Source organism: Panthera tigris, chromosome C1 (genome assembly GCF_018350195.1).
Source record: "Panthera tigris isolate Pti1 chromosome C1, P.tigris_Pti1_mat1.1, whole genome shotgun sequence".
NCBI lineage: Eukaryota > Metazoa > Chordata > Mammalia > Carnivora > Felidae > Panthera > Panthera tigris.
The window spans coordinates 211756774-211826989 of record NC_056667.1 but is presented as its reverse complement, the minus strand read 5'-3'; the positions used below and the strand labels follow the sequence as shown (position 1 = coordinate 211826989).

At 48.9% G+C, this 70216-nt stretch overlaps 2 protein-coding genes and 1 long non-coding RNA gene across 9 annotated transcripts; 1 reads left to right on the top strand and 2 right to left on the bottom strand.

Annotated features, from left to right (window-relative positions):
* Positions 1-16193: 16193 nt before the first annotated feature.
* Positions 16194-19687, bottom strand: LOC102953299. Of its 2 annotated transcripts, none has more exons than XR_006220990.1 (4): positions 19633-19687; positions 17491-17873; positions 16735-17041; positions 16194-16266 (listed from the first exon to the last, which is right to left on the bottom strand). It is a non-coding gene; the product is annotated as an uncharacterized LOC102953299 (long non-coding RNA). The 2 variants fall into 2 exon arrangements; XR_001510390.2 differs by lacking the exon at positions 19633-19687 and adding an exon at positions 18187-18365.
* A 12851-nt stretch (positions 19688-32538) lies between these two features.
* On the top strand, positions 32539-65849 carry LOC122241050. Of its 6 annotated transcripts, XM_042995625.1 has the most exons (6): positions 35140-36169; positions 38953-39041; positions 53720-53747; positions 54095-54229; positions 54699-54770; positions 65665-65849. In XM_042995625.1, exons 1-4 carry the CDS (start codon positions 35598-35600, stop codon positions 54156-54158), a joined length of 753 nt encoding a protein of 250 aa, XP_042851559.1. In that variant the 5' UTR covers positions 35140-35597; the 3' UTR covers positions 54159-54229; positions 54699-54770; positions 65665-65849. The 6 variants fall into 6 exon arrangements, 4 of the variants coding, with proteins under 4 accessions (XP_042851559.1, XP_042851560.1, XP_042851563.1 ...); XR_006220989.1 differs by lacking the exons at positions 35140-36169; positions 53720-53747; positions 54095-54229; positions 54699-54770; positions 65665-65849 and adding exons at positions 32539-32737; positions 39792-39868 and having other exon boundaries at positions 38895-39041; XR_006220988.1 differs by lacking the exons at positions 53720-53747; positions 54095-54229; positions 54699-54770; positions 65665-65849 and adding an exon at positions 39792-39868 and having other exon boundaries at positions 38895-39041.
* TEX44 (testis expressed 44) lies at positions 49601-50953 on the bottom strand. The gene is given in 2 exon segments (XM_007082964.2): positions 49601-50169; positions 50172-50953. Coding segments are annotated over 2 exon segments (1182 nt in total). The 5' UTR covers positions 50908-50953; the 3' UTR covers positions 49601-49723.
* Positions 65850-70216: the final 4367 nt, after the last annotated feature.

Below are 70216 nucleotides of genomic sequence, written 5' to 3'. Positions count from 1 at the left end.
GTGCCTCAATATCATTTAGGCTTCAACCCAGTTCTTTGAGAAATTAAAAGCAACTGTCCTTTTCTTACAAATGCAACTCTAGAAATAATTCAAAGTCTACCTCTCTTTACCATCCCCCAAAGCTCTCCTATTCATCTCAAAATGCTTGCAGATATTGTTTCTATAATATCTGGGACATTGTGTCTATAATATTTGGGACATTGGAAACAGAATTGTCCTACATTTAAGGAAAAAAAGAAAAATTTAAATAATAATTTCTCTAGACCTTTGATAAGAGGGAACTATACTCAAAACTTCTTGGAGAAAACTTGGATATTTCCTTTATGCCTTTGTGATACAGATTTTCTACCCCATCTTTTCTAGAATCCGATAGCCAGCCTTTTGAAATGCAAACTTTTAAAAAATATTTTATTTTTTAAGTAAGATTTACATCCAGCCTGGGGCTCAAACTTAAGACACCAAGATCAAGACTCACATGCTCTACTGACTGAGCCAACCAGATGCCCCCAGCGAGAGGTTTCTTATAAGGAGGACAAGAAAGGAACTATTTGTAAATTGGGCTGATGAAAAATCTTAAAGATCCTCTCCACAAATCTTAGTAAAAAGCTTTAGCAGTGGTGCCTGGCTGGCTCAGTCAGTGGAGCATGCAACTCTTGATCTTGGGGGTGTGAGTTTGAGCCCCACATTGGTTGTAGAGATTACCTTAAAAAAAACAAAAAAGGAGCTTATGCCATCTGAGTAGGTGAACTTACTTCAACTGCCAAAATAACATTTGAATCCAACTATTCTTTTATAAATCACTGGGTTTTGTAATTATCATACCTGACTCTCAAATTCTAAAATTTTAGAAAGAAAGATATATATAGGGTCTCTGTGTTAGTCTGTATGGTTGCGTGTGTCTACGTTTGTATATTGTAGACATGTGATATTTTTCTATTTCCTGTTAGTATTGCCAATATTAATTTGTAAAAAAACTCTGTTCATTTGGTTTGAAATAAGTGCTTATGTGAATTAAGTATTCCTAAACCCTCAGAAATGTAATAGAAACAAATCCAAGTGCTTTTCCAATTCATGTGATCTGGGAAAATATTCAGTAACTAAAACTGGTTTAAGTTTATTGGTTTAATTAAAATAGACATGTTTTCAGGGGCATCTGGGTGGCTTAGTTGGTTAAGCGTCCACCTCTTGATTTCAGCTCAGGTCATGATCTCACGGTTCATGAGTTTGAGCCCCGCATTTGGCTCTGCGCTGACAGCACAGAGACTGGGATTCTGTCTCTACCTCTCTCTGCCTTTCTCTCTCTCTCTCTCAAAATAAATAAATTAATTAAAAAAAGTAAACATGTCTTCAGAATTGTCAACATTAAACATAATATAGGCATACAACTTTTATTCTACCTGAGTTTGCTACTCAAAAAATTCATGTCATCTCTGGGGCACCCAGGTGGCTCAGTTGGTTAAACATCAGACTCTTGGTTTCAGCTCAGGTCATGATCTCAAGTTCTTGAGATCAAGCCCCACCTTGGGCTCTGGGCTGGGCAGCCCAGGGCCTGCTTGGCATCCTCTCCCTCTCTCTGCCCCTCCCTGCTCATGCTTTCTCTCTCTCTCTCTCTCAAAATAAATAAATAAACTTAAAAAAAATGATATCATCTCTGTTACAAAATTTGTCAGCAAGAAAATAACTTGGGATGATGGCCGTCTCATAAAGCTCTCATGGGTAGTCTAAGCATCGTTGTTGGGAACAAGTGACTTAGATATAATTGGAATAAGGACTTTTAGGTGAACTTTTCAGCCATCATTACATTTTATGGCGTGTGTACTTAAAAATACCTTCCAAAATCATTTAATAACTTCCACTATTAGAGTGGTGATGGAAGAGCTAAGTGATGGAAATTCGTTGAATATGTAGATCATTTCCAAGTAAGATAAAATCTTGAAACATTAATTACTGAACATGGGTTTATCTGCTTTTTGCTTCTTATTACAGAGAAACTAAAAGCCATTTGGATGTGTTAGTACTACATTGGAAAATTGTACTTAAAAAAAGGCATATGTTTCTAGAAATTGTGAAATGTATTCATAAATTTGCCAGTCTAAAGAATGCTATATAACAATTTACATTGCTCATTTATTGGTTTTCACTAGAAGTTCAGGTTTTGTCAGGTTAGGAATTCTAACAAATGACGTTAAAACTACAAGAAGTAACAAAGGAAACAACTCTACAGAGAAAGTAAGATGTGTTTTTGGTAAGAAGAGGTATGAGATATGAAGATACATTTTGTCAAGGGAAAAAAAAATAAACTTGTCCTAAAGTAAAACCGGTTATTTCAGATTAGGAAAGAGGATTAAAGGACAACAAGGTATAGAAAGTCAGGAAGAGAGAGAGAAAAAGGAGCGAGAATTTGTGTAATCAAGCTGGCTAAAATTGAATTATTATTTTAAGGGTTTTAAAAATAAACTTTAATGTTAATGGTGTACTTATGTAAAATGAACTTCTTTTTCTTTCATCTACTGAAAGGATAAAGTTATCCTGAACTATTGGTCTGGTCTTGATAAGAAGAGATTGTAAAAAGTTTTTCTTTGCCTTTTAAATAATCTGACTGGAAAGCAAAGATTTTGTGTCTTACCAAAATAATTTCCTATGCTTCATGTTGTCTTAATTAGGTCTTTGATTATTTAAGAAAACTAAGTCTTCTCAATATTAAAAGTTCTAAGTTTTGCTTATAACTATGTACACTTTGGTATTTGCCTTCAAAATCTTTTGTCCCTTTAGTTAAAAAAAGTTTTTTAACCTTCATTCATTTTTGAGAGACAGAACATGAGCAGGGAAGGGGCAGAGAGGGAGGGAGATACAGAATCCAAAGCAGGCTCCAGGCTCTGAGCTGTCAGAGCAGAGCCTGAAGTGGGGCTCAAACCCACAAACTGTGAGATCATGACCTGTGATGAAGTTGGACACTCAACCAAGTGAGTCACCCAGGCGTCCCTGTCACTTGAGTTAAATAGATAAATAAGTATTGTTTCATAATGATTTGTGATCCTATTTAGTCAAGTCTTCAAATCCTTTGCCTTTTTTTTTTTTTAAGTAAGCTTTACACCCAAAGTGGGGCTTGAATTCACAACTCCAAGATCAAGAGTCACACATTCCACAGACTGAACCAGCCAGGCACCCCTAAAACCCTCAAATCTTTTGATATTTTGGACAAATCTCCAAAAAACAAATTCTAAATGAAATCTTTCTGACCTGCGTGCGAGTAACTTTGATTTTCCAGAGGGTTCCTGGAAACTCTCAAAAGATTTATTATCTCTTCTTACACAATGAGAGACATTAAAACTAATTAGGTTTATTTGATATGTTAAATTACATGGGAAGCATTGTCAAATAAGAATACTAAACCTTGGGGCACCTGGGTGGCTTGGGCAGTTAAGTGTCCAACTCTTGGTTTCAGCTTAGGTCATGATCTTATGGTTCCTGAGTTCAAGCCCTGCATCAGACTCTGCCATGACAGTGTGTTACCTTCTTGGGAATCTCTCTCTGCCGCTCCCCTGTGCACTCTCTCTCTCAAAAATAAATCAATAAATAAAAATGAAAATTACTAAACCTTCTTTACCTTATGTTTGTAAAGGTATATGTTACTATACGTGTTTTAGAAGTTATATAAAATTCTTTATGTCCTGGGATAATGTTAACCAGTCTTAATGCTAGTTATTGTCTTAAAATATCATATGTCATAGAAATAACCACATTTCCTTGTTGATTGCATTATAATGAATTGTTGTTAGATCTTTAACCATGGCCATTATAGGCCTTTGTCATTTACGGAGAGTTACTGTTTTACTCTGATGCTTTCACAAAAGTGTTCTGGCAAAAGTGCTTCTTCGAGGAAATTCATGGAAAGGACTTTGACAAGTATAGGTTTCTGATAACTTTAAGATCATTAGACTGAACTGGGTAAGAATTTCCAGAACTAATGCAAATACTGGATTCAAGCAGAATAAGAATTAACATGGGACTGAATGAACTGAGGAGGACGGTTATAGTTTTTTATGACTTTTTGCTTGAAATGTTGCTGGTTCCTTAATGTTTTATTCCTCCAGATTTAAGGAAACTTTTTTCTCTTTTGCTTACCCCCCTTTTTTTTAAGAAGTGTGTGTGTGTATAATTATTATTATTATTTGTGTGAGAGAGAGAAAGAGCAAGAGCGGGGAAGGGACAGAGAGAGAGAGAATCTTAAGCAGGCTCCATACTCAGCACAGATCTTGTTGTGGGGCTTGTTCTCATAACCATGAGATCATGACCTGAGCTGAAACCAAGAGTCAGAAGCTCAACCAGCTGAGCCACCCAGGTGCCCTTTCACTTTTTTCTGAAGCTAACTATGACTTACAGCAATTTGGTAAAGTACACCTTTGTAAACAAAGATGAAACATTTACTTTCTTTCCCTGCCTGATCCTTCCAGTATTGGGAAACTTAGCGAACATTCTTTATGACAGTATATTTATTTGCTTAAGTTCAATAAGAATCTGTTCTCCTGTAATAGGACACAATTGGAAACATTGGTTATAAATTACCAAGGCTTTGACTAGAATGTCATATTTGAGAATAAAAGCATAGGCTCAGATATGATCAGACAGCTTTAAGGAACTAATATTGACTTTATAGAGCCAATAATGCCCTTGAAAAAATTGGTCTGGTATCCTGCTTACAGACAGAGTTCCCAGCAGTTTTACTACGCAAGTAAAGAAGGTCAATCTCCGGCAGGCTCAGGAACCTTAGAATATTTTGGGGACCTCAAGAAAAAAAGAATACACCCAAATCCATACGTATTGCAGGCAAAGTCTGATGGTGAGTCATTGGCTTGGCTTAGCCTTGAGAGGCTTTTAAAAGTCCAATATGAGATTCCTTATGAAAAGTTCCAGCAAAGCAGATTTGAAAGAGCCTATATGGTAAGTCATTATTCTTGCTTCACTTAAGTAAATAATCAGGCCAAGGTTATTCAAACTAGACTTAATTTGCAAACAAATTAGTCTTACTGTGGTTATCTTTGGTAGAAATGGGGCTGACTATAAAGAGAAAATTATGTTTCTGCTGTCAGCACAATCCTCTGTCTCCCCCTCTCTCTGCCCCTTCCCCGCTCACGCTCCGTCTCTGTCACTCTCAAAAATGAATAAATGTTAAAAAAATAAAATTAGAAAAATAGAGAGAAAATCATGTGTCAAAGGAAACTATAGTACGCCCATGTGGATATCGGATTCTAGTCCTGCCAATTGTCTCCCAGGTTTTGTTGCGACTTATAAACTGACACGGGTCCTGAATTCTTCTAGTTTCCTCTAATATTTGGCTACAGCTCTTCAAACTAACATTTCCGATTTTCTGACTGTTGAATGTACATGAGAAATCATATTCTTCTACTTTAAAAATATATATATATTTATTTATTTGAGAGAGAGAGAGAGAGAATAAGTGGGGGAAGGGCAGAGAGAGAAGGAGAGTCTCAAGCAGGCCCCACACCCAGTGCACAGACCAACATGGGGCTTGATCTCAAGACTGAGATTGTGACCTGAGCTGAAATCAAGAGTCAGACACTTATCTGACTGAGCCACCCAGGCGCCCCTACTTTTCTTCTTTTTTTTTTTTTTCAGTTTATTTATTTAACTAAACTCTATATCCAACATGGGGCTTGAAGACAGGTCCCCAAGATCCAGTGGGGCGCCTGGGTGGCTCAGTCTGTTGAGCATCCAACTTCCACTCAGGTCATGATCTCATGATTCATGGGTTTGAGCCCTGCTTTGGGCTTTGTGCTGACAGCTCGGGGAGCCTGAAGCCTGCTTCAGATTCTGCGTCTCCCTCTCCCCCTGCCCCTCCCCCACTTGCACTCTGTCTCTCTCAAAAATAAATAAACATGAAAAAAAAAGATTTTATTAAGTAATCTCTACACCCAACATGGGGTTCAAATTTACAATCCCAAGATCGCAAGTCACATGCTGTACCAACTGAGCCAGCCAGGGACCCTGCATAGTCTACTTTTTTGACCCTCTGACCTGGAATCATTGAGGACTAAAACTGCTCTTTTCCCAGAGCCACGCAAGCAAGCTAAAGCTGGACAACTTGATATAAACTTCAAAGAAATCACCACAACATGTCATATAAGGACAGTCTTCATGCCTGTATCTGTGTGGCCCCTCAGAAAGACCACCAGAGACATTAAAACTGCCAACCAGAAAAATCTATCAGGTTGCCGTTACCTGGTCTTACTGCATCTGAAGAGGTTTCCAAACAGATATCTAGAAATCTTCTCAACTGGCTGCCCTCAGAACTCAGAAATCGGGAGTATAATCTTCTCCAATCATTAACCATTGTTTTCCTTTTGTTTCCATAGAAATGCCTCTTATTAAATATCTGATTGCTTGCACAATAGGCCCAACTTTGAGAGCCCACCTGCATTTCTGTCTTAAAATAAGACACAACTGTTTAACTGAACTGGCCTATTCTTGGGCCTAAGAGACTGGCTCAGTGAGATGAGGCAACCTACCAATTCAACTTATGGACTGTGAAGCTTCTTGGGAAAGTTTCAGAGATGGGACCGAACGGGACCAGAACGTGCCACCCCAAAATGTGCCACTTTGGCATGTAGATTATTTTGACCTGAAGGCAATCAAGTCCCAGCGGACTCCAGAAAAACTTTTACCCCTCCCTTAATTGCCTAAAAAAATTTAGATGGTTAGATGGGGAGCCTGACCCAGAAAGAGAGCTGTTACCACACACACACACACACACACACACACACACACACACACATATATATATATCTCCTGAAAGACTTACCTGCATGGCAGGGCCAACACCTGCCTAGGAAACATCTACTCTTCTCATGGTCCTGAAAATTGCCCTCCTCCCCTTCGATGTCCCAGCCCCATCCCTTTCCCTAGCTCAGGGTGGCATGTAAGCCTCAATTGCTTGACTGACATTGGGTCTTGTTTAAAAGAAAAAAAATTTTTTTAATGTTTATTTTTGACAGAGAGGGAGACAGAGCATGAGCAGGGGAGGGGCAGAGAGAGAGGGAGACACAGAATCCAAAGCAGGCTCCAGGCTCCGAGCTGTCAGCACAGAGCCGGACATGGGGCTCAAACCCATGAACCGTGAGATCATTATCTGAGCCAAAGTGAGACACTTACTGACTGAGCCACCCAGGCACCCCTTGAATCTCATATTTTTATAGGGCTTTTTTATATACCTAATTAAATTTGCTTTTTTTTTTCCTGTTTAATTTTCATTTAATTATTAGACTAGCCAAAGAACTTAGAATAGTAGAAGGAAATTTTTTCCACCCTCACATAGGCATTTAGGATCTTGTAGTTGGGCAGACTTTCAAATTTGTTGTTAGTGATGATGAACCCAAGGACTTTTTCCTGTATATGTACTTCTAAGGTTATCTGCTTTTAGAGCAGTTTTCTTTCTTTTTTTTAAGAATATATTTTATTTTTTTAAGCAATGTCTACACCCAAGAGTGGGGCTTGGACTTACAACCCTGAGATCAAGAGTCACATGCCTTGCCAACTGAGCCAGCCAGGCACCCCAAAGAATAAACTGCTTTAAACTTTATTTTATTATTATTTTTAATGTTTATTTTATTTTATTTTATTTTATTTTTTGAGAGAGAGAGAGAGAAACAGAGTGTGAGCAGGGAAGGGGCAGAGAGAGAGACGGAGACACAGAATCCAAAGCAGTCTCCAGGGTCCACACTGTCAGCACAGAATCTGACGTGGGGCTCAAACTCATGAACTGCGAGATCATGACCTGAGCTGAAGTCAGAGGCTTACCCGACTGAGCCACCCTTAAATTAAAAAAAAATTAAATAATTTTCAGCATACGAAAAAGTAGGAGGGGGCGCCTGGGTGGCTCAGTCGATTAGACGTCCAACTCTTTATTTTGGCTCAGGTCATGATCTCAGGATCATGAGATGGATCATGAGATCATGAGATGAAGTTTAAGATTCTCTCCCTCCCTCTCCCTCTCCTCCTCCTCTGCTTGTGTTCTCTCACTCTCTCAAACAAAAAAAAAAAAAAAAAAAAAAAAAGTAGAAGAATATGATTCCTCATGTCCTTTCAACAACATTTATTCCCATTTTTCAGTTTTTGACAAATGGTTTTTGTTCCACAACTGGATGGGGGAGGCACACCCTATGGGGAACCATTTTGTAAGGATCCGTTTTGTAAGGAACCATTTTGTAAGGATCTGGGGAAACTGGTTTCATGGGCAGGTTGAGAAATGCACGCTTGCCTAGGCAGCTAAGGCACTTCATGGAAGGTAAGGTTGGGCAGGGAGAGCTGTACCCCACCCCCTGCTCTGCACCTGACCACTCTGCGGGGCTAGGCGTGGGATGAGAAGGCTCCCTCTGGGAAGCTGGCACCAGTACCATGATGAAGTTGTGCCCAAACATAGTGACACCGGTGTCCCTCAGGAGTGAGGGATGCAGCAGTCAAGCTCATACTTATGGCACCAGGAACTGTCTGTCAGCCACATTTTATTTTTTATTTTTTTATTTATTTTATTTTATTTTATTTATTTATTTATTTTTTTTTTGGTCAGCCACATTTTAATGTATGTTGACAGGCCGTGGAGTCAAAGGAGCAAGTTCGAGAGGATAGAGGGCCTCTAGGTCAAGTACTCCAGAACCTCCCTACTCAAGCAAGGCTGTGGGCCAGGAAGCTGGTTAGAAATGCAGAGTCTTGGGGTGCCTGGGTGGCTCAGTTGGTTGAGCGTCCGACTTCGGCTCAGGTCACGATCTTGTGGTTCACCAGTTCAAGTCCCGCATCGGGCTGTGTGCTGACAGCTCAGAGCCTGGAGCCTGCTTCGGATTCTGTGTCTCCTTCTCTCTCTGCCCCTCCCCCACTCATTCTCATTCTCTCTCTCTCTGTCTCTCTCAAAAATAAATAAAATATTAAAAAAGAAAATTTTTTTAAATTTAAAAAAGGAAAGAAATGTAGAGTCTTGGGGCCCCACCCCAGAGCTATTGAATCAGAATCTGCCTCCAGGGCTTCCTGGCACATTTCACATCAGAGAAGTGCTTCTCTAAAGCTCTCAGGTGTGGCTTTTTGGAGGCATAGATGACTCCAAATCTGGAACCTCAACAGCTCTGGGTTGCTAGCAGCTGGTCCATCCCTCATCAGAAAATGTATCAATTCCTTTGGCAAGACCCCAGAGAGGGAGCCTCCAGGTACTCCAGCATCACCTCCGTCCATAGGCCATTCGCTAGCTAGGCAACACCTCTTTCAGGCTTTGGTAAACTACTGTTGGAAGGGGCAGGCTGTGGGCTTGGCAAGGAGAATCTTAACTGAAGACCCTGCTGAGAATGTCTCCTTTCTATTGTCCCTATGGGAAATTCCAAGCCCTCAAGCTAAAGTTTAAGGAAGACTTTTCCTGTGTTAATTATAAACCCATTTTCAGCTCCTGTTCAGTGGGCTGACAGTACTTGAGAAAAAGAAAGTCTTTGAAAAAGACTTTTTCTTATTTTATAATTTTTACTTTAAAAATTTTTTAAGTTTATTTATTTATATTGAGAAAGAGAGAGAGAGCATGAGTAGGAGGGGCAGAGGTGGCGGGGGGGGGGAGGAGAGAGAGAGAGAGAGAGAGAGAGAGAGAGAGAGAAAGAGAATCCCAAGCAGGCTCCTCACTGCCAGCATGGACTTAAACTCACAAACCGTGAGATCATGATCTGAGTTGAAATCAAGAGTCAGATGCTTAATGAACTAAGCCACCCAGGTGCCCCTATTTTATAATTTTTTAGAAGTCCAATGGTAGTACATGCTTGTGGTTAAATTTTTTTGAAAAATGCTGACACCTATACAGATAAAATGCAGAAGCCTGTGTCTCATCTCTCTCCCTGCTCCTGCTACCCCAGGGCACCTTCAGCATTTGCTATGTACCCTTGCAGATCTATTTCTTGGCATTTAAAAACACTACACACACGCACACGCTCGCACGCATGCACACGTGCACGTGCTTCCTGAAGTCTTTCCAATTTATCTCTTCTCCTTCTCAGCCTTTTGCACTCCTTAAGAGATTACTACTTGAGTATTCAACCATCTATTGGCTAAACTTATTAATTGATTTTCAAAACTGGGTGAATCCACCAGGTCAAGCAAAATTATCAGAAAATTGATAATTGTAGAATCTGGTTGGGGGGTAAATGGGCATCCATTTTGCTTATTTTCATGTGGGTTTCAAATTTTTTAAAACACAAGTGAAACTGAAAAGGAATATGCCAAGCCCTGAGACATAAAGTAAGACTGTACCCAGGCTCAGTCAGTTGAGCATGCAACTCTTAATCTTGGGGTTGTGAGTTTGAGCCCCATGTTGACTGTAGAGATTACTTTTGTAAAAAATCTTTTTTTTTAATGTTTATCTTAGAGATAAAAATCAAGAGCGAGTGGGGGAGGGGCAGAGAGAGAGGGAGACACAATCCACAGCAGGCTCGAGGCTCTTGAGTTGTCAGCACAGATCCCCATGCAAGGCTCGAACCCACCAACCCACCAGCAGTGAGATCATGACCTGAGCCGAAGTCAGAGGCTTAACTGACTGAGCCACCCAGGGGCCCCCAAAAATAAAATCTTAAAAAACAAACAAACAAACAAACAAACAATTAGTAAACTGCATCTGGCTGACCTGTTTTTTAAATAACTTTAAAAAAAAAAATTTTTTTTTTCAATGTTTATTTATTTTGAGAGAGAGACAGAAACCAAAGCAGCTCCAGGCTCCGAGCTGTCAGCACAGAGCCTGAGGCAGGGCTCAAACACACCAACCTTGAGATCCTGACCTGAGCCGGATGCTTAACCGACTGAGCCACTCAGGTGCCCTTGCCCTGTTTTTAGGTTCAGACTGCTAAAGAACAAAAATTCAGCTGAGTAAATTGAAGATCTAATTCAGCAACTGATGAATTGGGCAGTATCCTCTCTAGCAAGTAGAGGGGAACCTCCAAGAGTTGTACAAAATGGAAAGTTTTTATAGGAAGGAGGGTGGGGCAAGGAAGTTATTAGCAAAAGAGAAGAAAGGATTGCTTGAGGCAGAGTCACTTTCCTTTAAGGGAAAGGGCAGGGAAGGTCTTGTTGGGTGGATTATCTCCTGATCCTTTTGGGAGGCAGAGGACCCAGGTGACAGGAGTTCGAGCCCTACGTTGGATATAAAGATTTCTTAAAAAAAAACAATACACTTAAAACACGCCAATTGACAGGCTAAAACTTCCATTCTAGCAGAGGTTGAAACTGCGATCAGGTTAGGTGTTGAGCCCAGTTTGGTGACTTGGCCTGGCCTGGTGTCGCCATTTTTGGCCTGTGTTTCTCTCTGTCTTTTTTTAATTTTTAAAAAATGTTTATTTATGCTTGAGAGAGAAAGAGCACAAGTGGGGGAGGAGCAGAGAGAGAGACACAGAATCCAAAGCAGGCTCCAGGCTCCGAGCTATCAGTGCAGAGCCCGATGCAGGGCTTGAACCCACAAACCGTGAGATCGTGACCTGAGCTGAAGTCAGACGCCTAACCCACAGAGCCACCCAGGTGCCCCTGTGCTTCTCTTTTTAGTAAGACTCAGAGTATCTGTTAAGACTGAAGCATGAGCAGAAGGAAGGCCTTCCCCCGGCTTCCTTGCTGTTGGCCATTATTGGGGTGAACTACCTTCCCAAGGGAGGAGGCTCCTGGGGATTTCTTGGCTTCCAGCTCCTCGGGCATGGTCTCCCCAGAAGTGCAGCGGATGGGGTGGCGGAGGGGGGATGTTGGAGGGGAGATGGAGAAATGAGAGGGAGAGAAACCCTGACGGGTCTTCCCAGCCGGGCCCTGTTTTTCAACTGTCACCAGAGAGCCTGGAGGGGTTGGGTGGGACATCCACCCTCGTAAACTTCGTGCCTGTGTCCAGCTGGGGCAAAGTGTCCTAGCAGAAGCTAGACCAGTCCCCAGACCCCTTTTGTGTCTCTGACATTTTTTTGGTTTTGTTTCTGACACTCACTTTGTTTTTTAAAAATGTTTTTATTTATTTTTTGAGAGAGAGGGAGAGAGAGAGAGAGAATGGAAGAGGCAGAGAGAAAGAGGGACAAAGGATCCAAAGCAGGCTCTATTCACAGAGCAGAGAGCCCGATGTGGGGCTCAAACTCAGGAACCATGAGATCATGACCTAAGCCGAAATCAGACGCTTTAACGGCCTAAGCCACCCAGGCGCTGCCTCACTTTGTTTTCCTAAAGTTTATTTATTTTGAAGGAAAGTGTGGGCTGGTATGCACATGGGGAAAATCGGAGACAGAGAGAGAAGGAGAAAGAGAGAAGGAGAGAGAGAGAGGGAGAGAGAATCCAACAGGCTCCTCTCCGTCAGTGCAGAGCCGGACTCGGGGCTCAATCCCACGAACTGGGAGATCATGACCTGAGCTGAGGTCAAGAGTCAGACAGTTAACAGACTGAGCCCCCAGGAGCCCTCGGACACTCACTCTGAAAGTACACGCTGGTTTGGAGAGATGGGCTAGAAATCCATCTTTTCTTCCCCACTTGGTGCCCCTTCAAACCTTCACTCCTCAGTTTCTTCGCCTGTGATTGACATTCTAGGAGTCCATGAATTTGCAAGGGAAATTTTTACATGTCTATTTTCGTTAATCTTTCATTGAAATCTAGCATTTCCTTCCATTGTGTGTGTAGACATCACATCACATTAGTGCAGGCGGTTACTGGGACTTTGTCCCTACTGGGAGTGACAGCTATTTCCATAACACATCACAGTTGCCAACATTTTGAATATCTACGCTCATCATGAGTTCAAAATCATAGACGTTATCAGGCCCACCACTATACTGTATTTCAGTATAACTTGCCTCGTTTGTAATCCTGGGCATTTTACTTTATGCATTTAAAAATCTTACTCTGGGGGTACCTGGATGGCTCAGTTCGTAGAGCATGTGACTCTTGATCTCTGGGTTGTGAGTTAGAGCCCCATGTTGAGTTTAGACATTACTTAAAAGCAAACAACTAAAAGTCTCACTCTGGGAAGGGTCCAAGGGTCTCACCAGACTCCAGAGTGGCCTATGGAACAGAAAAGATGAAGGGGCCTGCTCAGTCCTGTCCACAGCACCTCCTGCCCTCAGAATCACCCTGCCAGTCCTCTCTCTGGGCATCCAGTCCCCATTCCTGGGTGCTGTGTGTGCCTGGCACCCTTCCTCAGCAGGCCAGCTACATGCTGCCATCTGCTGGGGATGGCCCACGTGACACCCTGGGGGTAATGCCAGCAGGCCACGTCTGGGGACCCAGGGGTGGGGTAGGGTCCTGAGGGACCAGCTGAGAGGGTCTCTGGCTGCTCCCAGGATAGAAATCAAACTCAAGCCAGCAGGAGGTAAAAGCAGAGCTTACTGAAGGGAGAGAGAGCAAGAGAGAGAGAGAGAGAGAGAGAGAGAGAGAGAGAGCGAGTGTGTACAAGGTGTCTGGGAGGCTCAGAAAGGAAAGGAGAGTCCCTTCTATTTTCCTGGGTCTGGTATATGGGTCTTCTCAGACATCCAGGATCCGGTTAGAACACAGGGTCCGGGTGTTATTTCTTGGAACCAGTGGGTCTTGGCGGAGAGCTGTGTTGTGCCGGGGTGGTGGGCAGGTTGGGGGGGGGGGCAGTCTGGAATACAGATACGATGTCTTCCTTCAGTCTTTCTCACCTGGTCCTTCCTTAGAGATTACCTGTTCTAGAGTAATCATGAACTCCTCATCCTTTACAAGGAGGACATACGCTATTTGCATTATGAGGCATGTGAAGAGTGGGGTGGCGGTGCAAGTCCTAGCAAGAATAGAAGCAGGAAAAGGAGCAAAAGGCAGACTTTTTTTTTTTTTTTTTTTTGAGTCCTTCAGTTTCCCTAACCCCATGGCCTTGGTTAGATGCTGTGGTCCTTCTAGTCTTTCTGGGCATTATGAGGTGTAAGTGAAGATATGGACTGTGCCACAAGTCTTGCTGGAGGACCCTCCGTGCCTGCCACTCCCACTCGACACTTGCTCCCTGCCAGGGTCCCTGAGTCCCTGCGCCGCGGATGTGTGGTGCTGCCTGGCCCATGATGAGGGTTTGGGAGCAGGTGAACAGCCCAGCACAGAACTAGGACTTGAAGCCAGAGGCGGGAGCACCTGTGGTGGAGTATCAGGCCGAATGGATTTTTATTTTATTATTTTTTTTAATGTTTATTTATTTATTTTTGAGACAGAGAGAGACAGAATGAACAGGGGAGGGTCAGAGAGAGAGGGAGACACAGAATCCGAAACAGGCTTCAGGCTCTGAGCTGTCAGCACAGAGCCCGACGCGGGGCTCGAACTCGCGGACCATGAGCTCATGCCCTGAGACGAAGTCGACGCTTAACCGACTGAGCCACCCAGGTGCCCCTGAATGGATATTTATTTATTTATTTATTTATTTTTTTTTAACGTTTATTTATTTTTGAGACACAGAGAGACAGAGCATGAACAGGGGAGGGGCAGAGAGAGAGGGAGACACAGAATCTGAAACAGGCTCCAGGCTCTGTCAGCACAGAGCCCAACGCGGGGCTCGAACTCACGGACCGCGAGATCATGACCTGAGCCGAAGTCGGACGCTTAACCGACCGAGACACCCAGGCGCCCCCGGAATGGATTTTTAAAAACCAATTGTTCTTTGAGCACATGGGCCACTAGTTAAAAGTCGAAATGAGAATGTGGTGAGAAGCTTCTCTCCCTCCCTGTCCCGCTGGCCTCAAACTTCACCAGCTTCGTCTTCCTTCCAGAGCCGCTCCCCACATCTAAAGCAAAAATGAACGTGAGCTGGAACCCTGCCTTTTCTTATTTAAATGTTAGGCACCTGGTCTGCACCTGGCTTTTTTGTTTAACAATATTGTCTCGAAAATTGCTTCTATCTACATATAAATACTTCCCTCCTGGTTCTTTCCTTTTTACTTCTCTGGTCATTTCCAAGCAGTCTGTGGAAAAAGAATGTCTTTCCACAGAAACAGGAGTACTCAGATATAGCCAGAAATTGCAGGGTAGTTCTAGAATTCATTTACCCACCTACAAAATTCCAAGGATCCTAGGTGAAAGAATTCTGTATTCCTCTTTAGGTGGATTTGCTTTTCAAAAGGGGTCTCACAGGACTATTGTACCTTAACTCCAAAAATGACTATGTGGTAAATTTTGGGCAGGGCTAGGGGTGAGTTGCTCTTTGGGTAGAAGTCCACTTGTGGTGTCCCAGATCCAAGTGCTAGGGTTCAAGATCTCTGTCTATCCAGAGATTAACCTTGTCTTCCCAAGCCAACCGTGGGGCTCTATATAATAAATGTCACTCTCCTACTGGCAGCCAACCGGCTCTCCTCCCCAGCTTCTCTCACCAGATATGTCCGCAGGCCAGCAGCCACCGCTGGGAACACCTCAGAACGATGCTAAGAGGTCGAAGTGCTCCCTGGGGGTGGGCCTGGTGGATAGGCTGCCCTGTGTCCCTGCACTAAGAGCAGTTCCCGTTCCAAGTTTATCAGGGTTTACATGCCATTCTCTGAAATAAGCTTTGAGCTGAAGAATGGGTGCTTTCTCCCAACAAACCACGCGTCCAGCAGGGGGCTTCTTCTCATAGACATCTGACCCTTTCATCACTTTGGGCCACTGAGATACACCAATAGATGCCAGGCCCACCCACTATACTTCTCATTCTAGTATAGTTTCCTGCCAGACTCACCCAGCAGGAAAGACAGACCATCCACACCTGCCAACGTAAGCATCTCGTGGGCCAAGCAGGCTTCTCGGCAAAATAGGAAGATAGCATTCTGGTTTTTACATCAGTGCTTGGTGACTTTGATTAGTGTGAGTCAATCTTGCCAAAAGGATCCCCTCTGGTCCACAGAGCTAAGGGCTGCACTGCAGACCACAGTGATTTCCCCCAGAGTTAAGTGCCCACTTTGCCCTCTTAGGCCAGTGAACCTGCTGCTTGGGGGCAGGGGCTCTTCCTGGTGGGCCTTTTAACTGGAAGCATGCTAGTCAGACTGAGGAAGTAGGTTCCAGTGTCCGTTTGCTCTGTGTGAAAGAAACTCAGTTGCAGAGATCATAGTGACCTTGGATGTACGGTGACCAGATAGCAGAAAAATTAGCACAAATCCATCCTGACTGCTAACAAATGGTCAGGGTCAGCGGGTCCCCTTCCATCTGAAAAATGGCACCACCGGTGTTTGTCCTTCCAGGTTGAACTTGGCATTGTTTGGGAGGAAGACTTTTTTCTGTACGCTCTTAGGTTCAGTTCTTGGGAACATGCAAATTAAACTGGCAAAACACAGATTTGCAAAAGAAGAGATATTTTAACATTCATGTACATACATGTGAGTTCACAGAAAAATGAAATTCAAGGAGGTGGTTAGAATTTGGGGCTCCTATACCACCCTAATAGGGGAAGGGGAGGGGGAGAAGGGCATTTACAGGAAAACAAATGGATTTTATTTATTTATTTATCACTGTTATTTATTTATTTTGAGAGAGACAGAGACAGCATGAGCAGGGGAGGGGCAGGATAGAGGGAGACAGAGAGAATCCCAAGCAGGCTCCGCACGGTTGGTGCAGAGCCCGACGAGGGGGCTCCAACTCACAAAACCATGAGATCATGCCCTGAGGTGAAGCCATGAGTCAGATGCTTTACCGACTGAGCCACCCAGGTGTCCCATCAAATGGCTTTTAGGAAAGATAAGTAGGCCCTTAGGAAAATAGATAGGAAATATGGTAGTCTTGTGACAATACCTGCTTGTGTGATTTCTTACTCCAAAGCAGATTTCTCTCCAGTGGAAAGAGCCCATCTCCTGAGGAGGAGACTGGTGACAGCTGAATCCTTCCGGGAGACTCTGCTTTTAGATACTGGGAGTATGGGAGAAAGCACTCACAGTGAGAGATTCTGGATCCCTTCAGTATGAATGCTCCTCTTCTCCTTGTCCAAAGGCCAGGCTGGTTGGGGGTGCTCAGGGTCTAGGGGTTTGGTTCAGCATTCCTGAGACTGGCACAGGGAACTCCAGCAAGGGCAGAAGGAGTGGGGTAGTCCCCCCAGCAGAGGCTGTGCGAGGGTGGAGGAAAGGGCCAAGTCACTATGGTTGGCGATCCAGGGCACGTGTAGGAGCACAGAGGGCCAGGGTCAAATCCTATGTCCTTGGGCAAGATTCTTAACTTCTCTGGGCTTCATTTTTCTACTGGGGTAAAAACCCTCACAGGACCACAGTAAGGCTAAGATTAGTTAACGCATTTAAAGCACATGATACAGTGCCTGGCACAGAGCAAGTGTTCAGTTAATGCAGCCAACTTCCCTAGACGCTGGGGACACGGCAGTGAGCAAAGCCGAGCTCTGCTCTCCTGGATCTTCCATTAAACAAAGGTGTACGTGCCATCATCAGATGGCCGGGTACACCAGGAGAAAAGGAAGCAGGTGAGAGGCAGGGAGGGAGAGGTGGGGGCTGGTGTAGTCAGGGAAGGGACATCTGAGCAGAGACCAGAATGAGGTGGCCTCACCGGAATTAGGATGATGTCTCATTGCTGTTCCTCCTGCATGTTCCCTTAATCATTCCTTCTCTTGCCTGAGTTTCCACCAGCCAGTGAACCGGGACTAGGTCGGTTCCCATCTCAGCTGAGCACGTGGCCTCCTCTCCATGATCCTTTCTGGGGGTGGCGTCAGTGGAGCGCGCACATGGGGGCCCCAGGTTCCGAATGTGAGTTAGGGTGGTGGGTTTCTTCCATTCCTCTGTACCTCCCAATTCCACGGGGCCAGAAGACACGGGGGAGGGGGGGTGCCCTCTCCAGGAGAAAAGCTCACACATTCCGCCCTCTACCTTGTCTGGAGGAGCAGTCGTGCTTGGGGAAACTGGCCAGCTGTATGGCTGCGGGGCGAGGCTGAGCTGCAAGAACCAGAATAGAAGGGCTAAATTTAAACCGTGTCTGGAGGCTTCAGGGAGCCCGCGGGCCTGTGGGCCCTGGGGTGGCTCCGTCCCACCTCCCTCCTCTCCTTCCACCTCCCCACTCCCTTCTGCCTCCTCCCCCTCCCCCTCCCCCCTCCCTCCACCCACCCTCTTTCCCCTCCCACCTCCTCCCCCTTCCTCCTCCCACCCACTTCCCTCCTCCCTCCTCTCTCCTCTCCTCCTTCTCAGAATGGAAACTGTTTCTTTCCTGGCTGCCGAGAGCCGGTTTCCTCCCAAGGAAATAATGTCTCACCGCAGCTGAGGCCGGCTCTGCCCCCTGGAATTTCCCTGCAGGGGAGAAACACCCCGCTGGCGGAGCTGCTCTGAGCTGGGACACACCTAGAGCCTGCTTGTGCACAACCCAGAGGGGGACACGCCCAGAGACACACACAGAAGTAAACAGAAACAGAAACAGGCTGGGAAAACCCTGGGGGTGGGGGGGGGGGTGGTGAACCCTAGGATCAGGTTCTTGTCCCAACTCTGTCTCCACCTCCCTGTGAGGCAGGAGCAAATCATCTCCTGTTCTGAACTTTTTTTTTTTTTTTACCTCCTTAATATTAAAATAGACCTCTTAAGAATCAAAATAGAACAGAACTCTAAAGGAATCAACCTAGAAAGTGCTTTGATTATTTCAAAGATGTCTCTTTCTTTGTTCAAAATATTTTTAAATCCCCCTTTTTTTTTTCTTTCTGAAAAATTCCTTTAAGGACCAGTTTTAGGCACTCATAGGTCTGCCTTGTTACTTTTCCAGACATTTGAGTTTTGCCTAGAGGGATCGCTGCCCACGGTACCAAGAGACTTGGGGCTGGTTCCAAATACTGAGTTCAAAAGATTCCTGCAAGGACAGTGAAAAGACTGTCAGGTGCCATCACTGTTGCAGAATTCCCCTGATGCCCAAGGCCGGTCCCCAGAGAGGACAACAGCTCCTGGAGGAGCTCTCAACCCTCAGCCACACGCAGGGTCCTTCTGGAGCCTTACATAGTCCAACACTCAGACACAGAGGGGTCTACACACACACACACACACACACACACACACACACACACGGCCAAATGGAAACTTCTAGTTTCAGCTACAATATCCAGAGGTAGCAGTCTGTGAGAACCTGAGCCACGCACCCCTCGTGTTTTTGTGCATGTATTCACTGAGGCTAGACACGGGGGCTGTCACAGACCTGATCAGGTGGGGATGGTCACAGCTCAGACACCCTCCAGGCAGGCTGTGCCCGGAGACTTTAGCAGGAGAGCGAGCTCTGAGGGGACACACCCAGACACATTGGGTTGCCTGGTAACACAGAATGCCAGGCCCAGGGACACACACCCTCTCTGGGATCACACATTCATACTGTTTCCACAGGGGCAGGATCCCACAGAGCCGGCTGGCTGCCCCAGGCACACCCTTTCGCCACCGAGAACTGCCTTCGTTCAGAGATGCGCCTGGTTGGCTCAGTCGGTTAAGCGACCGACCTCCTGACCTTGGGTCAGGTCTTGATCTCACAGCGTGAGTTCCAGCCCCGCATTGGGCTCCTTGCTGAAAGCTCAGAGCCTGCTTCAGATTCTCTCTCTCTCTCTCTGTCTCTCTCTCTGCGCGTCCCCCATGCACATATTCTCTCTCTCTCAAAATTAAAAAAAAAAAAAAAAAAGGGAAAAAACAGCTGTGCAGCTAAAGATCCTGCTCATCGGCACCCCAAAATGCTTACCGGATTTAGAGTGCTGAGCAAGCCCCCCAAAACTTCCAGTCCCACTCAGTCACACACACACCGTTAGAGTGGTCAGAGTCTAGACTCCTCACGTCCTTTTGTTTCCTCTCGGAAAAACTTTGGCTTTTCCATTTTAAGCAGCCAGTGACCAAACAGTCTATTTCTGTAACTTCTTAGTATTAGCCAGAGCCTGTTCTTTTGAAACGTCTACAGTAAGTCAGGAAGAATGCTTCTGACCTTTGTTTTCAAATTCAACTATGCGGAACACTACACACACAATGTGAAAACACAGAGGCCAATTTTTTTTAAGGGTTTGTTTTTTTTGTTTTTTTTGTTTTTTTTTTTTTTGAGGCCGAGAGGCACAGAGAGAGAAGGAGAGAGAATCCCAAGCAGGCTCCGACTGTCAGCCTGGAGCCCTATGTGGGGCTTGAACTCGCAAACCGTGAGATCATGACCTGAGCTGAAGTCAAGAGTCAGATGCTTAGCTGACTGAGGCACCCCTCAGAGAACAATTTTTAAAATTCACAGACAAACCATGTTTGAGGGTTTTTCAGCTTTTTGTGGGAGAAAGGCAAGTTTACTGACTTCAGTGGTTTTTAAAATTCGAACTTGGCAAACAGGAACACAACTGTGGAGTCTTTGTAAAGTGAGCAGCAGGTAAAAGCTCCTTCGGGCAGCACCCCTCACTTCTTAGGGATGGGCAAACTGAGGACTCACCTTTGACCTGGTCTCCCCAGCCGCCTTGACCAAAGTCAATCTGACCTTGATTCTGCGGAACTTCCGGTGTGGTGTTTAGACTGCCTGTCTAGTAAACAGCTGTGCCCTCCCTTGGGTCCAAGGACAGCCCCCCGTGTAGGTTCTGTCCCCTTCTCTGGATGTTTCAGACACGGCGTTGGCTTCTGGGATGAGATAATCTGGTTTTCCTGGCCACAGCAGTCTGCTTCCTCCAGTTCCACCCTGGAGACAGGACCACCCTGTGTCACATCACCCTGTGATGTAGACATCCTCAGATCTACACACTGGGTCTAGCTGGGCCCTCCCCTGCCATACAGGTCCGTCCTTCCTCTGTCCCTTTTCCCCTTTGCCCTTCCTTCCCTCCCTCCCTCCCTCCTCCATCCCTCCATCTCAACCTCTGACAGGAATTCCAGTGTGAACCTGGATCGGCTACAGTGAATAGGGATCTTGCCACACTCAACCTCTCCTTATGTTATCTCCCTCTCTCAATATTCCTTTTTATTCTTACTATTCATACAGCAGTCCCCTCTTATCCTTGGGGAATACTTCCCAAGACCCCCAGTGGATGCTTGAAACTGTGAGTGGTACCAAACCCTATATATGCTGTTTTTTCCTGTACAGATATACCAATGATTTATTTGATAAGTTTCATTTATAAATTAGGCACAGTAAAAGATTAACCACAATAACTGATAATAGAACGATTATAAAAATATACCACAATTTGAAAAAAAAACCCATATATATGTTATGTGGATGTATCTCTCTCTTTCAAAGTATCTTATCGTACTGGGCTCACCCTTCATGTGATGATACGAGATGATAAAAAGTCTACATGATGAGATGAAGTGAGGTGAATGACGTAGGCATTGTGACGTTAGCATTAGGCTACTGTTGACCTTCTGATGTTACGTCAGAAGGAGGGTCACCTCCTCCCAGGCCATGGTTGACTGGGTGATGAGACCCAAAGTGAAATCATGGATAAAGGGGGACTATGGTACCTCGTTTCCTGAAGTATTGATGAGTGCCACATTCAAGACAGAAATAGAAATAAACAAAACAAATCCTATTAGACTTAAAATTTCTTAAGTTTATATATTTTTTCTTTAGTAATCTGTGCACTCAGCGTGGGGCTTGAACTCATGACGCTGAGATCAAGAGTTCATGCTCTCCCAACGGAGCCAGACTGGCACTCCTAGATCTAATTTTTTAATGAAAAATTTCTATATGTCAAAACTCACAAAACATATTTATTTATTAAAAAATTTTTTAAGTTTATTTATTTATTTTAAGGGAGAGAGAGCGAGGGAAGGGCGGAGAGAGGGAGAGAGAAAATCCCAAGCAGGCTCTGTGCTGTCAGCACCAAGCCCGATGCGGGGCTCACACTCTCGAATTGTGAGATCATGACCTGAGCTGAAATCAAGTCAGACGCTTGACGGACTGAGCCACCCAGGCGCCCCACCAGCAAAACATATTTAAAGGCAAAAGACACATGTGGAAAATACATTTTCCAGATGTATGTGGCAACAGAGGCAAATACCCTCATCATCAAAGGGCTCTGATAAAGCACATGGCACCAAACAGATAGATGGATGATGTGAGCAGGGCAGAGGAATCAAAACAATGAAATAAATGAAATAAGAAGAGAAAATGTCTAATCTCCTTAATACAAAGAAGTCAAAATAAAACCATTTAAAATAACATTTCCCCTTATTACCATCAGATTATAGCAGATCAATGCCCACTATTGGGCAGCAGCTTTCTCCTGAATTATTTCTAGAAATGTGAAAGAATTGGAACAGCCTTTTTGGAGAGAAATCAAGCTTTAAAATTACAAGTATCTTCTGACCTGTCAGTTCTACCTCTACAAGTTATCTGGAAGGAATCTTTAAGGTGTCCAAAATATACGGCTACAAAAATGCTCATTGCAGTACTGTTGCTAAAAGAAAAAGGGGAAAAAAATGTGTTTATAATTTTTTTTCCTTTTTTTCAGAATTGTAGACCCATGATTGTATTGCTTTTTTTTTCTTAAGATTTTTTAAAGGTTTGTTTATTTATTTTGAGAGAGAGAGAGAGAGAGAGAGAGAAAGAGAATGTGAGCAGGGGAGGGGCAGAGAGAGAATCCCAAGCAGGCTCCGCACTGTCAGCATAGAGCCCAACATGGGGCTTGAACTCACAAACCAGGTGGTCATGACCTGAACCAAAATCAGGAGTCGGACGCTCCAATGACTGAGCCACCCAGGTGCCCCTCAAGATTTTTAAAAAAGTAACCTCTACACTTATGGGGCTCCAACTCACAGCCCTGAGATGAAGAGTCACCTATTCCACCAACTGAGTCAGCCAAGCCCCGCCCCCTCACCTGTTTTATGTTGTATTTATTTAAGTTCTGAACATGCCAAGCTAGACCGTTATTTTGTATTTTACTACCTTATAAAAACTGCAGTTGATAAGAAATATTCTGGGGCGACTGGCTGGCTTAGTCAGCAGAGCGTGCAGCTCTTGATCTTGGGGTTATGAGTTTGGGCCCCACACTGGGTGTAGAAATTACTTAAAAATAAAATTAAAAAAAGAGAGAAAGAAAAGAAATATTCTCAGCTGGGGTGAGTCCGAGGGTTAACTCAGCCCCTCCCTGGCCCTGTGACCCATGGAAGGGTTTTCCCCTTCAGTGTTTCATTCTGAGTGTGCGGGACCTTGGGTTGAGTGAGTCTGTGGAGCTGGGTGAGGACGCTGTGTGGAGAGAAGCTGGCAGAAAAGCAGGAGGGAGGCTCTTGGGAAGATGCCTACAGGTTAGGTCACAGGTAACCAGAGCCATGGTGCTGAACCACATGTCTGGGGGGAGAAGTCCTTTAGAGGAGGAGATGGTGTCCATAGATCGCATCAGGGTCCGTGTGGGTGACTCAGTTAAGCATCTGACTTCGGCTCAGGTCATGATCTCACGATTCATGAGTTTGAGCCCCGCATCAGGCTCTCTGCTGCCAGCACAGAGCCCCTTCCAGATCCTCTGTCCCCTGCCTCTCTCTGCCCCTCCCCCACTCTCTAAAATAAATACACATTTAAAAAACCCCCCAAAAATAAAAAAATAAAATGGAGTTTGGTGGGGGGGAGGGTATCTGGCTGGCTCAGTCAGTAGAACATGTGACTCTTGATCTCTGGGGTCCTGAGTTCGAGCCCCACCTTGGGTGCAAAGATTACTTAAATAAATATAGGGGCGCCTGGGTGGCTCAGTCGGTTAAGCATCCAACTCGTGATTTGGCTCAGGTCATGATCTCACAGTTTGTGGGGTCAAGCCCTGCATCAGGCTCTGGGCTGAGCATGGAGCCTGCTTGGGATTCTGCCTCTCTCTCTGCCCCTCCCCTGCTCACACTTGATCTTTCTCTCTCAAAATGAATGAATGAATGAATGAATGAATGAATGAAATGGAGTCCGTTGAAATGCAAGGGAATTCCAGAGCCCCTGGAAGGCTTCCTGACTCAGGGGTGAGGGTGGGGGTGGAGTCTGTGCTTTCCAAATGCCTCCCAGAGACCCTGAAGCATCTGATCCTCATCTCCTCAGCTGCCATTTCCTCTCCAGCAGGGTCCTTGCTCTGGCCATGGTGTCTTGCAGCCTCAAGACTTGTTATACGTTACCTTTACTTCTTCAGCTTTTCCCCCTGAGGGGCCCCTATACTTAGTCTGATCCGGAAACCCCATCCTACCCCTTCAGTGAATCTTACACCTGTCTGCCACTTTTCTGAACAACTAAGTATAATATTTATAGGGTTTAATATATTTTTTAATGTTTATTTATTTTTGAGAGAGCGAGAGCGAGTGGGAGCAGAGGAGAGGCAGAGAGAGAAACAGAGGGAGAATTGCAAGCAGGCTCCACACTGTCAGTGTAGAGCCCGATGCGGGGTTCAAACTCGTGAATGGCGAGAGCGTGACCTGAGCCGAAATCAAGAGTCCGACGTTTAACGGACTGAGCCACCCAGGTGCCCGTTGGGTTTCATATATTTAAATTTATTTTTAATTTCACAAGTAGTACAGGAATACATCTTTACTATAAAACAATTCAAGTGACCCACATGGAATGAATGCAGCCTCTTGATCGTCCCTTGTCCCCCACTCCCGCACCAGGCTGACTCTGGGGTGGGTGGGGTGTCATGTCCTTCCAGACGCTTGTCCATGTCTTTCTCAACTAGTCTCCAGCTCTGGAAAGAGAAGAACCATCTTTCCTCCCACCCAAGATCACTCCTCTGCCTGTGCCATGTTCTGGACCCTCAAGCCTCTTCTTCCACAGCCTTTGGCCTCCACTCCTACACCCCCCAACCGAACATCTCTCCCCACAACAGCCCTCCTACCCATACATGCACACACACATGCACACAGATATACCCAGATGTTTCTTTTCCTGAAAACAAGTCTTTCTGGATCCTTACATGCCCTTAGCCCCCTCTCCTATCGGTCTCTGTTGCAGCCAACCTCTTCAACAAATGGCTCCCTTGGCCAGACTTCTCACCTGCACCCATCAGATCTCAGGCAGCAGCCGCCTGCCGAACTCCCCTGGGAGGGCACTGACCCAAGTCGAGGCTCCTGTTAGCACAGTGCTGCTGCCCACCCCCCTGCATAAGACTTCTGGCCTTGGAGGGGTGCCTGGCCATCCAACACCTGGAGTCTTCACTCCCAGGCAAAGCCCCTGGGCACTGGCTGCCCTCCCCCCGCCCCGGCAGCCCACGCGGCCTCTGCAGGAGATAGTACAAGGGCCAGGGAGCGTTGGGGGAGCTCCTCACGCAGTGCTCGTGTTCATCTCTGTAGTCACCTCAGATTTCTGTGGGCTTCTGGCAGCTTTACCTTCCAGGGACGGAGGGAACCGGCTCCGGAAGTTCTCCCGGGGTGTGGCTCACCCCAAAGCTCTGGGCATGTTCTGACAACCAGGGCTTCCAGAAACTCCAGAGGCTGGGGTGAGGACGGTTCCTCAATGGCTCAACCTCCTCTAAAGGAGGAGGAACATGAAGACAGGGCCTAGGCTCTACTTTACTGCTCTTCTCCCAACTTACCATCATAAAAGAAAAGCAAGCAAACTTTTGAATTATGAAACAATGCCCCCCAAGACACTGTATTAGTTTTCTGTTGCTGCTATATCAAGTTATCATGAATTTAGCGGCTTAAATCAACACAAATTTATTCCCTTACAGTTCTGGGGGTCAGAGTCCAAAACCAAGATACTGACAGGGCTGCATTTTTTCTGGAACTTCGGGGAAGAATCTGTTTTCTAACCTCTTCTGGTTTCTAGGGGCTGCCTGCATTCCTTGGCTAGTGGCCTCTTTTTCCACCTTCAAAGCACATCCCTCCAACCTCTACATCCACGATCACATCTCCTCTCTCTGACTAACTCTCCTGCCTCCCTAAGGACCCTCGTGATTACATTGGGCCCAGGATAATTCAGGATAATCTCCCTATCTCAAGATCCTTAACTTACTCATATTTGCGAGGGCCCATTTACCACAGGAGGTAGGATATGCATGGATTCTGAGGATTAGGTCATGGAGGGACATCTCTGGGACCATTATTCAGTCTACCACAAGTGTGAAATGTAATATAGGTCAACATCTGTAGACAGACACTGAGATTAGACAGATGCTAATATTTTGCCTTATTTATTTATTTATTTATTTAGTTAGTTAGTTTATTTATTTATTTTAAAGAGATAAAGCTCTACAAACATAGCTAAATCCCTATGTGGCTTTTCCTTCCTTCTCTTCTCAAAGGTAACCACTTCCCTGAGGTTGGTGAAATTCACCCCATGTATGTTTCTGTCTTTGGTACATATTATAAACACACTAAAAAAATTTTTTTTTAGTGTTTAGTTTTGAGAGAGAGAGAGACAGAGCAAAGCCGGGGAGGGACAGAGAGAGAGAAGGAGACACAGAATCCAAAGCAGGCTCCATGCTGTCAGCACAGGGCCCGACGTGGGGCTCGAACCCACAAACCAGGAGATCATGACCTGAGCCAAATTTGAACACTTAACTGACGAGCCACCCAGGTGCCCCTAAAGATTTTATTTTTAAGTAATCTCTGCACCTAATGTGGGGCTTGCACTTGTAACTCTGAGGGCAAGAGTCACATGCTCTACTGACTGAGCCAGCCAGGTGCCTCAAGTGCATTTTTAAACCGAAGAGTACCATTTGTATGTGTTTCGAAACTTTATGTAAAAGGAATCACCATGTGTACCGTATTGCAACCTGCTTTTCTAACGCAATATGTATTTGAGATTTTACATGTTGATACATGATGATATAGTTCATTCACTTTAACTGCAGTATAGAATGCCTCCCACGAGCAAGTTAGAGTTCATTTTGTCCATTCTTTTGCCTAGAGACAGATTGTTTTCACTTTTTTTGCTATTACAAACAGGGCTTCAAAAAAAAAATCTTCGTGCTTGTTTTCTGGAACACCTGTGCCAAAGACCTCAGTGGGGATACACCCAGGAGCAGCATGGCTGGGTCCCGGGTATGCACACCTTCAGCTTACTGAGGATTGCCACGCGGTCCCAGGGTACCTGCCAACACAGTGTTTAAAAATACCCATTTCCCACATATCGTCAGCATCTGGTATTTTCAGATTTACTGTTTTTTAAGATTCATTTTCCTTACCTATTTTCCAGTCAAGCTGTTTTGTTCCAAATCTTCTTGAATGTTCTGCAGCAGCAACCTTTCTTCCATCTTGACCCTGAATGACAGACCCACCCAGCACCTTCTGTGCTCAGTGTGGTCCACCCCATTCCCTCAATTCTCTCTCTTTTGAGTCCCCCGCTCCAGCCAGCCCTCTGCCCACTATGTTTCATTTGGGCCAGCCTCTAGAAGAGCTGGTATGGTTCTGAAGCTCTCTGTTTTCCCCACAGAATGCCGTGGAATGTGCTGAGATGGTCTACCGGGAGGAACGAAGTCTTCTGCATTACGACCCCTCAGCCTAAGTGAATGAGTCAATCTAATCCTGGCAATGTGAGCAAATCCACTTGAGAATTACTCAGTCCTGAACTCCCCCAAAATACATGCTTGTCTATTTTTCCTGTCCCCAAGTGTTCTGAAACACACCTGCCAACGAACTGAACTGTATCCTGGAAAATGGCAGCATGGAGGAATAAATCCAAAGACTGTGACCTTTCTTCCTCTTTTCTTTATCAGCCTGTGGCTTTTAGGCACCAAATTTTGTGTTCTAAGTTTTTACACCCCCCTTCCCTACTGCCCCAATCCAATTACAGTGGTGGGCTGACTGTCTTGAGCTCCTTCAACACAGGGAAGCCATCTCTGAGTTATGTGGCCCTCATAATGATCCATTTCTCCTCCTGCTGCTCCCTGAGTAAACCGAAATGGTATTGTCCTTGTGCGTGGATGGTAAGCTGAAGACATTTCTCAGCCATCTGGTTCCAACCTCATGGTCTCTTGAACTTTGTATATTCCTATTAGCTGTCCATACCCATCTTATGTATTCCCAAATTCCCATTAGCTATGGCTTCGCCAAAGATATATCCCTGGCAAAGATGGGGCCTGAAGGATTGTTTCCCAGAGGGGATCAGCCACATGCTTCAAAGGGAGCCCCGAGTGCTGCCGGGGGAGTCATCCATAACCTCCTGCTGTACGACCACGGCACGGGGCTACACCCACAGCTCTTTATACACTTGTATGTCTTAGCATTCGGAGTGAAACCCTTCTCAGTTCTAGGTATAAGGTGGATACTTTAGAAGGTATTGCTTTTCCACAAACTAAACAGTTTGTGGTGCTAGTGCTCAATATGGGTCCCCTTCTCTATTCCTGGGATTTAGGGACAGGAGGGGCTCACACAGGGGTTGAGGGGCCCAAGGGTTACCCGTCATCTGAAGGGTATACGAACCTCCATTTCAACTGTCTGTGAGAAGCAGCTTGCCAGGGACTAAGCCAGACCAACGAGCCCAGGTGGACACCAGCCGTAAGTATCCTCTTTCTGACGAAGATTGCTGGAAGCTCAGAATGCCTGACAGAGGTACCAGGAGACAGAGGGACGAGCCAACCACAGAGGAAGTCACCCAGAAACCCAGGGAGCTGAAATCCCTTCTCAAGTGCTTGTTTCAAAAAAACCCAATGTTTCCTAATGGAACTCAGAGGGAGTCCTGGGCAGCCACCGAAGTGAGTAATTTGGCGGATGTCAGGGCTGGGTTGTCCACAGCTTCTTTAGAAGACCGAGGAAGCCCAAGGTCACATGCCTGCAGGTGACGTCACTCATCTGGCTCTTCTCTCCAGGTTTTTAGATTCCTCAATTCTCTCTAGCTGGGAAATTTGATCAACCCTCTGAAGGTTTTCTTTTTTTAAGTTTATTTATTTATTTAGAGAGAGTAGAGAAGTGAGCAGAGAGCAGAGAGAGTGGCAGAGAAAGAGGGAGATAGAGGATCTAAGCAGGCTCTGTGCTGTCAGCACAGAGCCCGATGCGGGGCTTGAACTCATGAACTATGAGATCATGACCTGAGCTGAAGTCGGACCCTTAACCAACTGAGCCACCCAGGCGCCTCAACTCTCTGCAGCTTTTTTTTTTTTTTTTAATTTTTTTTTTTTAACGTTTATTTATTTTTGAGACAGAGAGAAACAGAGCATGAACAGGGGAGGGGCAGAGAGAGAGGGAGACACAGAATCTGAAACAGGCTCCAGGCTCTGAGCTGTCAGCACAGAGCCCGACGCGGGGCTCGAACCCATGGACCGTGAGATCATGACCCAAGCTGAAGTCGGACGCTCAACCGACCAAGCCACCCAGGGGCCCCGCTTTTTTTTTTTTTAACGTTTATTTATTTTTGAGACAGAGAGAGACAGAGCATGAACGGGGGAGGGGCAGAGAGAGAGGGAGACACAGAATCGGAAGCAGGCTCCAGGCTCTGAGCCATCAGCCCAGAGCCCGACGTGGGGCTCGAACTCACGGACCGTGAGATTGTGACCTGAGCTGAAGTCGGACGCTTAACCGACTGCGCCACCCAGGCGCCCCGGGCCTATTTTTTAACTCCGCGTTCACCGACATCCCGTTGGCATCTTGAAATCAGCCATGGTGGGAGCATTTACACCATGAAAAATGGCAAACAGTACAATCAAGGCTTTGTGTTTGGTGGTGGGGACAGGGGTGAGGTGGGGGGGAGTGCCTAGAAATGTCTGGAAGAAACAAAAAACTCCAAAAATAGTTACCTGTGCAGCCGGGAACTGAAGAACACGGGTATTGGAGAGAATGCACCCCGCCCCCCCCCCTTTTTGAATTTTCTGTTATGTGCATAACTATTTTTTTAAAGAGACCTTTCTTTTTTAAGAACAAAGACTTCCTGCTGTGTTTATTAATCCCACACCATCAGCTGGAAACCGCCCGGGGCCAAACTGTCTGACTGAGGAAGAGATCAGAGCTTGGAGAGAGGTCTTCACTGCGGCCTTAGTGGAGTGACTTCCTGGGACTGGGGTTTGGGGTTGGGCACACACAGAGTGTAGCAGCAGGCAGTCCTTCTAGAATCCCATGCCAAGTCTGCAGGGGGAGAGTCAAAGCAATGCCAGGCCCCCAGCCGAGACGTCAGGCCAAAATTCGGGTCACCAAATTCCACGGATGAAGCAGAAAAATGGGTATGAAGACAGGAAATCCAAAAACGGTCCAGCTCTAGGGAGGCTGAGGGAGGAGACCTGATAGAAGGGGGCCTTTCACAGGAGGGTCTCTTCGATGATGGGGCTCAGGGGCAGCTTTTTAGGCCATTCCTGAGGCCACTTCCTCTGCAGCTTAAATTAAAAGGGGACATCGGCTCTGGCCAGGAGGGAAGGAGGGCAAACTGGGGCAGGGAGGAGACAAGTAGGGACGGGACCGGTTCCTCAGCACAGGGGCGGGGGCAGGGGCGGGGGGGGGGGGGGGGGGGAGGTGGGGGGAGGGGAACGGCTCCTCCCCACGGAGGCTCCTCCCCACGGAGGCCGCGCCACAGCCAGCAAGTCCCAGGAATGGAGCAGAACTCTGGTCAGATCCAGGAAGCTCATCAGACTCCAGAAATGATCCCTTGAAGCCCTGGTCTGTGTCTGGGGGTGGGGTGGGGACTCCCACCCGAGGATCCCACCCGAGGATTCGGGGCGTGGCTTGGAAACTCTAGGTGGAGATAATGGAGGCCCCAGGTGCAAGACAGGTCACGGCCAGGAAACTCCATCAAATACACAGCAAGATGCAGCCCCACGACAGGCTGCTAGGTCCCCTCTGATGGGGGGGGGACTCAGGGCAGCACCCCATCCTTCCCTGAGGGCCAGGATGCTTGGGGAAGGAGACTGTCCAGGAAATGGAAAACATGGGGCCCAACCTTTGCCTAGGATGGCCAGGAAGTTGGGGGAGGGGGCCCAGGGAAAGGACGGCATGGGCCGCTCCCCTAACAATAGCCAAATGCCACAGCCTGTGTCCTCCAGGGCCCTCACACTTTTCCGAACTCTGCCTGACCTGGGCAGCACCCTTTGAAGTTTTGTCGTGTGGGGCAGCCGCTAGTTAGAAGGGACTTGAACGCCCCGTATTATAAACACCTAGCGGGTCGGCCTGGCAACAAGGACTAATAGAGCCACGTCTTGGCCCCCTTTCTTTTTAACTTGCTGCTCACGTCAATCAATTTTTAGATAAATTAGGTGCATACACCTCCTATCACTGGCTCAGGAGACCCCTATCTCCCACACTGCAGAGCCTTGAACAACCTTAAAATGCCACTAATTTATTAATGACAGTCAGTCCCCAAAGCCCTGTGTCAATTACAGGTAAACTAAGTCCGCTTCTGCTGACATCTGCTGCCGACATGTTGAGTGTTACATTACCAAATCATAATATCCAACTGATTTCAGCTACTTGGGAGCATATTTGACAGTGAACTCACCCCTCAAAGAGGCTGTCACGAGGCCAGGAACGCATCATGAGATACCAGAGGAAGGCCCACAGAGCCTCAGTCGCTCACTTAACCGACACGAAGACCTGTGGCTGCTGTGTTTGCTGAGCGCCTAGGATGCACTGGCCTTGGGTGGAGGACAGGATGGGCCCGTGACTGAGGGCCTAAGGCCCCAAGGACAGCTCTGTGCTATGCTTGTGACAGTATCTCTTGCACCTAACAGGAGGCCTAGCACTTAGCAGGTGCTCAGTAAAAAATCAGAAATGAATAATACAATATGATGCCTTTGATAACAAAGATTTGAGGGGGCACCCGGGTGGCTCAGTCGGTTAAGCAGCCAACTCTTGATTTCGGCTCAGGTCATGACCTCACGGTTCGGGAGTTTGAGCCCCACACGGGGCTCGACACTGGCAGTGCAATGAGATTCTTTCTCACTCTCCCTCTCACTCTGCCCCTCCTCTACCTGCTCTCTCTCTCTCTCAAAATAAATAAATAAACATTAAAAAAAATTAAAACATACCGATTTGGAAAATAAAAAGCAAGTGGTTAATTCTGCTAGGGAATTGAAGAAAGCTTTGTAGAAGAGGCTGCCAGTCAAGCTGGTCCTTGAAATGGAGCAGTCAGTGAGCAGAGAAGGGAGAAGAGCCGTGCGGAAGGACAGCAGTGAACGAGAGAGTGCCATGTAGCAAGAGGTCGGGCAGGAAGTAAGGCAGGATGAGGGGGGATCTTGAACTGCAGGTGGGTCCAGGCCTTTCAGACTCTGCACTCTGTTCATAGATTCTATTGTCCGTGTGACAAATTCTTAGGCTCAGGAGCCAAGATGCCTCTTTAGAAACATTACTTTCCTTTTGGCAGATAGTGAAACCATGCTGGGTTTCCTTTCTCACCTTGGCTGCCTGGAAGCTCCTCAAGTGCTGGATCCCTTATAATTCTTTGTACCCCATAATATTACTACGCAGGACCCCTCACCTACTAGATCCCGCATTAGTTCTCTGTTGTTGTATATGTAACAACAAATGTAGCATCTCAAAACAACACACATTTATCCTCTTGCAGGTTCATCACAGAAGGCTGGGCAAGACTTCAGCCAGGGCTGGGGCCTCACCTGAGGCCTGACTGGGGAAGGATCTGCTTGCAAGCTCATGTGGTTGTTGGCGGAATTCAGTTCCTTGCAGCTTGTCAGACAGAGGCCTCAGTTTCTCCCCTGTGTCAGCCAGTATCGCAGTATCCCACCCTCTCTGTAGGCGGTCCACACCAGGGCAGCTTGCTTCTTCAAAGCCAGCAAGGAGGAGGTCTCTGAGCAAGATGGTCATTGTGGTCTTGTGTAATGTAATCAGGTACGCATAATCAGAGCCACGCCATCACCTTTGCCTTATTCTATTGGTTAGAACAAGCCCCACCCACACGCAGGGAGGTGCTTATACAAAGACACGAAGGCCAGGAGGAAGGATCATGGGACCACCTCAGTCTGCTCACCCCCGGTCCTCATGAAATATTAATGGTTAGTTAATTAAATTACTCCTTTTGACAGTTAAAGATATCACCATTAGGAGCACCTGGCTGGCTCAGTCGGTGGAGGCTGTGACTCTTGATCTCGGGGTTATGAGTTCGAGCCCCATGTTGGGTGCAGAGATTACTTAAAATGTAAAGGGGTGGCTCAGTCAGTTAAATGTCCAACTCTTGATGTCAACTCAGGTCATGACTCACAGTTTGTGAGATAGAGTCCAAGCATCAGGCTCTGTGCTGGCAGCTGGGAACCTGCTTAGGATTCTCTCTCGCTCCCTCTCTCTCTGCCCCTCCCCTAGTCATGCTCACGCTCTCTCTGTCTCTCAAAATAAATTTAAAAACTTAAAAAAAAAAAAAAAGATATCACCATTACATAGACATATGTACTGTCTCCACAAGAAGGCAGTAAAGTGAGTTCTCTGCCCTCCTAAGAATGCTCTCCCTGCCCCCCCAGCACCTGCTGCAATGCTGGGTAAAAACAAGTCAATAAATATGAAGTGAAATGTCATAGAATTTACATCACTGCTGGAAGGGCCTGGAGTTTTCTACCATCAAGGTAATTATCAGCTTGTCATAAACTTCTCGATTAATATATGTAATTTTTAAAAGCCGTAAAACAATTGTAACAGTCACAAAGTGGGAACTGGATCAGACATCACCATTATGAATGTGGCCCCCCTAGAAAAATGTCTCCTAACCCCCAACACCCGTGATTTCCCTCTAGTTTACAGAGAACCTGTGTACATGAGTAGTTTCCAAATTCTGCTAGTGCATATATACATAGCATAGTATAAGAGCATGGGGGGGGGGGGGCACCTGGGTGGCTCATCAGTTAAGTGTCCGACTTTGGCTCAGGTCATGATCTCGTGGTTTGTGGGTTCGAGCCCTGCATTGGGCTCTGTGCTGACAGCTCAGAGCCTGGAGCCTGCTTTGGATCCGTGTCTCCCTCTCTTTCTGCTCTCTCCCGCTTGCACTCTCTCTCTCTCTCTCTCTCTGTCAAAAATAAACATTAAAAAAATTTAAAAAAAGAAATAAACATAAATTTTTTTTTAGAAAATTAAAAAAAAGAGCATGGGCTCTGGGACCAGCTGACCTGGGTTGGAATCAAACTTAGCCACTTACTGCGTGACCTTAGAGGAGTCGCTTAACTTTCAATAATGACAGAAAATGTTTGTTTAGTATTTGCTATGTGCCAGGCTCTTTACATATATTAAACCCATATAAACTCATTTAACCCATATAACCACCTTGGGGAATAGACACCATTTGTATCCCCATTTGATAGATGACAGAACTGAGGGATAATGGTTAAGGCCTGGGATTAAGATTCTTTTTTTTTTTTTTTTTTTAACGTTTATTTATTTGAGAAAGAGCACACATGTGCACATGAGAGGGGGAAGGGCAGAGAGAGAGAGGGAGAGAGAGAATCCCAAGATTCTCTGACAGGGCAGAGCCAGACACGGGCTCAGTCTTGCAAACTGTGAGATCATGACCTGAGCTGAAAGCAAGAGTCCCAGGCTTAACCAACTGAGCTGCCCAGGCACCGCGGGGGATTAAGGTTCTTAGCCTGGCCAAGAACTGGGGCAACAAGGGCACATAGTGGACAAGACAACTGAGGACAAAGGCACTGCAAACAGAACTCGAGGGCCAGCAGATTCTCTTTCTAACCTGCTGTCCCCACCACCAGCTCTGTCTGGACCAGTGGGACTGGTAAGAAGTGTGGTTTACCATCTGAACCACTTACAAGTGGTCTGAGACCCTAAACACAACCTGCACCCCTTTGGGGGTGTGGTGAGAAGAAAGGAGAAGCCAGAATGCCGCCGTTTGGGGAAGTGGGTCACATCCTGCTTACAGCCACCCTTTCAGGGCACTCAGGCTCCCGGTAACTGCTTACGAAACAAGGTAATACACCAGGGAAGGAAGAGAGGAGCTGGCACCGGGAGCGCTCAAGGCGCGTCCCGCCTGCCCCCAGCAGGGAGAGAGCTCTGGGTCTCCCTGGATCTGGGTGCTCCTTGTCCTTCACCCTCCTCCCAACCCCACCTCTCGATCTTCGGCCAGTTGGGGCCGCCTCCCGTTGAGCTGTGGGGAGGGGCCACCCAGGGATTCTGAAACCCCGCACACAGGCAGACACCGTCTTATTCCAGAACCCCTTCCCCCGCCCAGATGTCCCCCTCTCCCTATACCCCGGTCTGGAGGCCACCCTGCGAGTCTGGCTTCTGTGGTAGGGTTAGCAAGCCTCACTCAGACGCAAACACAGCGTTTTCTACACTTTTCCCGCCAACATGGCCGAGTAACAGCTGAGAGGCTCCCCAGGGGCATAAAGCCACCGTTGCACAGACACCAAACTGGACGGAGCTCAGCGTGGACTGACTGGGTCCGGCAGTGTGGACAGGACAGGGCTGCGGGCACGCAGTCTCCATGCGGCCCGTGAGGATCCCGTGCCTCGAACACCGCCTTTCTGCCTACCTCCCCCCTTCCTGAAGTCGGAGAGGGGGTTCAGGGCACAGAGGAGTCCCCCGCGCTCTGGCGCTTACAGAGGCGAGTGTGACGTTTCCCGTGGGGGTGGGGACCGCCCGGTGTCTCCCAGCTGTGCCTGGCCGTGTGCGCGCCTGGGTCCCCTCTGCAGTGGGGTGGGCCAGGCCTCCTACCGCCCCGACTGCGCCCCCTGCCCCGTGGGAGAAATGTAGAGCCCTTCTACAAGCCGGAGGCAGGGGCGGCCCGGCTCCGGCTCCGGCAACACTGCACCCGTGCGGCCTCCGCGCCACAACGCGCAGTCGGGCGAGGGACCTGGGGCGCCGAAAGCGCTTCCCGAAGAGCGGAGGCGCGCGGGCCGGGCGCTCCAACTTTTCGCACAAATGTGGGGCTCGGGGGCGGCAGGCCTTGGGGACAGCAGGGACGAAGCGTTACGTCTGGAGAGGGCTCGGCTTCCCGCAGGGGATCGCGGGGGTCCTTGCGGGGCCGCCGCCCACGCGGGCGCAGGACTCGGCTCCGCCATGCTCCAGTTGAGCCCTGGAAAAACCCCGGCGCGCAGGAGAGAGGCGGGCCAGCTCGTAGGGACGGCGGGAACAAAGGCGGCCCGCGGCCGGATGCAGTCATGGAAAAACCCAACGGGGCGCCGGGGCGGGGGCGGCAGGGGAGAGGCGGTGCGCGCCCCGCAGCCCTGCCACCTTCGCCAGGCGGCCCGGGCGGGGCTGCTCCCGGCCCCCGCCCCGGAGCGCTCCGAGCGGGCGGAGCGGGGAGGCCCGGGAAGACAGAAAATGCTGGACCGGGAAGGGAGGCCCGTGCCCGCGGACAGAGAGCCAGTCGCCCGCATGCTCCGGATGCTCTCGGCCGCGAGGCGAGGGAAGGGTGGTCCGGACTGGCACTCTGCACACGCGGCGCTGCACACGGCCACCTGGCAGCTACGGCAGTCGGTGGCGGCCAGCCGGTAGGGGGCGCACACAGACCCGGGCACTGGCGCCGACGCGTGTGCCGCGGCGCACACGCTCCAGCACACACACGATCATTTACACGCACGTGCGCACAGACACGCGAGCTGCCCATAGCTCCCAGGGCAGAAGGAAGGAAAGGGGCCGTGCGAAAGGGACCGAAATAGACGTTCGTTAGGGCGGTCCCCGGGTTTAGATACAGAAGCTCAGAAACTGGGGGCGGGGCCTTAGTAGAAGTGGCGGTTGGGCACCTCCCTCCCCTCCGTTTTGCAGGTGCCGGGCTGGGCCACCTGGGCCGACGAGTTGCCCAGGTCCCGCCCCAGGGCTGGAGTTTCCCTCCAGCGGGAAGCTTCCTGCCTTGGCCTGGTTTTGTGAACCTGGCTGCAGGCAGGGAGGCAACAAGGCAGGGGGTGGGGGTGGGGAGGGTTATGTAGAGAAGGAAAGTGTTGGCTCAAGTTGGACTTAGTGACTCCTGAGGCCTTTTCCAGCTCTGACTTATTATGAAGAAGGAACTGGACCCAGAGGCCATAAAAGGAGTTGGTGGGAGCTGAGGAAAAAAAAAAAAAAAAAAAACCAAAAAAAAAAAAACAACAAAAAACTTTGGCCCCAACCACAGGCTTTTCTTGGTCAAATGTCCCCGTGTTTATTTGTGCTGCTACCTGCCGTGGGGTGCCAGGGGGCAACGCCTGAACCTGTGGGGTTCCTGGGGTGCGGAAGGAACGTAGAATTTGAGGCTAGGATCAGAGGGTTAAGGATCAGAGGCAACCCAGAATCTGCCAAAATCGGAGGCTGCTGTGTTGGGGTGGCATATGGGGGTCCGTGAAGGCCAGAGGGCAATGAAGCAGGAGACCATGACTTCAAGTCTCAAGAAAGGGCCTTTTTTTTTTTTTTTTATGGGGGCTGGCTGTTGGAATTGTTGCCGGAACATAGCCCGGAATAGAGCGAGGTAGTGATTCCGGCCACCAATCAGAATGCAGGGTCAACAGAAGCAGGGACACCAGCGACATGACAGGGTCAGATGAGCTGACACCTACTTGTGGTCCCTTTGGGAACTGAGGTTTAAATCAGATGACCCAGCTCTGCTTCTCCCTAGCTTCCTGATTTGGGGGATCTTATCCAACATCTTTGGCCCTCAAATTCCTCATCTGTAAAATGGAAACAAGAGCTCCTGCACCAGAGTGTTTTGGGGTATCGAAAGTGTGTATAAGTCCCCCTTCCATCTTTCCTTTCCTCCTTTTCCACTCCTCAAAGTCCGTGGTGCTTGTTCACGAGGACCCCTTCCAAGTTCTAGCTTCTTGTGAGCAAGGGGGGTCCGGTGGGACGAAGGCTGGGGAGCAGCGCCCTCTAGTGGTCAGCATCAGGAGGGTCCAGTCGGTCCGTGAAGACACGCCCAGGCTAACGTGGTTATTGCCTGGGGTTTCTGGCAAATTGGAGCCTCCCAAGGGCTGATTGCGGGGGCTCCACTCAGGAAGGCCGTTCCTTCTGACTCAGTTTCCCCCTGGAGTAAGCAGAGAAAATGCTGTTTCCCCACCGCAACCTCCCCTCTGACCTCTGGCGGCCCAGCTACTCCAGCTTTAACAGGCTTCTCTCTCTGGAGGAGTCTATGCACTTGGCATTCATACTGGGTTTTATAGCTTGCAAAATACTTTGACACACATTTCTTGTCCCTGAGGAGTGCCGTTTCTGGGCGGTGAGGGCACTAGATGTAGAGAGGATAGTGGTTTAGAGTGTAGCTCCAGCACAGTGGACTAGTTTGGATCCTGCTTCTTCCGGCCGGCTCTGTAACCAGGGCGACGTTCAAAACATTGAATAATCAGTAGGGCAGGCAGGGACCAATCAGAACAGACTCTGCCATAAATACCCGGTGCGGACACATGCGTGTATACCTGCTGAAGATTCTGGAATAACGTTAACCTCACCGGGCCTCGGTTTCTTCATCTGCAATATGGGCACGGTGACCGTCATCGTACCGCTTTATAGGGCTGTTGTGAAGACTAAATGATTAATGCATGGAAAAGATTGAGAACCCAGTGTCTGACGTATAGAAAGCACCAAATAAGTGTGAGCTGTATTAGTGGTCCCAGCTCCTCTCAGACTCAGTGACTCAGGGCCATTGCCACTTTTATGGGAGACTTCCCAAGTGAGCCCACTGTGCTCACCTGGGTTCACCTCCTGGCTCACCTCCAGCCTCCCCCACCTCCTTGTCTGGCCCTCCAGTTATTCTACTCCTTTTTATACGAGCTTCTCAAACATTACCATGCCTTCGGATGTCTGGGGGATCTTCTTAAATTGCAGATTCTGATTTAGACGTTCTGGGTGGGGCCTGGGATTCTACCTTCCCTGTAAGCTACCAGGTGGCGCTGATGCTGGTCCGAGAAGCAAGACTCCAGAAGATCACTGCAGACACAAAAGTGTCATCTGGTTGGCCTCTAAATATTTACTGAGCGCCTACTCAGTGCAAGGCAGTGTGGGGATCCAAACAAGTCCAAGGACTGGCTTCCAGCAGTAGAGAGGCTATTGCGCAAATGGTGGTTAGTAACAATTAGGTCAAAGGGCAAACATGTGCCAAACAGCAGGTGGTTTGTGTAGTGAATCCATTCTCCCCCAGTAGCCAGAGTGATGCTTTAAATAGGTAAAGATCCCATAACTGCCCTGCTTAAAACTGCCCAATGGCTCCCACCTCACTTAGAATAAAAGCTGAATTCTTCTGGATTCTTCTTCCAGGCCCTGCATCATCTGGCCTTGCCTCTGACCTCCTCTTCCGTCACTCGGTTTATTCTAGACTCACCTTTTGTTGCTTTGAACCCAACATCCCAACTTCCTACCTGAGAGCCTTTGAATTTGCCTGGTTGATGCTTGTCCTTCAAACTGGTGAGTGCCTGGCCTCTTATTGCCTCCTCAGAGAGAACTTTCTTGACCCAAAGGAAATTTGATCTAAAGTAGCTGTCCCTGGCTCAGATCAGCTATTCTCTACGGTATCATTCTGTTAGTTTTTTAAAATAGAACTTCTAAGTTCGATGTTATGGCTTTGTATTTTTGGTTGCTTTATGTCTGCTCCATGAGGGCACAGGTGTTTGCCTGCCTTATTCTGCTTTGCCCCCAGCACCTAGAACAGCATCTGGTGCATAGTAGGTCTTCAGTGAAGGTCTTTGGAATGAATGAAAGAACAGCTGTTATAGGGCATTTAAGTAGGTGGGCGGGGCCCATGGGTGCCTCCCAGGGTGAGAGGAGACTTCATAGACTAGCGTACAGGAAGTTTATCAGGGAGCTCTCCTGGGGTCACATCTGTGGAAGGGTCGGGAAGGTGGCAGGAGCAAGCAGAGAGAGAAGAGGGGGTGCAGGTTCAGCTGATCCCCCGGGGAGCTCCCACTGCAGGATCTGATCCCAGGGTGAACTAAACCTAATGGGCTGTGGCAGAATCTCCCTCCCCCGGTTCCCTGAGGGCAGAGTGAGATGAATCATGGGCGTGACCTGGACCTTAAGAGGCCGCAAACACACCCTTGACTTCTGTTCTTTTATACTGTTTTAATGTTTAGTGCCAAACCCTCATCAATCAGCTGCTACATTTCATATTTCATCATCTTACAGAGATGCTTATCTATCCTTATCTATTTTTTCAAGAGCAAGCGTTCTTCAGCCGAAAATAGAGAACCAAACATCCAGCATTTGCATAAATGAACATTTCTGGAAGTATTCTATGACTTTGGTCCTTTGATGGGAAAGCAATGGGCACATCCCCATTGCGATATCTGGTGGGCCTGAGGACCCCGTAGGTGCCCAGATTGTGTTGAATGGATGGGTGGGAAAGTGCCCCTGGAAGTAAGTGGCTGGCCGCAGTGTGGGGAGAGGCCAACAGATGGACCTTGACAGAGGGAACAGATAGATTCTGTGCAGGAAGGAGGTTTACTTGGTGTCTGGGTCTTGCCAGCTGGGCGGGGCAGGTTTTCTGAGTGTGCAACCTATGCAGCCATACAGGGCCCCATGCTTGGTCTCATGTCTGTTGTCACCATCTTGACATTGATTTTTTTTTAAGTTTATTTTCAGTGTTTTTTTTAAATTTTTTTATTTTTGAGAGACAGAGAGACAGACAGAGTATGAGCAGGAGAGGGGCAGAGAGAGAGGGAGACACAGAATCCACAGTAGGCTCCAGGCTCTGGGCTGTCAGCACAGAGCCCGATGCGGGGCTGGAAGCCACAAACTGTGAGATCATGACCTGAGCCGAAGTCGGAGGCTTAACCAACTGAGCCACCCTGGTGCCCCAAGTTTACTTATGTATTTTTAAGTAATCTCTGCACCTAACATAGGGCTTGAACTCATGACCCTGAGATCAGGAGTCACATGCTCTTTTTTTTTTTTTTTTTTATGTCTATTTTATTTTTTTTTTTAACGTTTATTTATTTTTGAGACAGAGAGAGACAGAGTGTGAACAGGGGAGGGGCAGAGAGAGAGGGAGACACAGAATCTGAAACAGGCTCCAGGCTCTGAGCTGTCCGCACAGAGCCTGACGCCGGGCTCGAACTCACAGACCGTGAGATCATGACCTGAGCCGAAGTCGGATGCTTAACCAACTGAGCCACCCAGGCGCCCCAGTCACATGCTCTTTTGACCGAGCCAGCCAGACACCCTCCCATCTTGACCTTCTCAACACTTTTTGAACAAGGGGCCTTGCATTTTCACTCTGCCCTAGGCCCCACACATTATGTCGCCGGTTCTGCTCACCAGCTCTGGTTCCTAGGCCCAGAGCCAGTTCTCAAGGCATCCTCTGGGAGAGTCTGGCAAATCTGGAGGTGAGACTGGGGGAGGGGGCATTCTAGAACCCATCCTGTGTGTGAAACTGGGATTACGGAGCCTGCTTCACAGAGAGGAGAGAAGACAAGGGTTGCAGGCTTTTCTCAAGTGAGGATCAGGTTGTGGGGATTCACTGCCCTGGAAAGAAGGCCTTGCGGCTGCTCTTCAAGAGATACCAGATGCCTCCGGTCCTCAGAGCCTCTGGTCAGCTGTCGGACTGCTGACAAGAAGTGAAGGTTTACAGGGATGGGGCAGAGGCCTCCCTTGGGTGGGACAGGCAGAGCATGCCCTGGCTCCTGGGGAAACAGCTGGTCTGGATGTCGATGCATGCACACCCGGCCTCTGAGACCTGGACCTGGATATCCACATCCCTGGGGCCAGCCTGGCCTGGCCCCCCTGCTGGAGGAGGTGATGGTGGCTCCCTGGAGACGGACTGTGAGAGGCTCCATGTTATCCACTGCAACAGGTGTAGTGAGGAGGGGAGAGCCCGAGAGGCCTGGCCAGACTGCACCGCCTTAGTCCGGAGACCCAGTTACAGCGCCCCGACGCCCTGGGGGTCCCCCAGGCAACCTGCTGCCAGCTCTCCGGCCCAGATGTAGGTCACTGCTTTATTTTGTGCACCTGCTGGTCTTTCTGGTCCCGCTGTGTCTTGTCCCTCACTTCTTCCACTCCAGATTTGAAGCTTATCCTCTCTCCTCCGTGACTGGGGCCACTTGCCTCAGTTTACCCATGTACTTTCACTCTCTTGCAGTTCGTCCTCAGTGGGCAGGATTGGGGTCTGTTTCCTACATTGTCCCTCAGTCACTTTTGAACAAGGGGCCTCTCACTTTATTTTTGCATCGTGGCCCCCTAAATATGGAGCCGGTCTGCTGATGTGCTCACCAGGGCAAGGAGGACAGGTACCGGGGCGCTCGAGATCAGAACCTGACGCGGGGTTGTGAGTGCTGGAGGCGTCTGGCAGCTCTGAAAGGGCAGAATGTCCACAGTCCCATGGGAATGCCGTGCTGAGCGCCTACTGTGTGCAGTGAGGGTGGCGGTGCGGGCCGGGCTGCTGCAAACAGAGGCCCCTTTCTTCCTAGGGTTTACCCAGGGGAGCGTTTAGAAGTAGGACAGAGCCTGGCGGTCCAGGGGCCTCCCCCGCAGGAGTGGGGAGAAAACCGGGGCGGCGGGGAGCGGAGGAGGGGCGTCCTCCCGTAGGGCGCAGACGCCGCCCCGCCTGGGTCGCCGGCTCCGAGAGCTGAAAGGGCCTCTGTGTTCTGTCCCCCGCCTGCCCGCCGGCCAGCAGCGCATTTCCTCCGCTGCGCCAGACCCCGGAGGCTCCGCAGCCCCTCTGGGGACAGACACAAATAGTTCCCGGCCCAGCTGCCCGGCCAGTTACCTTGGGAACCAAACTCAATCGCCTGACGTCACCGGGCCGTTGCGTAGCAACCGGCGTAGACTCACCCTCCGAAGGCCCCCGCCCGGGCGCTGAGGCCTCGGTCGCCAGGGACACGGCGGGGCGGGGCGGTGGCTGTCCTCGCCGCCCCTCGCCCGCCGGGCCGCGCCCTCTGTCCCGCCCCGGAGCTGTGCCCACCGCGCACCCCCGGCGGAAGGGGACCGGCCCCAGCGGAGGAAACGGCGCCGCCCGCGAGGGCCCCGCGTGGCCTGAGTGCGACCCTCAGCCAGCCGGCGTTTCTCTCGCAGAGAGAGGCCTTTGTTTGCCGTCACCCCGTCTGACTGCCCCAGTTTTCCGCTCGTCTCGTTTCTCACCAGGCCCCGCAACCTGGGCTCCTGCTCTGGCCACGAGGAGCAGGTGGCGGTCGGGGCGTTTTCATCCCCCCCTCCCCCCTCGGTCGCCCAGGAAATCTCTCCCTCGCTTGGCCACCTGCCTTGGGGGAGGAGACACTGGGCCCTGCTCACGCCACTCTGCTCCCATCCCTGGTTCGCTCTCCCACTCCCGTGCCTTCCCCTGACGTCCGTGTGACATTCACCTCCTTGCCCTGGCTGCAGTCTGACCGGCCGCCTCTGGGTGCGGGGAGTGGGGAGGGAGGGGCCTGCCTGAGCACCTTGTGCGGAGTCTGGTGCGGGCCTTGTCAGGCTGCAGCATCTCCCGTCTCTGTTTCACGTCAAGGCAGATAGTAAAGTGCCGGATCCCAAAGCCCAGAACCATGCGGGGGCCGGCAGGAATCTGCCACCATGCCCTGACCTGGTCTGCCTCCACCGACCCGTGTCTTTGGCCAAGGGTAATCCCAACTACCTCCTCTTGCTGGAGGGCCTTGCTTATCTTGTTCAGGTTCGATGTGGTGAAGGCCATCTGTGGGAGGAGTTTTTCCTCACCCCAAACTGTATTTTGACAAGTCCTAATAACATGCAGGTGGCCAGAAGCAAAATCAGGCGTTGCAAGTGAATCCCCTTTCCTCATTGGTTGATATTTAAAATTTAGAGATGCAAAGGAATTTTTTTTTTTTTTTTTTTTTTAATTCGTAGAGTTAGAGGGAGTACACTTAAGAAGGCCTCAGATCTTTCCAAAGCACATGGTCAAAGGAAACTTGATTGTGGGTCGAACGGTCACATACTGGTGGGAAAGGTGATTATAATCTGCTGGGGGCCTTTAGTTGCAGAGCAGTGCGACCTGCAGTGAGGGACCTAGGAGAGGGGACAGGCTTCCTTAGCCTCCTCTCCCTCCTCCTCTCTGGGAGGGATACAGCTCCGGGTGCTCCGGAGGTCCCGGGAACTCTGCGTGAGGAAGGCCCTTCCAACATGTGATCCAGGCTAGGTTAACCAGAACACTGATGCCTAGGATTTATCAGGCAGGAGCAGGGAAACAGAACTTTCCTCTTAGTCTCGGAAGTACAAGCCTGTGGGACTCCAGGAGCCTCCCGGAGCCATGTTCCCTGCAAGGAGCAAAAGCCTGGAGGAGAGCAGAGTTGCCAGGGGAGGTAGGGGGCATAAGCAATGGACTCCTGGCAGCTTTGAGTCCCTGACACCGGGCATCTCCAAAGCCAGTTCCTTCCTAGCCCTTCTCTACCTAGCCCATCAATCTGTTTGTGCCTAAGTAAGCTACTTGGGGCTGGTTTCTGTCATTTCCAATTAAGAGACTCCCGATCAATACACAGACAATGCAGAAAACCCCACAGAAGGGAGAAAACTGATGTTTGTCACATGCACCATTAAATGCTATTTTTAAAAAGATGCGTTATTGATTTTAGCATCCCTGTGAGGCAAATGGGAGACCCATTTTATAGATGAGGAAACAGGCTGGAAGACAGTGGGACCTTCATCTAGTGCCTCAGGGTCCGCTTGAGGGCTCCACAGGGTGGGCCGGCTGGCTTCTAGGCGCAGGTGCAGGGGGTACTGCTCTTCCAGGGACCCCTCAGCCAGGCCCAGCCCTTGAAGGCCTTTGCCATGGTGGGATCCTTTCTGGAGGACTCTGGGCCTTCTGAGGTCTGAGTCATAGAACACTGTTCTACCAACGTTGCCATGATGTTGGGCTCTGGCAGTGACTCCAGCTGGAGGGTCTGTCCTCCTCTGTCCTCCTGCCTTTGTTCCTAAGATCTTCCTAGGGACACATTTCCAGCCTGAGTCAGCTTGATTGTTGGTACCTTAGGGTTTATTCTGAACATTGATATAATGAGAAATATATATTTGGACTCTTCCTCGCCCCTGCCGGCTTCCTGGCAGAGAACTTCTAAAACTCTTGGAATTTCCTGAGTGGTAGGGGTGAGAGGAGCATCTTTTGTTATTCATAATATGCCCCTTTCAGGGGTGCCTGGGTGGCTCAGTCGGTTAAGTGGTTAAGGGTTAAGCGGCTGACTTCACCTCGGGTCATGATCTCAGGGTGAGTTGAGTTGGAGCCTCATGTCAGGCTCTATGCTGACAGCTTAGAGCCTGGAGCCTGCTTCAGATTCGGTGTCTCCCTCTCTCTCTCTGCCCTTCCCCTGCTCATACTATGTTTCTCTCTCTCTCTCAAAAATAAACATTAAAAAAAATTAAAAACAAATAAACTAAAAAAAAAAAAAAAAGAAAAGAAGGAAAGTTGAAACTTTCAGCAACCCCTCCCCTCCCCCGACCTCTGGGGAGAGGAGAGGGACTGGAGATTGGGTTAATGGCTAGTGATTTAATCAGTCATGCCTACATAATGGAACTTCCATAAAAAACTCTAAACAAAAGAGTTTGAAGAGCTTCTGGGTTGGTGAAAACATCCACGTGTCAGGAGGGTGGTACACACTAACTTCTGGGAGACAGAAACTCCTGTGCTCAAGACCCTTCTGGACCTTGCCGTATGTATACCTCTTCATCTGGTTGTTCGTTTGTATCCTTCCTTATATCCTTTATAACAAACCAGTGATCCTGTCTTCCCGAGTTCTGTGAGTTATTGTAGACAATTATCCAACCTGAGGAGGGAATGAGGGAATCCCTGATTTGTAGCCACATCAGACAGAAGTGCGGGTACCTCGGGACCCACTACTTGGGATTGGCATCTGAAGTGGGGCAATCTGGTGAGACTGAGCCCTTAACCTGTAGGGTTTGTGCTAACTCAAGTTAGTGCCAGAATTGAATTGTTGGCCACCCAGGTGGGTGTCTGCAGGGAATTGGAGAACTGCTTCGTGTGGAAAACCCACGCATTTGGTGTCAGAAGTGTTGTGAGTGGAGAAAATTTTCTTTTAACCCCTGCTTCGCTCCTGAATGTGTCTCAAATCCCCCAGTGAACATTCTCAAGGCTCAGCTTTGGGCCCTCCGGGCACAGGTCAGTGGTGCCTTCTCTCCAGCAGAGGGCGCACTTCCACTCTTAGGGACTAGAAGCTGAAGATCCAGACAGCCTCCTAAGATATGGGGCTTCCTTCCAGCCCAGAGAGGATCCAGTCTTTCATTTAAATAAGTAAATGTGTACTAAAGACCTTAGTTTACCTTTACACCTTGTTACATCCCACTGTGGGAACTGCCCTTATCTATGGTCACTTTCTTTTGGAGACACTCTTTCCTGGATAGAATCTGTGCCTCACCCAGCCAAACCTATAAACTTGACCACAAGCACATGGTGACTTTAACCAGTTAGACAAGTGGCTGTAGACTAAACAATATTATTGTCCTTACAAAACAAGTAAAAGCATTGACAAAGATTTAGCTTTTTTTTTTTTTTTTTTTTTTTTTAACCATTCTCAAGATGGCCTCAAATTTCTTAACTTTTCTTACAATGAAGATTCTTTTTAAAAAGATCTTTGGGGGTACCTCGGTGGCTCCGTCGGCTGAGCCTCTGACTCTTGATTTCAGCTCAAGTCATGATCTCACAGATGGTGAGTTTGAGTCCCACATCTGGCTCTGCCCTGGCAGCCTGCTTGGGATTCTTTCTTTCCCTTTCTCTGCCCCTCCCCTGCTTGTGCTCTCTTTCTCTCTCTCTCAAAAATAAATAAATAAACATAATAAAAAGATCTTTGAACTTTTCCCACAGTTTGAATTTGTAGGTCCTCCCCTACCTCTCCGTAAACGCGCGCGCGTGCGCGCGCGCACACACACACACACACACACACACACACACACACACATCTCCGATGGGAAAGAAAACAGCCTGTGGTCGCAGGTTGGGTTCTCTGGAACACAGGCTCTGAGCCAGAGTGGGCGGAGGGGAATGGAGTCTATAATGCAAACCCCAGCTCACCCCGGCCAGCCCCATGGGCACTCTGGAGCTGGAGTTGGACAGTCAGGCCTTAGATTCTGGCACGGACCTGGCCACGACGATGGGTGGCGGCCCTCTGAAAGGGGTCAGCACCGAAGGCTGGGCACTGCCAGCGCTCCCAGCAGCTGGGGGGACAAGTCCTTCATTGAAGGAGATTGGGTGGCCCATCACAGTGCCCACCGTGCCCCGGGGAGAGGCCACAGTATCTCTTATGCTGCCTGCTGGGACTCGTTGGTGCCCTTTCCTTAGCCAAGCCCCTGCCAGGCTCAGATGTCGGGATGTCGTGTCTGTCCTGCTGGCTCTTCGCCCAGCCTAAATGTCTTTCTTTAAGCAGAACCTCTGCTTACAGACGGGTCTCTCAGTGGCAGCACACACCCAGAAAGATGGTTGTTGATCCTGGAGAAGCACGGATGGTTGTCAGGTGTTAGCCCCAGCGCATAAATGAGAAAGAGCGAGGGGGCGCTAGCTTTTCAGGGGTGAATTAATAACTTTGTCTATGCCTGAGTCCTCACCATCAAAGAATACATACAGCCACCCCATTATTCTGACGACTACTCATTCTTTTCCCCCTTACACACCACCTTCCGTTCCCTCTCCCTTCCCGGTAGCACTCTCCTTGTTCAGTTTTCATCCACGGCCGGGATGGGCTGGACCACTCCTGCTTGCTGACCTGTGTCCTAGGAACGGCTTCCTCTTGCCTGTGGAATGGGGCCTTTCCTTTCTCACTCTGGCCATCTTATCCGGAGCTGCGGTGCACCCACTTCCATCCGTGTTGGAGTCCTCAGCCCCCATGTGCAGCCCTGACCTTTTCCCCAGGTGTCTTAGCACCTGGATGCCTGGGGGGGGGGGTTCCACCTACAGAGGTGACGTGTTGCCAGGAGGATTTGCCAACACAACTGTTTACCCCGCAGCAAAGAGGGAGCTGGAAGGAGAGGGGGAAGTCTGCCCTTGGCAGGAGCTCCACAGAACCCTCTGTCATAATAATCACAATGATTGCTAACACAGAGCGCTCAGCTACGCGCCAGGCGCTGTTCTATGCACTTGACTCCTTAGCTCATGTAATCCTCAGAGCAGCCCGATGCAGTAGACACTGTTATTATTGACATTTTACAGATGAGGAAACTGAGGCACAGGGAGATGAGTTAGTGGGACGCAGAGCAGGATTCGAGGCAGCCTGGCCCCCAAGGCCACACTCTTTACAATGCTGCCGGCTCTGGCACACAAAACGGGCCCAGCAGCCCTTCCTGTGGGGGAACCTCCGCGACGGGGCTGACCCCGCCTCCCCCGAACCCCACCCTGATGGACGCGAGGCCCAGGCCAGGTATTTCGTTTCCAAAGCCTCCGTGATTGGTGCGAGAGAGAGAGAGCAAGGGAGCCAAGCCGGCGCTGTCCTCCTTTGGGCCTCTCCTACTGGAGCTCTCGAGAACAAGGGCCTCTGTCTCTCCGGGAAGGAGGTTGAGCCGCCTCAGAATGGAGCCAGCACAGGCGGGCGGAGCTGCAGAGACAGAGCCCTGAGGGCCAGGCTGAGCCCAGGGCCAGCCGCGCCCCCTTGGCGCTCGTGCCTTGCATCTAATCCCTTCACCTGATCTGGGTCGAGTTTGGTTTCTGTCCCTTCCAATCTTTCATTCACCTCCGCGGTCTGTCTCTAGCGGTGCCTGCCAGACAGCGGCACTTGCCGGGCTCAACTGTTGCTCTGGGCTCCGGTCAGGTTGAGCTGCTCCCCAGCTAAGCAGGCCTCACACCTGCCCCAGCCTTTGTTCCTCTCCCCTCTGTCGGGCTGGACGCTCCCTTTCCTCTCTTCCCAGGTCCGACTCGGTTGATTCTCCGGAAGACCCTGATTACTGGGATCTGGATCGCAGTCTTCCTCCTCCGAATTCTTTGCTCTCACTATGAGGACATTTCCTAGCTCACCTACAGCATGTGGCAGCTCCTTGAGAAAAGGGGGTAGACACGCCTGGTTTGTCTTGGCATCCCCTTGGGGCCTGGGGTGATCTGCAGGGGCGGGGTGGCAAAGGGGCGCCTCTGGGCTCAGGCAGGTGACATCAATCACGGATGCAGGCCAGGGGTGGTCCCTCCAGACAGGGCAGCTCGGCTACTGATTGCTCTGAAGAAATAAGGCTCTTAGGTTTCTCAAGAGAAGCAGGAATATCTTTTTTTTTTTAATTGTTCTTAATGTTTATTTATTTTTGAGAGAGAGAGAGAGAGAGCGAGAGAGCGAGCATGAGCAGGGGAGGGGCAGAGAGAGAGAGGGAGACACAGAATCCGAAGCAGGCTCCAGGCTCTGAGCTGCAGCACAGGGCCTGACACGGGACTTGAACTCACGAACTGCAAGATCATGACCTGAGCCAAAGTCTGACCCTTAACTGACTGAGCCACCCAGGTGCCCTGGGGTTTTCCTGGTTTTAAATCTGAAAGTCCCACCTCCCAGGAACCCTCTTAGTTCAGACCAACCCTCAGGCAAACAGGGATGGTCGGTCACCCTACTAGATCCCTGTTCCCACCATGTCCCCAGACCGCTGGAGGATAATCATGATGGCAGCTGAACTGTGTGAGCTTGTTAAGTGCCAGGCACCCTGTGTTAAGCCCTGCATTGTTTCCCTCATGCCTCATAACCTCTTCACGATGTGGATTCGTTATCCATCCTGTAGGTGAAAATCAGAGGTTCAGAGGGCAAACTGACTTGCCCCGGATCAGTAAGAGCCCTGGGGTGTGAACCCCAGTTCACACTGCTCTGACTCTCTTCTCAGTCCCCCTTGGAGAGCCCAGCAAGGCCCTGGGGAAGGGTCCGCCCTCACTTCCTCAGGAACACACTTAAGTGGGTGGGGGTCCCTCTAGGATCAATGTTTGAAAGTCTGAGACCCCCACGCCTGGCCCCCCAGCCCTGCCAAGCTCTTCTCTTTCTGGACTTCAACCTCCAGCCCCTGAATCGGACAGCCCGGGAAGCCCTCGGGGGACACCTTTCCGCGCTTAGAAAAGAAACGCTCACCAGTGATTTATTGCCTGATCTGGGGAGAGCCAGCCAGGGCAGGGGTGGGCGAGGCAGCAGGGGCATGCGGGTCCCAGGCTCTCGGGAGGTTGCTGAGCCGGTCCTTCGGGGCTCCCTTCGTAGCCTCTAGTCAGGGTCTGGTCTGGCAGGGGCCCGGCGTGGACTGAGGTGGCTGGTCAGGTAGCGCATGGCCGAGCGGATGCCCTCTATAGTCCTCTGCTCCACCGTCTCCAGGATGTGGGTGACAGAGCGCAGGGCCGAGCCAGTCCCTGTCATCAGCCCAGAGGAGAAGGTGCTCCCCAGGATGCTGGAGACGGAGCGCAGGCTGGGCCCGGTGCTCTGCAGCACGTCTGTCGCGGAGCTGTGGCCAGAAGCCAGGAAGGCCGTGGCCATGCCCGTGGTGGTCTCCGACCACACTAGGATATCCGCCAGGGTGCTGATGGACCCCTCACCTCCGCCCAGCAGGCTGGTCATGGAGCGCATATAGCTGTTGTCCTCGTTGGCCATATAAAGGCTGACGTCCAGGGGCCTCCTCCCCGGGGCCACCTCGCGGGGGCCAGGCGAGGGGGGGCACTGCCTCCTCGTGTGGGCGGGAGCTGCTCAGCCTGCAGATATTCTGAGCCGCCCACCAAATCCCCCTCAGTCCCTCCCTGGGACTCAGCGGTAGTCGAAGCTTCGGTGTCACAGTTCAAGGTCTCCGGACCCTCAGGATCCCCCTCGAGAGTCCCTCCTTCAGCGGTGGTGGTGGTGCCCGTGGTCTCAGTGTCCTCCTGACCACCCGCGTCTGCAGAGCTCACAGCGGGCTGAGTGTCCTTTCCGGGGAACTGTGCCTTAGCAGCTGCCATAGTTGGAGCTGATTCTTGGTCACTGTCCGGGGTACCCGACATCTGTGGGGTCTCTTCTTCCCCCAGGGGGTCTCGTTGGGAGGTCTGAGGACTCAGAGACATGCTTGCATTTTGCACCAGTCCCTCCCACGCTGGGTCCTGGGAGCTCGTGGGCATTTGTGGAGCGTTTGAGGCCTGGTGGTCAAGCAGGGCCGTGGCCTCCTTAGGCTCCTGGCTGTCCCCTACAGCGGCTTCATGCTTGTCCTTGTCCCCAGATTCTGATGAGGACTTGGAGGGGACCTGCTCAGTGGAGGCCTGATCTACATCCTGCTGTTCAGGTGATACGGTGGCACCGTTAGCCGTTGGGACATCTGCAAGGAGGGGGTCCTGACTTTGGGACCCCACTGTTGAAGTGTCCGTGGGCCTGCTGTCACCATGTGTGGGGATGCTGGGAGCTCTGGCCTCCCCCGAGGGTGCGGTGGTCATCTAGGCCCTCTGTCACTTGTGCTGGTTGAGGGAGTGGCCACGGCCCTGCGGGGCCAAGTTGTCCAGGTGGTGAGGTCACAGGGGGCTGCCGGCAGCTGGCGATGTCATAGGTACTTGCACCGCACTGCTCCTGAGCCTCTGGGTGGCCGCCCTAGCGGGCTGAGTTTGCAGGAATATGAGGAGAGAAGGGCAAATGTTTGGGGAAAAAGTGGACATGTGTCTACAGGTGCAGCTGCTGGCGCCCACAGGAGTCGTGGGACACAATGTTGTTTAACAAATGTTGTGAGGGGCCTCCCCGGGCGACTCAGTCCATTAAGCGTCCGACTCTTGATTTCGGCTCAGGTCAGGATCTCAGGGTTTGTGGGATCTGGCCCTTGTCAGGCTCTGTGCTAACAGCTTGGGATTCTCTCTCTTCCTCTCTCTCTGCCCCTCCCTCACTTGTTCTCTCTCTCTGTCTCTGTTTCTGTCTCTGTCTCTGTCTCTCACACACACACGCACGCACACACACACACACAGAATAAACTTTAAAAAAATAAATGAATGTTGCCAGGAGCCACCTCCAGCACCTCTCTGTCCACACTGGTGACTCGGTACCCTGATTTGGCCAGCCTTTCTGCAGAGAGTCAGTTTCCCAGCAGTGGTGAGTCGAAACAAATGAAGGCTAAGGGCCTGGGCAGCTCCTAGCAATGACTGTGTTTGGTTGTGGGGCACCATAGACTGAACATTTGTGTCCCACCCCAAAACTCATAGGTTGGAGGTTATTCCCCAGTGGAATGGTATTTGGAGGTGCGGCCTTTGAGAGGTGCTTAGGTCATGAGGGTGGAGCCCTCGTGAGTAGCATTGGCGCCCTTATCAAAGAGGTCACACGCGGCTGCCGGGCCCCCTTGCTCTATGTGAAACGCAGCAAGAAGGACGCAATCTACAAACCAGGAAGCAGGTCCTCACCAGACACTGAACCCACCCATCGCTGGATCTTGGACTTCCCAGCCTCCAGAACTGGGAGAAATAAATTTCTGTCAGGGCGCCTGGCTGGCTCAGTCAGTGGAGTGTGTGACCCTTGATCTGTGGGTCGTGAGTTTGAGCCCCACATTGGGCATAGAGTTTACTTAAAAAAAAAATCTGTTGTTTATGAGCACACCCCACTGCCCCAGTCTATGGTGTTCTGTAATAGCAGCCCGAAAGGATTAGACAGAAATTTGCACCGAAAAGTGGGGGGCTGCTGTAGCAAATACCTAAACACGTGGATGCCACTCTGGAACCTGGGAACGGGCAGAGGCTGAAAGAGTCTGAGCCCACGCTCACAAAAGTCTCCACGGCTCTGGAGATCTTTCAGGATGATTCTGGAGAGAGCTCAGAAAGAAAAGGAGAGTTCTGGAGAGAAAGCCTCAGTCTTCCTAGAGAACCCCTAATAATCCTGAACCACGTGTTGGGAAAAGTATGGAAGGTAAAGACATTTTGATGAGAGCTCAAGTGGAAACAAGGAACATGTTACTGGAAACTGGGGGAATGGCGATCCTTGTTATAAAGTGGCAAAGAACTTGGCTGAGGTGTGTTAGTATCTTCTGGAAGGTAGAACTTAACCTGTGAGTGGTGAAATCGGAAGAAATTGAAGCAGTTTCTAAGTAAAGTGTTGAAGGTGCAGCTTGGCTCCTGTTACTGTTTAATGTAGAATTCCAAAGGAGAATTGTTAAGCTAAAAAGAACTAGAACTTAAAGATCTGGAAAACTCTCGGTCTATCCACACTGCAAAGAATGAAAGGATTTTTATGGTTTCGGGTCTCACATTTATTTTTTTCTTCTTTGTTAAGTTTGTTTGTTTGTTTAGAGAGCACAAGTGGGTAAGGGGCGGAGAGAGAGAGAGGGAGAGACAGAATCCCAAGCAGGCTCTGTGCCATCAGTGCAGAGCCCAGTGCGGGGCTGGAACTCACGAACTGTGAGATCATGACCTGACCTGAGATCAAGAGTCCGATGCTTAACTGACCGAGCCACCCAGGTGCCCCTCGGGTCTCACATTTAGATCTTTAATCCGTCGAGTTTATTTCTGTGTATGGTGTCAAAAGGCAGTTCAGTTTCGTTCTTGTGCACGTAGCTGTCCAGTTTTCCCAGCACCATTTATTAAAGACACTGTCCTTTTCCCATCGGGTATTCTTGCCTCCTTTGTCGTAGATTAAGTGACTCTGGAAGTATGGCTATATTTCTGGGCTCTCCGTTTTGTTGCATCGATCTCTTTGTCTATATTTTGTGCCAGTACCATACTGTTATGATTACTATAGCTTTGTAGTGTATCTTGAAACCTAGGATTGTGGTACCTCCAGCTTCGTTCTTCTTTCTCAAGATTGCTTTGGTTATTCGGAGTCTTCTGTGATTCCATACCAATTTTGTTATTACTGGTTCTGGTTCTGTGGAAAGTGCCATTGGTATTTTGATAAGGATTGCATTGAATCTGTAGATTGCTTTGGGTAGGATGGACATCTTAATATTTTATTTATTTATTTTATTAATTTTTAAAACGCTTACTTATTTTTGAGGGGAGGGGCAGGGAAAGAGGGAGACAGGGGATCTGAAGTGGGTTCTGTGCTGACGGTAGAGAGCCGGATGCAGGACTTGAACTCACAAACCGTGAGATCAAGCCCTGAGCCGAAGTTGGACACTTACCCGACTGCGCCACCTAGGTTGCCCCTATATATTAATTTTTTTAGTATGCTCTAGGCCCAGTGTGGGGCTTGAACTCACGACCCTGAGATCGAGTCACATGTTCTACTGACTGAGCCAGCCGGGTGCCCCCATCTTAGCAATATTCTTCCAATCCACAGGTATGGAACGTCTTTCCTTTTGGAGCAGGTGTGTTTGGAGAACATCAGGGGTGCGGCCAAGCGGTCACTTGATATCATCAAGGCTGTCACTCCCTTCCCCGGCCCAGAGTGGGAGGGCTGGTGACGGTGGGGTGCAGATCAGCACGGGAGGGGCTGCCGGCATGGGACCTGGGCGTAACTGCCTGGCCCAGCTGTACCTCGCAGGCTCCACTCCCTTCCTGAGCTCCTCGTGACCCGGGATGAACAGTCTCCATCTCCTCCCTGCTCAACTGGGCTGGAAGGGCAGAGGATAACAAAGGATCTATAACCCCCCGAGTACTCTTCGGAAAAGTGCAGACCCGGGTCAACCTGCTTGTGCTTACGCTCTTTGTTAAGGAGGCGGTTGGAGTGGAAGCTTCCAGTCTCTTTTATCTGTGCTTCCCCTGGGGTTGCCAGCTAACAGCGACTACTAACAGCAGGAGAAGGAGCCAAGCATCCAGCCCTTCCAACTACCCCATCGTCTCTACGTAGGTAATGCATCTATTATTACACCCATTTTACACATGGGGAAGCTGAGCCTCGGAGGGGACAAATGACTCATTCAGAGTCACACAATTAATGAGCACTGAATCTGGGTTTTAAACTCTGTCTGGCTTCAGAACTCAAGCTCTCCTACACCATCTTATACCCTGGAGGGGGGGTATTAAAAATATTGAATGACTGGCATGGTAAGGACACTGGATAATGCAGACAGAGGCCTAACATAATCGCATCGCATCAATAGGCAACAGCTGTTGTAACTTCTCCTGAGCCCCAGGCTCAGTGCTCATTAAGTATTTCTTCTCCCCATGAATACTCTGCTGCCTTCTCGGAGCTCACAGGGCAAACCCAAGTTTGTTGGGGAGGGAGGGACCAATTGGTACGAACTTGTACCCTGTGAAAGAATCATGGAGAAGACTGCTAGTTGCTCACCCTCGTCACCCTTCTTCTTTAATATCAGAACCTCCATTTTATTCAGCGTGGCTATGTGCTCAGCCAAAAGAATATGTACCCCAGCCTTCCCTGCAGCAAGGTAAGACCTTCTGGCCAATGAGGTGTAACAGAAAGTCCTGAGTGGAATTTAGAAGGGATCCTTCGAAAAGCAGAACATCTGTTTTGCTCTTTCCCCATTATGCCATCCTGCTATCAGGTGTGTGAAGGCCGGAGCCCCAGCAGCTGTGTTGGTTCATGAGGTGACCTTGAGATTGGAAGGCACACACTAAGATGGTGGAGCACAAAAATAGAGGGAATCTGGGAGCCGTGGTTGGAGCCGCCATACCAGTCACCAGGAGACCTTTGCTCTCCTCCTGAGCTCTTTTATGTGAAGGAAAAGAGTCATATATATGCTCAGACTACTGTTATTTGGTTTTCCTTTTACATGCAGCTAAATTTAATCTCCTCCAGTCCTGAAGGTTATGAGATCCCTGTGGGGTAGTTGGTCAGTGTTTGCCTGAATATCTTCCTGTCCTAAACAGTTAAGACCAGCATACCGCACTGACTGCATTGAGTGCCTGCACTGTGCAGGTGTTATTTCCCCAATTTACAGGTGAGGAGACTGAGACTTAGAGAAACTACGTGCGCAGCACGTTCAATGGCATCTGCCTGACCCTAGAGGCTCCCACCCCCTACTCCTCCCTGTGTCCTGCTTCTAGTTAGTAAGTTCTTGGTTCTTGATGTCACCTTGTGCACAGCCTGCGGGCCACTGAAGCTGTCAGGCACTCCTCGTAACACTGAAACCAAGCTCCTTGTCCTCCCCTTCCGTTGGAATTCGATTAAAAATTTTTTTTAAATGTTTGTTTATTTTTGAGAGAGAGAGAGAGAGAGTGCTTGTGAGAGTGGGAGAGGGGCAGAGAAAGAGGGAGACAGAGGATCCGAAGTGGGCTCCGTGCCAACAGCAGAGATCCAATGGGGAGCTCAAACTTGTGAAATGCCAGATCATGACCCAAGACGAAGCCGGACATGTAACTGACCGAGCCACCCAGGCGCCCTGGAATTCGATTTTTGATCCTACATGTGGCATTTTACACTTACCCTTGTTAAATCTCACATGCCTTAAAAATCTGAACCAAGGAGGGGTGTTGGGTGGCTCAGTCAGTTGAGTGTCTGACTCTTAACCTCAGCTAGGGTCTTGATCTCAGAGTTATGAGTTCAAGCCCCGTGTTAGGCTCTATGCTGGGTGCAAAGCCTACTTAAAAAAATAAACAAAATGAAAATCTGTGCCAAGGAAAGAAAAGTAGACTAAAGAGGGATTAATGTCAAAGAGTGGAGAGGAGTATTAAAATTTGGGGACAAAATATTGTTTATTTATGCATAAATATTAAATAATATTGGTGTAGAACATCATGTATATTTATTCTGTTATACATAATATATATGTAGGCATATATAAAAGAAAATATATTTAAAAGAGTTGTTCTCCTTAATTTAATTTGAAAGTTTCTGGCCTTTATTTTATTATATTTTTTAAAAAATATTTATTTTGAAAGAGAGAGAGTGAGTATGATTGGGAGGGGGCAGAGAGAGAGGGAGAGAGGATCCCACACAGGCTCCATGTTGTCAATGCAGAGCCTGACTAGGGGCTTGAAACCATGAACTGTGAGATCATGACCTGAGCCAAAACCAAGAGTTGTGTGCTTAACTGACTGAGCCACCCAGGCACCCCTTGCCTTTATTAAGCAATGCTCAGAGGAGGAAATTAGTCTAAAAACTGTTGCCTTTGATTTCTTTTCCATTCCTGTCTTGTAGACATAATGACTCTCCATTAAATAAATAAATATTCTCATTTTAGGGTAAACCCAGTTTGGGGACTATTATGCAACTATATAAAGCCTACATAGACACATGGAAAAATGCTTAAATAATATTACTCTAAAAAGCAGGATACAGTATTTCATGCACACTATGTGTATTTGCCAACACTCTCAGCTGGGAGTAATGGAAACCCAATTCAGACTTGCTTAGGCTGAATAATAATAATATTATTAATAATAATAAAGGCATTTGTTGGTTCACAGAACCTGTAAAATCTAAGGGAAAATTTCCTTACCATAGGAGCCCTGTGATAATGTCAAGATTTAGTCTTCTCTCTCCCTTTATTTTTCTTTCTTTCTTTCTTTCTTTCTTTCTTTCTTTCTTTCTTTCTTTCTTTCTTTCTTCTTTTTCACTTATATTTGAGAGATAGAGAGAGCACGAGCAGGGGAGGGGCAGAGAGAAAGGGAGACACAGAATGTGAAGCAGGCTCCAGGCTCCGAGCTGTCAGCACAGAACCCGACGCGGGGCTTGAACCTATGGACCGTGAGATCATGACCTGAGCAGAAGTCAGAAGCTTAATAGACTGAGCCCCCCAGGCGCCCCTCTGTCTCCCTTTCTTGGCTCCCCTTTCTCACCGAGGCTAGATTTGTAGGAAGCTGTCCTCCGCGTGCACGCTGCTGGCGGCTGTGGTCAGTGCAGAGACGCTGTAGTTACGGAGTTATGGTGAACCTCAGGCCTGAGCCTTGTGGGCTCCTGTTCCCTTCTCTGAAGTGATCTCTACGGCCTGGGGACCACATCCCGGTTGGTCAGGCCTGGAGTGGGGGCATGGGGTCAGCCCCACTGAAGCATAAGGCCTCCAAGTGGTAGCGGAGTGGGTCCCTAAAGGATTTTGGGGTGCTGTAACCAAAAGAAGGCGAATGGATGCTGGGTGGGAAATACAGAAAAAACCCGCTTGTATGGTGAACACAGACATGTGAAAAAAAGTCTGTTGGGGAAAAGCCTGGCAGGAAATAAAGCAAATTGCCCAGAAGATATTCTTTTTTTTTTTTTAAGTTTATTTTCAGATTTTGAGATTTTGAGAAAGAGAGAGAGTGCGAGTGAGCTCATGCTCTTGTGTGTGTGTGAGTAGGGGAGGGGCAGAGAGAGAGGGAGAGAGAGAAAATCCCAAGCAGGCTCTTCATTGTCAGAACAAAGCCTGACACGGAGCTGGTATCTACGAACTGTGAGATCATGACCTGAAGCAAAATTAGGAGTCAGATGCTTAATCAACTGAGCCACCTAGGCACCCCCCACTCCCAAAGATATTCTGATTATTATAACAAAATCAGAAAATACGTATCAGAAATAATTAAATAAAAGTAAATAACAGTAAAAAGAAGACTCACCGTGAACCATATGTTGGGCTCAGTGAGTGGGAAGTCTGTTACCCCAGCACATAGAAACTCTCTCACACACACGTCCTTCAAACACACAGAAATGCTGGATTAAACACTGTCCACAATAGGTTAACTGCGTAACACCGGTAGCGAAAAGGGTGCATAGCAGGGGGAGGTGGTCTGGCCCCAGTCCAACTGTAAGGATGGGCCTGACTATCTAAGCCATTTCCCTGAGGGGGTCCCTAGATCAGGCATAGGCCTTCATGCGATGCTAGCCATGGAGGCATGAGAGCAAGGTGAGTTCTGCTAGAGACCTTGAGAGGTTTCCTCACTCATTAGGAGACCCAGGAAGAGGTAGTCCTCCTCTGCTCTTGTACGTGATCACATTTAGTTTGGCTTCTTGTAACCATGAGGGCACCCGGCCTGAAAAAAAGCCCCACGTAGAGAGTAGTGGAACCATGGAGATTATAGAAAAATAGAGCAAGCCTTGATCAAACTCTACCTGCAGCCACCCAGCCACCAGCTTTCCCATGATGGGTGGTGATTTGTTTCCAAGTTGTTTCAGTGAATTGAGCCAGGGCTTTCTGTTACTAGCCACCGAAAGCGTCTTAAGGAATAGCATCCCTAGCCTGAAAGTCATCCAAGGAACTTGAGCTATAAGGCCCCACCAACCCTGCCTCTCCAGAGCACCCTGGATCCTCTGGCTACCGTGGCCACTGCTCTCCAGTCATATCCCTTCTGCCTAGGCTTCAGACTTCTCCACCCCAAGACTTCTGCCCACACTGATCCAGAAATCACCCCATAGGGTCCCTCCCACACCTTTCCTTAGATTCCTTCCTGGCTTTGGCACTCATCTAGAGCCACCACCATGGTAGAAACACTGCAGGGCTCATCAAAAAAGGCAAAAGCCGTCATTTCTCCCCAGAGTCTAACAGAACTATAAACCAATCTAGTCCATGGCCATCCATAGTGGGTTGAATTGTGGGCCCCCCAAAGGTATGTCTTTATCCTAACCCCTGGAACCTGTGAATGTGTCCTTGTTTGGACAGAGAGTCTTTGCAGACATAGTTAAATTAAGGGTCTTGAGATCATCCAGAATTAGGGTAGGTCCTAAATCCAATGGCTAGTCTCTTTGGTTGTTGTTGTTGTTTGTTTTGTTTTGTTTTGATTTTCAACGGCTAGTTTCTCTATAAGAGAGGAGAAGTGTTCTGTGTTTTCTTAGGTTCTGTAAGTCTGTTTGGCATCTATCAATCACAGGACCACACTATTGGCCAGAGTATTTACCTGTCTCCTGCAAGTCAGTTTGCCAGGAACTCTCCCTTCTGATGCAGGCAGGCTACCTAAGGCTGAGCCCCCACCTACCTTCTGATCTCTTGCACACCAGGCCGACATTGTCCCTGCCCCCAAGTAATCCCAGGGCCAGGGACCTGCAACTGGTGATACTCCTATAGCCCAAAGCCTGTGGGAATTATTCCAAATAGCCAGTCCTGAAGGGTTTACTCAACCTTGCCTTGCCTTCCCCTTGCTCCTGTCTTCTGCCTCCCGCCACCATGTTTCCCATGGGGCCCTGTGCGGCGGGGCACGCCCCTTCTCTCGGGAAGCGTAAGTAATAAATTCTCTCGATGGCGTTGACCTCTCTGTGTCATCTCTCGATCACCTCCATAACTCAAAATCCCCCGGGGTACAAATGACACAGTACGGGAGAAGGAGAAGGGAGAGCACAAGGACACAGGCAAGACGGCCATGTGAAGACAGAGCCGTGAAATGGAGTGATCTGAGGAACACCAGGAACCACCGGAAGCTGCAAGAGGCAAGGAAGGTTCTACCCTAGAGCTTTCAGGGGGCGCGTGTTCCTGCAGACACCATGATTTTGGCCCTCTGGCCTCTGGAACTGCGAGAGAATAGCTTTCTGTTGTTGCGAGGGCCCCAGTTGTGGTGATTTGTGACAGCGGCCCGGGGAGCTAACAGAGCAGCTGACAACGATGACCAGCGATCGCCTCTTGACTCAACACACGCACAGCCACTGAGCGACGTACTCCTCCCAACGAGGCCCGTTGTAAGTAGTGTTATCCCATTTCTCAGGTGGGAAAAGCGTGGCTCAGCCAGGGCAAGAGCGGGGATGTGAGCCAGGCCATCCGGCCAAGCCCCCAAGGCTGTGCTGCTAACCACTGGACGATCCTGTGAGCTGAGCTCGTGGAACCACCCTTCAGAGCAGGTCAGAATTTGCCTCCACAAACCTGTGCGTTCACACGGGGACCCCAGTCCTCTCCCTCGTCTCAGAGTCCCCAGGGCTGCCACCCACTCTCTACACCTGCTGTGATGGGCACCTTCGCTGTGGTCACTGCTCTGGCTGTTGCCACCCAGGTGTGGCCACAGGGATCTGGCCACTCCCTGGGCTCCCACGGCTGCTTCTGGGAGTGGGGGCCTGGAGGCTTCTGGAGCGCTGCTGCCCTGCCCACGTGTCCCCCATGAGCCCGTCCACCTTGAGGAGGGTGGTGCACACGGACCCTCCCTGCCAGTGAGACCACCTCGAGGACCTGGGAAGGGTCCTGGGTGTCTGACTCTTTGCTGGCTCCTCGGTTGCTCAGTCCTAGCTCTGCGCTCCCAGGGAGGCCTCTCTGAATGTTGGCGCTCCATAGTGGGGGGTGGTCCAGATTCTATACCTTCCAGAACTCCCACTTCCTGCATGTTCAACACACCGAGGAGACAGAGCACCCTGGGGCTCCATTAGCAGATGATGTGGGAATTTCACTTAGACACACGCTGGATTTGTTTGGAAGAAATCGGTTAATAGGCCGCATGGGGCGGAGACTTAGGCCCCAAAGGAATTCTCAAGTGACAAAAAACAGTTGCCACTCTGCTTTCTAAGGAGGTGGATGCTGTTAGCAGAGCGTCTTTGTTCGGGAAGAATTGGGTTTGGGCCAGGAGCCGCACAGCCCAGTTGTTCTGGGGGAGAGAGGGAGTGAGGAGGGATTTTGAAGTGAAGTGAAGAAATGGATGCGGAGTTACAGGTGGGCAGCAAGGCAGCCGCCCTGAGAAAGGAGGCAAGGTCCGGCCCCCTGGGGGTAGAGCCAGGGGCAGGGGCTCAGGAGAACAGAAATCCCTATGGGGAATTTTCAAGTTATTGGCGTGGCGATCTCCAAGGTCAGCCCCTCCCCCTCCCCCCTCCACAACATCAAAAACCACACTTGTTTTCCAGTGCTTTTGTGTGAGTGCTGGCAGCCGGGGACTGCGGGCCCTGGGGGAGTGGGTGCTCCAACCGGGGTAGTGGAGGGCCCCGTACACAGTGGAGGTGGGAAAATCTGTTAAGTGTTTGGAGAACCTTGGGTAAAATTCTCACTTTCACTTCCAGATTTTAAAGAGGTAAAGGCAAAAAAAAGAAAGAGAAAAGAGAGCAGCCACAAGTAAACGAAAAGAAAATATTTCATTTTGGGAAGGAGAAGGATTTTCTAAATATAAGAGTCGGTAAAGAAATCCCAAAGGGAAAAGATAGACACAGGTCAAAAAACGCTAAAAGACTTAAGAGCAAACCACAGTCTGGGTAAAAATATTTGCTACGAATACCACACAGGGTTAATGTCTGTATTGTTAAAAAAAATTTTTTTTAATATTTATTTATTTTGAGAGAGAGACACAGAGTGTGAGTGGGGGAGGGGCAGAGAGAGAGGGAGACACAGAATCTGAAACAGGCTCCAGGCTCTGAGCTGTCAGCACAGAGCCCGACATGGGGCTCGAACTCACGGACCGTGAGATCGTGACCTGAGCCGAAGTCGGCCGGCTTAACCGACAAAGCCACCCAGGCGCCCCTAATATCTGTACTGTTGTTGGGGAGGAAAAATTTTTCTTTACTCTCCTAAGGTTCTTCTCACTGGTCTAAGAATTAAAGTGACATGAGACTGATGAACAGGAGAAAATAAAATTTAACTGCAGAAATCCCACATATGTGGCAGATTAAAAAACAGACAGGTAAAATGAGGTATATATGCCATCTTGAGCTAAGGAATGGGATAGGACCTGAGCTTCAAACAGGAGGAGGGCAATTTACAGGGCAGTAAGAACAGGCCCAGATGTTTGGTATTAGATGTTTGCCCAGCCATACAGATGGGTCACTCAGATAAGGTTTATCTCTGGAGATAACTCTTATTCTGGGAAAGACTCCCAGTTTAGATCCCTCTAGGTAATTAAGGAAGAGGCAAAAGTTTCTCTTTTTTTTTCTTTTCCTAAATTAACATAGTATTTATTTATTATTATTTTTTAAATTTTATTTTTTATTTTTAAAAATTTACATCCAAATTAGCATATAGCGCAACAATGATTTCAGGAGTAGATTCCTTAATGCCCCTTACCCATTTAGCCCATCCCCCCTCCCACACCCCCTCCCTAACCCTCAGTTTGTTCTCCATATTTGAGTCTCTTATGTTTTGTCCCCCTCCCTGTTTTTATATTATTTTTGCTTCCCTTCCCTTATGTTCATCTGTTTTGTCTCTCAAAGTCCTCAGATGAGTGAAGTCATATGATTTTTGTCTTTCTCTGACTAATTTCGCTTAGCATAATACCCTCTAGTTCCATCCACATAGTTGCCAATGGCAAGATTTCATTCTTTTTGATTGCCGAGTAATACTCCATTGTATCTATATACCACATCTTCTTTACCCATTCATCCATCGATGGACATTTGGGCTCTTTCCATCCTTTGGCTATTGTTGATAGTGCTGCTCTAAACATGGGGTGCATGTGTGCCTTCGAAACAGCACACCTGTATCCCTTGGATAAATGCCTAGTAGTGCAATTGCTGGGCATCTGTAGGATAGTTCTATTTTTTGAGGAACCTCCATACTGTTTTCCAGATGGCTGCACCAGCTTGCATTCCCAGAAGAGGCAAAAGTTTCTCTTGAGTCCAAGGGGCCTCAATTGCCTTCAGCTCAAAATAGTCCACATGCAAAAGTAGTACGTTTGTGGGAGACTTGTTCAGAAACTTTTTACTGTATAAAGATTCCAAACAGGTTGATAAGACACCATTAATACCCAATAGCACAATATGCAAAAGACCATTCGCCAAAGAAATCTAAATGACTAATAAACATGGGAAAGTATTTAAATTAGTAACCAAAGACTTATAAGACAAAAAAGCAAGGTATATTTATGTAGTGGGATTATAAACGACCCAATAACATTGCTTTCTTTTGGTGAACTGCATTTTCTAATTCTTTTTTTTAGTAACCTCATTTATTACTTGTATTAAGAGAAGGGTCGGAAAGCACATGATACTGTCAAATAACAAATGTCTAGCTAATGTCAGTGACTTTTAGTTCTGGCGGATCGTGGGCATTTTTTTTCTTTCAAGCTTTTGTGCATTTTTAACTTCTACGATTCATTTGTCTTTTCAACAACAACTAAATAGCACTTTACGTAATAGAACAAATTTGCAAGTTAAAATAAATTCCTTCTTGCTAACCTCCCAGAAGTCTGGGCCCTGTATGCAAATAGGATTCCTGGGAACACCCACACACCCACTCCCCAGCAGGAAGGCCAGCTGAACCCGAGAGACTCTCTCTCCCACCCCATCTCCCAAACAAAGGGGTACTTTAGCCCTTCCCAAACCACATGTACACCCCCTCAAGCTGCCCTGCCCCCATCTCCAGGGTCCTCCCTGATGCCTCCTCCCCTTCAGGTTTGGCCTGCCAGTGCGGAGGGGTGGGCCATCCAGGCCCCTCAGAGGCTGGGCGAGGTGGCCATGCAGTGTCCCGAGGGGGCCCTGGTGCAGACTAGCTTTGAGAGGTCAGAATCAAACTGTGATCTCCGCCCACAAGTGCCACCATCCACCCTCTAATTACTCCTGGGTGTCTGTTCTGGGCTGAATTGTATCCTCTCAAACTTCATTTGTTGAAGTCCTAACCCCCAGGACCTCCAAATGTGACTGTTATGTGGAGATGAGGCCTTTAAAGGGGTAATTAAGTTAGGAGGAGGTCATTAGGGTGGGCTTTAATGCAATGTGACCGGTGTCCTTGTGAGAAGAGGACATTTGGATGCACACACAGAGGGGAGAATGGCATGTGAACCTGAAGACCACGTATAAATCAAGGAAAGGCTGGGAACGGCCCTCAGCACCCAGAGGGAACGGGTCCTACCGACCCCTTCATATCTGAACTTCTGTGAGCAGATACATTTCTGTTGTTCGAGACTCCCAGTCTGTGGTACTTGGTTCTGGCAGTCCCGGCTGACTAATACAGAGTCCTTGGGCACAGGAGTAGGCTTTCAAATGGAATCCCAAAGAGGTTTAGATGGCTACTTGCAAAAACCGTATTACCCAGTTTGAGAGACAAGTTACCTAGCAGTTGGCACAACACAGCCGAGTGGACCAAATGCACATTCCCAGGAACGTGCAGGTTCCCAGAACCTAGGATGTTGGCAAGACTTACAGACGGGGCCAGCCAGAGGCCAAACCATGGGGTGTGGTGGGGGGTGGGGGCCATAGGGCTTTGCTTTCAGGCTTCTCTGCGCTCTCCCAGCCTCCCCCCTACCTCCATCTGCTAGTCACCTACAGGGTACAGGGCTGGGGGCAGGGGTGGGGGCGTGGAGGCGGCAGAGCCTTGAGCCACCCCTCTGCTCACGGCTGCCAGTCTGCATGGAGCCAGCTTTGCTCCATCCTCAGGGCATCCTTCAGGCTGTGTTGTCACCTCTGACCCCTGTGGATGGTTGACCCATTTGGATGGGCTGTGCCTGCTGTCTGTTCTTACCAGATGCCCCTCAACACAAAGGAGTGGGGAGAGGGGTTCTTTCCCCTCAGAGCAGATTTCCCCAGTGGTACTGCTCTAAGGGAGAATTATTCACTGCTCTCTCGCTCCACACTTGCCGTTTTAGCCTCCTTAGCTCAGGAAAGAATGATTTGGAGAAGCGATGAAAAGCTTTAGGTCTTTCCCTGGAAAAATGCGCATGCACAGACCCCCTGTGCCCCATCTCTGAGATTCGAACTGTTTCTGGTTATTTGCATTCCAGGGACCCCGCAGACTCCTGAAACTCACCTGCCGTGTGGCTTATAGGCAAACAGAGGTGTGGACAGATGGAGGGAGGTTGGGCAGGGATGCAGTCCAGGAGAAAGACACCAAAGAAGTGGCCTCTGCGGGGAAGTTATAAGAACACTCTGGCTGATCCTGGAAGGCTGTCCCTAGAGGGAGGAAGAGGTCTCATTTCCTCCTGGAAGCCAAGGGATTGTTGGAGGGTTCTGGGCAGAAGGGAGGCATGGAGGAAGCGGGGCTTTGGGAGCAAGTCTCTAAAAGCATAGCCCTGGGGCGCCTGGTTGGCTCAGTTGGTTAAGCCTGCGACTTTGGCTCAGGTCATGATCTCCTGATTCGTGAGTTAGAATCCCATGTTGGGCTCTGTGCTGACGGCTCAGAGCCTGGAGCCTGCTTCGGATTCTGTGTCTCCCTCTCCCTCTGTTCCTCCCCCACTTGCACTCTGTCTCTCAAAAATAAATAAAGATTAAAAACAATTTAAAAAATTTTACAAAATTTGAAAAAATTAAGGATTTCCAGATGAGATCATCCTGGAATTAGGGTGGGCCCTAAATCCAACGACCGGGTCCTTAGAAGAGAAAGGGGAAGGAGTGGAGAATGAGACACAGAGGGAACCACATGAAGACGAGGCAGAAGGGGAGTGAGTGCTGCGTCTTACAGGCCCAGGAACACGCAGGGTGGCCAGCAACCACCAGAAGGTAGGGGAGAGGCATGGGGCGAATTTTCTCTCAAACTCCAGAAGGAACCAACCTTGCTGACATCTTGATTTCTGACTTCTGGTCTCCAGAACTGTGAGAGCAGAAAGCCATCCAGTGTGCTGGTTTATGACCACAGCCCTAGAAACTAACATGGCTTCATATGGTGATCGTAGGTGTTGGAAAAGGACCTCCTGGTTGAGTAAGTTTTGGGACCTGTGATAAACTATAGCCTTCTTTGCTGAGGAACCGCTCAGAGCGCTTTGAGAGGCTATGGAGCTTTGGGAATTTCCAAGGCGGGTGGGAATCAATATGGAACACTCACTTCCCAAGCATAACTAATCAAGAAACTCTTATGTCTTAGCTCGGGCTGCCATAACAGAACATCACAGACTGAGTGAACACTTCCGGAGGCTGCAAATCGACGATCAAGGTGTCGGCTGGGTTGGTTTCTGGTAAGTTGGCAGACAGCCTTCTCGCTGTGTCCTCCAATGGACTCTTCTCTGTGTGTATAGACAGAGACAGCAAGCACTCCAGTGGCTCTTCCTCTTCTTAAAATATATGTATTTTTAATGTTCACTTATTTTTGAAAAAGAGAGAGACAGAGTGTGAGCAGGGGAGGGGCAGAGAGAGAGGGAGACACAGAATCCAAAGCAGGCTCCTGGCTCTGAGCTGTCGGCACAGAGCCTGACACGGGGCTCGAACTCACGAACTGTGAGATCATGACCTGAAATGAAGTCGGATGCTTAACCGACTGAGCCACCCAGGTGCCCCCATCTCTTCCTCTTCCTATAAGGACGCCAGTCCTATTAGATTAGGGTCTTATGGTTATGATCTCATTTAACCTTAATTACTTCCTTTTTTAAAAAAATGAATTTTATACATTTTTAAATCCTCAAAACAACCCTTTGAGGTTGGTCGTATTATCATCCCATTTGCAGATGAAGAAACCAGGGACACGTAGAGGCTGAACAATGTGCTCAAGATCATACAGCTAGGAAATGGTGGCTCTGGGTCTGCATGTGAACAGTCTGGCTTCAGAGTCTGTATTCTTTTTTTTTTTTTTTTTGAGTATTTTTTTTTTTTTTTTGGCGGGTGCCTGGGTGGCTCAGTTGGTTGAGCAACTGACTTTGACTCCGGTCATGATCTCATGGTTTGTGAGTCTGAGACCCACATAGGGCTCACTGCTGTCAGTGCAGAGCCCACGTCACAACTTTAGATCCTCTGTCCTCCTCTCTCTCTGCCCCTCCCCCACTCTCTTTAAAAAAAAAAGAGGATTTTTGTTTTCAGTAGGCTCCATGCCCAACATGGGGCTCGAGCTCACAACCCCGAGATCAAGAGTGGCATCCTCCACTGACTGAGCCAGCCAGGCACCCCCTGAGTGTGTATTCTGGTTCTGTTAGGCTGCCTCCTTTCATGAGACAGTGACAAGTTTTTAGACCAGCGTGCAGGACTGGGAACGTTGCTGTGGCTAATTTTTCAGAAAATACAATCTGCTGAAATCTGTGCTCTGATTTAACAACAAAGGAAAGGATTTAAAAACTCCTCGGTCCAGTAAACAAAACCCCCATCTACACATTCATCCAGCTGCATATATAGGATTGTGCGTGTGTGTGCGTGTGTGTGTGCACACGCATGCCTTAATTACTTCCTTGAAGGCCCTATCTCTAAATGCAGTCGCACTTGGGGGTTACAGCTTCAACATACCAATTTTAGGGGGTTATATTTCAGTCCATAACATCTAACTTCATGAGACTGGTACACCACACACACACAGCTGGGGAAACGCACATGGAGTTGACTTGACCTTGATCACAGGGGTAATGGGGGAGGGGGAGGGGCTGCCATCCGTCCCTGCTTGGGTAAAGATGTCCTTGGCAGTGGCAGGAGAGGAGAAAGAGCACATAGTAGATCTTTTTTTTTAAGGGCACGGTATTTTGCAGCTCCTCGGGTCGAGAGATGGGGACTCTTTTCTCTACCCCTGACCAGGGCTTGGTCGTGTGATTTGCTTTGGTTGAGGGGACAGTACGAACACGACAGAGCAGAGGCGTAAAAAGTGTTTGGGCGCTGAGGGCTTGGCTTCTCTTGCTCCTTTTGGAGCCCAGCAGCCAAGTGAAGAAATCTGACCTGTTTGAGAATGAGATCACCATGACCTGGTTGCCCCCCGCCACCCCAGCCAAACACTAGACCCTTGAGTGGTGCCGTCTGAGACCCAGACCAACCAGCTTCCAGCCCACCTGCCTGCTGACTGCAGCCACACAGTGAACCCAGGGAGGGAAGCCCAGCGGAAGAACCACTCCGCTCAGGCCGGCCCCCAAAATATAGTAGTAGTGGTAATTGCTTTAAACTACTTACTTTTGAGGTGGTTTGTTCCATGCTAGTAAAGGCCAGTTCGAAGAAACTCATGACGTCACGGCTTTCTGCGGAGTGGTCTTCTCAGGACGCTCTGTCTGTGCCACGTCGACCTTCTCAGTGTTGCAGAGAAATGGTCCTTGCCACCAATCTCACTACTAAAAGTTTTTTAACCTCTTGAAAGTATCAGCATGATGAGCATCAGGTGAAAATACCTTGAAGGGATACCGCACAAAAATGAGATGCGAACTGTATTAGGTCAGTCCCTAAAATTAGCCACAAACTGGCTACGGAGGAATTGAGAACATGTTTTAAATGGTAGACTGTGTTAAACATGTAAAAACAGACCTATCTTGGGGTGCCTGGGTGGCTCAGTCGGTTAAGCATCTGACTTTGGCTGAGGTCACGATCTCTTGGTTCAAAGGTTTGAGCCCCACATTGGGCTCTGTGCTGACAGCTCAGAGCCTGGAGCCTGCTTCAGATTCTGTGTCTCCCTCTCACTGCCCCTCCCCTGCTCGAGCTCTGTCTATGTCTCTCTCTTTCTCTCTCAAAAATAAACATAAAAGGGGCACCTGGGTGGCTCAGCCAGTTAAGCGTCTGACTTTGGCTCAGGTTGTGATCTCATGGTCTGTGAGTTCAAGCCCCGCATCAGGCTCTGTGCTGACAGCTCAGAGCCTGGAGCCTGCTTCGGATTCTGTGTCTCCCTCTCTCTGCCCCTCCCCTGTTCATGCTCTGTCTCCCTCTCTCTTTGCCCTTCCACCCCCCCCCCACTCTGTTTCTCTGTCTCTCAAAAACAAATAAAAACATTAAAAAATTAATTAAAAAACCCCTCTGACCTATCTTGAATATTTCTGAGTATCCCACTGGAAGGAGCCGGTGAAACACTTAGGTTTACTTGCAAAGCAATTCCCTTTTGAAAAATGGCACCGTCTTCTAAGCTGTAGCAACTGTCTTGGTGGTAGGGATGGTCCCAGGCGGGAGACTGGCAGGGAGAGCAGAGCATGCTCCCAGGCGCCCTCCCAGCCTGACCTGGCTCTCGGCTGTCCCCTAGTGCTGATTCTTCGGCATTGCAGGAGGGTGCCACCCCTGATCCAGGATCCTGGTTCTGTGGCTGATCCCTCTCAGGGTCAGGGTCTGAGCCCCAGACCCCATTGTGGCAGTTGAGAAGGAGTCCTCCCATTCCCACCCCTGCCCCCTAAAAGCTGCACGTTCACTGTCACTCCACAAGGTATCCAGTGACAGGAGAACAGGAATCATTAGCAACCACCACCACTTCTGGGGAAATTTTATTTTGGGGTCCCATTCACAACATATTAGATACACTGAAGGTCACCCACAGCCTACCTTAAATTAGAGTTCCATATAATTACATAAGAATTGACTTGCATTGCAGTTGAGTCTAGAGGCTTGTTTTTGATGGTCAAATACATATAACACAAAATTTACTGGGCGTCTGGCTGGCTCCATTGGTACAACATGTGACTGTTTCTTTCTTTTTTTTTTTTTAGTGTTTATTTATTTATTTTAAGAGAGAGAGAGAGAGAGAGAGAGAGAGAGAGAGAGAGAGAGAGAGATTGTGGAGGAGGGGCAAAGAGAGGAGGGGAGAGAGAATCCCAATCAGGCTATATGCTGCCAGGGCAGATCTCATGAACCGTGAGATCATGACCTGAACCAAAATCGGACACTCAACCTACTGAGCCACCCAGGTGCCCCAAGAGAGAGAGAATCTTAAGCTGTCTCCACACTCAATGAGGAGCCCAATGCAGGGCTTGATCCCATGACCCTAGGATCATGACCTGAGCAGAAATCAAGAGTTGGATGCTCAACTGACTGAGCCACCAGGCACCTCAATTGATTTATTTTTATTTTTATTTTATTGATTTATTTTTACATTTATTAACATTTATTTTTGAGAGAGAGAGAGAAAGAGAGAGAGAGAGAGAGAGCAGGGGATGGGCAGAGAGAGAGAGGGAGACACAGAATCCGAAGCAGGCTCCAGGCTCTGAGTTGTCAGCACAGAGCCCGACGCGGGGCTTGAACTCACAAACTGCGAGATCATGACCTGAGCTGAAGTGGGACACTTAACCAACTGAGCCACCCAGGCGCCCCCAGATTTTATTTTTAAGTAATCTCTACGCCCAACATGGGAACTTACAACTCCAAGATCAAGAGTCCTGTACTCTACGACTGAGCCAGCCAGGCGCCTCTAGGCTATTGATTCTTTTAAACATACCTGTATAGTATAACTATTTTTCTAAAGTATAAAAGCATGACATGTTTATTACAGACAAG

Coding starts and splice junctions, on each gene's coding strand:
- LOC122241050 (XM_042995625.1), top strand. CDS start 35,598: ATGTGGGGCTCGGGGGCGGCAGGCCTTGGGGACAGCAGGGACGAAGCG. Junction 36,170..38,952: donor CAGTCGGTGGCGGCCAGCCG/GTAGGGGGCGCA, acceptor GGTTTATTCTAG/ACTCACCTTTTGTTGCTTTG. Junction 39,042..53,719: donor GATGCTTGTCCTTCAAACTG/GTGAGTGCCTGG, acceptor TCCAATCCACAG/GTATGGAACGTCTTTCCTTT.